Source organism: Quercus robur, chromosome 3 (genome assembly GCF_932294415.1).
Source record: "Quercus robur chromosome 3, dhQueRobu3.1, whole genome shotgun sequence".
In the NCBI taxonomy this organism is placed as follows: domain Eukaryota; kingdom Viridiplantae; phylum Streptophyta; class Magnoliopsida; order Fagales; family Fagaceae; genus Quercus; species Quercus robur.
In genome coordinates, this window is record NC_065536.1 from 20,505,181 (window position 1) to 20,577,269 (window position 72,089).

The window sequence follows — 72,089 nt, forward strand, 5'->3', positions numbered from 1 at the left end:
AGACAATAGATTTAAATGTTGTATAACTTATAGTGCCGATTAATTAGATTGGGGGAAAAAACGAAACAAACAAACCCACAGCTCGTTGAGCAATGCTAGAACAGCAAAATAAACCACTTGGCAAGTCAACTTTCTCGGTTTGTTGCTTCCTTAAAGGCATTAACAAGGGTAGCTCAAAGTAGAGAATCAGAGACTGAAGATACTGACTGAACAATACAGGTATCGTTATGATATTAATGATTCAAATTCTCAGGGCCTGTCAAATCTCCATCTCCATTATACAACCAAATGCTTATACTAGGCAAGAGTATGCATTTGCACACTAGTTCAGGAAAATTGGACAGATTAATGGTCAACTTATGCTAATCCAACATTCAGAAGTACTCCACGTCTCCCAATGGAGTAATGCATAAAATCACATTTACTTACAGCCACAAGCCCACTACACCATCTGAATTTGCTGATAACCAAAATGGCTAACTCACTTTTTTTTATATAAGTAAAAATGGCTAACTCACATTAAATTGGAAAGAACAAAATATGAATCAGAACTGTTACAAACAGCTTGGTCTATCAAGTCTGCTGCCTTACCAGAAAGGCAGTGAAACAAGAATCTTACTAAGATGTTATAGGGAAGGAAGAAACAAGTGCAGTGAATATAGAATCTCCAAACTAGCAGAACAATCTCCTAATCCCTGACAAAAAGACTGAAAGAAATGCACACCTCATCAACTTATATGTAGCATTTTAAATACTCCTCTCAAATGCCCTAGTCTACCACATTTCTTAGACAATTCTTTGCACTTTTAAAACTTCTTAGATAATTCTTTGCAGTTTAATAATTCACACAAGAATATTCCTCCCCAACTCCCTTTGATCATTTGACATTCTAGCGCAGAACAAGTTGTTTCCTGTTTGCTACTGAGCAATAAGCTTTTACAATTGAAAAAAAAAAAAAAAACAACCACGAAGGTACAGTTTCAAAATCTATGTAAAGAATAATACACCCCCTTTTAGCTAAAGCAAAATGCTCTAAAAATCATTTGATACAAATTGGAAACCAAAGTGAAAGAAATGAGTAACTGCAAAGCGACAAGGAGTAACCAATAGATAACCAAAGGTTCATTTTGCAATTAAATATCACATAAAAAGTCACAAGCATCCAAAAATTCAGTGAGTACAGCTCTCAAATTTTCAAACTCAAGAGGTCCTACAAAGAAATGCAAGAGAATTCTGATAAGGACAGAAAAAAGAAGAGTAAAAAAAATAAAGGCATAGATTCAATAGGCAGGAAATATCATCATTGGAGAGAAAAGCCAAGTACAATAAAATATCATTGTGTGGAAATATAGTCCCACCCAGGTCACTGAATTTCATATCAACACCTATGCAAAAGGGCCAATATACCATTTGAAAGGAGGCCATTCAGATTGTATTGAATGACCAGCAACCAGTACCAACAAAGCTGGCATCAAATTTCATATTAATTTGAAGTGAACATGCTAAAGCAAGTAAATAACACAGCCAACATGCCATAGAACAGTACTTTGCACAAGACTTTAAACTGGTTGCTTAATCACTTGATTTAAATTTCCCTATAACTAGAGCGACAAACATTTTTTTTCCCCAGATAAGTATAACTAAAGAGAAACACAAAAATTTCCAGTTTCAAAATACATCACCACCCGTATTCAACCTTAAATCACTTTACAAACTATTTTCCATATCAATGACTCCCAAAATAAAAAAGCAGAACAATCACCTGCACTATGATGCCGTAAACAAACACACCCTATTCGAACTAGAAGATTCCACAGTCCCACTTTGCAGCATGAAGTTGCACCTTATTTCCCAAATGATCCCAGCTGAAAACTAACCAAAGAAATCAATACGAAAGATCCATTCCAACAGAGATAATACCATTGGCAACCAGTTTTCTTTAACAACCCACCTCCTCCCAACCCACACCACCACCAAAACATGAACAAAATCACACAATAAGCAAATTCAAATCAAACTCCTAAACACCAATAACTGCTAAAGAATCCTCAAAATCCTACAATATCAACTTCAGACCAAGTCACCATAAACCAGTTGCCAATGCTAAATTCTGAAAATTTCAAAATATACCCATTTCAGATAAAACCCCCCAAAGACCTCAAATCCAATGAGAAATTGTCGAAATTCCAAAAGACCCATTTCAAATCCCACGAGGAATCTTCAAAATTCCAAAAAACCCATTTCAGAACACACCCCAAAAACCTCGAATCCAACAAAGACCAGGTCAAAATTTCATGAATTAACAAGCATTCAACGAAGTCTCAAATCCGAGCATACGAAGTTCTGAGCGGCTGACTATCATGGCTCCCCACAACCGAGAGCAATCCACCTTCCACAGCGCTTTCCTCGTCGAGAAACAAGTCCTCAGTGCCACGAAACGCGGCGTGTAACCCAACAACAACAACCCCAACAATCAGAGCCACCAAAACATTCAATCCCACATCGGTCAACACCAGAGCTATGACAGTCACAACTCCCAGCACACCCAATACGACACGGTCGTCTAGCGTCTGACCGAAAACGACAACTGGGTTGGGTCTATCGAAGTAGAGGAAGAACCAGGCGACGAAGACGAGGAGAAAAACGATCATGGAAACTGGGTGCCACAGGAGGCTGAGGAAGAGGATGAAGAGAGCGACCATGGCGTAGTTTACACGGAAGTGGTAGAAGTTCTGCTTGATGCGTGAAAGGGCATCTGAGTACGAGTAAGGGAGAGAGAAGGAGGAGAATGGTGTGAAAAGCTCCGCCCATGGGCGGCGCGTGGCTACCAGGGTTCGGGTGGCGCGCGTCGCGCGTGCGATGAAGGTTAAGGAGGTCGGCGAAGTGGGAGGTGGCTGTGTGGTGGTGGTGGTGGTGGTGGTGGCGCCATAACCCGCGGGTGATTTCAGAGACATTGCTGGTGACCTTGTGAATACGAATGGGATTTTTTCTTTTTTTGGCTTTTTGGATCTCAAAGTTTGAGTGAGAGGAATTCCTTTTAAGCAAAGGATTCTCTCAGGGAAAAGTGAAGAGTTGAATGAGAGGGAAATGAAAATGGTTTCTTTGGGGCTGCTTTTATATGGTTTTTGCATTTCATGAAATGGACTTTTTGAATTTTTATTGAATTTGAGCTAATAATGTTTTTTTTTTTTTTTTTGGAATAAAAATATTGTTTTGTGTCCTAATATTATTGAAATCTAAAAACTTACAACGCTCAGTTTTTTTTTTTTTTTTTTTAAATTAGTTTAATTGGTAAAATTTTTAATGGTTGAATAAGAGATCTGAGATTTAATTTTCTTTTACACTAAAAATTAATTAGTATTTTGATCTGATAATAAAGAGTTATCATTAAAAATGGAGGTCATAAATTAAAATTCTCTAAAAAAGGAAGAAAAAAAAAAGTGGGAGGTGGCTGTGTGGTGGTGGTGGTGGTGGTGGCGCCATAACCTGCGGGTGATTTCAGAGACATTGTTGGTGATTTTGTGAATACAAATGGGATTTTTTTTTTTTTTTTTGGCTTTTTGGATGTCAAAGTTTGAGTGAGAGGAATCCCTTTTAAGCAAAGGATTCTCTCAGAGAAAAGTGAAGACTTGAATGAGAGGGAAATGAAAATGGTTTCTTTGGGGTTGCTTTTATATGGTTTTTGCATTTCATGAAATGGACTTTTTGAATTTTTATTTATTTTTATTGAATTTGAGCTAATAATGTTTTTTCTTTTTTTTTTTTGGAATAAAAATAATGTTTTGTGTCCTAATATTATTGAAATCTAAAAACTTACAACGCTCAATTTTTTTTTTAAATTAGTTTAATTGGTAAAATTTTTAATGGTTGAATAAGATATCTGAGATTTAATTTTCTTTTACACTAAAAATTAATTAGTATCTTGATCTGATAATAAAGAGTTATCATTAAGAGTAGATGTCATAAATTAAAATTCTCTCAAAAAGGAAGGAAAAAAAAAAAAAAAAAAAGCTTGCGGTTTCTTTTTAGCTTATCTGCATATTACACAGTACTTATTAAATGATATTTCTTAAAAAAATATGTGACAAAAATCTAAAAGCAAATAATTATATTATTTGCAAGAAAACAAAGTTCAACATTTAATAAAAAATAATATTTTTAAAAAATAAAATGATAATGTTACTATAACTCTTTTTTATTTTATCTAAGATAGAATTCAACTCTAATTTTAAACTTTAATTTAAATTAAGCGGTGTGAAACTCACTCCTACAACTTTTTACAATTACCTAATAACTGTGATTGGTTAGTGACACATCACTCTTATAAAAAAAACCACAAAATTTTTTTTTCTTCATTTAATGTACAGTTGATGGTTTGTTTCCTCTATGTTCAAGTTTTAGGCTCCGCTTGGGAGTTTATAAGGGAATGGAATGGAATAGATTGAGATGGTCATAAGGAAATGGAAAAGAATAGAATGGAATGGAATGTATTTAAGTAAGGCAAAAGAATAGAATGAAATGGAATTAAGTAATCTTGATTGGATGTTTTAAAATAAATAAATGGAAAGGAATGAAAATGAATAGAATGTAAGTAATCCTATTTGGGAGCAACATGGAGAGAATAGAATGGAATCATTTTATTACAATATTACTATTAGACCCCTATTTTAAAATAAAGGGTTGAATATATAGGGGTATTTTGGGAGTTTGAGTAAAAAAATTATTAAATCTAATTTCATTTCCTCCCATTCCTCCCAATTTCGGGGGGAATGAAAATTTGAGGTTTTAAGGGAATAGAGAGGAATAAGTATTTCCTCCTACCCATTTCATTCCCTCTCATTTATACTCCCAAATAAGGGAATGGACTTTCCATTCCCTCCATTAAAACTCCCAAACAAGAGAATGGAAGAATATTCTAAAATTATTCTTTTTATTCCTTTCCATTTCTTCCTCCCAAGAGGAGCCTTAGGCTCCGCTTGGGAGTTCATAAGAGAATGGAATGGAATGGAATGAGATGGTCATAAGGGAATGGAATGGAATGAAATGTATTTAAGTAAGGGAAAGGAATGGAAAAGAATGGAATGGAATGGAATTAAGTAACCTTGATTGGATCTTTTAAAATAAAGGAATGGAATGTAAGTAATCCTGTTTGGGAGCAACATGGAGAGAATGGAATGGAATCATTTTATGACAATATTACTATTAGACCCCTATTTTAAAATAAAAGGTTGAATATATAGGGGTATTTTGGGAGTTCTAGTAAAAAAATCATTAAATCTAATTTCATTCCCTCCCATTCCCTCCCATTCCTCCCAATTTCGGGGGGAATGAAAATTTGAGGTTTTAAGGGAATAGAGAGGAATGAGTGTTCCCTCCTATCCATTCCATTCCCTCTCATTTAAACTCCCAAACAAGGGAATGGACTTTCCATTCCCTCCATTAAAACTCCCAAACAAGAGAAGGGAAGAATATTCTAAAATTATTCTTTTTATTCCTTTCCATTCCATTCCATTCTCTCCTCCCAAGCGGAGCCTTAGGCTCCGTTTGGGAGTTTATAAGGGAATGGAATAGAATGGAATGGAATGATTATAAGGGAATGGAAAGGAATGGAATGGAATGAACTAAATTTAAGTAAGGGAAAAGAATGGAAAAGAATGGAATGGAATGGAATTAAGTAACCTTATTTGGATGTTTTAAAATAAAGGAATGGAAAGGAATGAAAATGAATGGAATGTAACTAATCTTGTTTGGGAGCAACATGGAGGGAATGGAATGGAATCATTTTCTGATAATATTACTATTAGACCCCTATTTTAAAATAAAGAGTTGAATATATAGGGGTATTTTGGGAGTTTTAGTAAAAAAATCATTAAATCTAATTTCATTCCCTCCCATTCCTCCCAATTTTGGGGGGAATGAAAATTTGAGGTTTTAAGGGAATAGAGAGGAATGAGTGTTCCCTCCTATCCATTCCATTCCCTCCCACTTAAACTCCCAAACAAGGGAATGAGCTTTCCATTCCCTCCATTAAAACTCCCAAACAAGGGAATGGAAGAATATTCTAAAATGATTCTTTTCATTCCTTTCCATTCCATTCCATTCCCTCCTCCCAAACGAGGCCTTAGAGTGTAGTAGAATTCATAGTCTTCCACACACGTAAGCTAGAAAATCACTCACTCTTTCTTTCTCAATAAACAAAACAAAATTGGAATTAGTAAATTAAAAATATTATAAAAAAAATGTCAAACCTCTCCCTCTTTTTTTTTTTGGTGCTTATTGCTGGAAATTTTGCCACTCTCTCCATTTAAAGCACATAAAGTAATTTAAAAAAAAAACCTTTTTTGTACTTGCGTTGGATCTTCTTCTCTGCTCCTTTCAAGTTTGGCTCCACTGTGGATTTGAGTTAAACCCCTCTCTCTCTCTCTCTCTCTCTCTCTCTCTCTCTCTCTCTCTCTCTCTCTCTCTCTCTCTCTCTCTCTCTCTCTCCTTGTTTTTATAAGTGAAAAGTAGCTTTACCTTGTGTTTGTTTTACCCTTGGTAGGATAAAATGGAGTTATTCCATCAGTCCTGTTTAGCTTAGAACATTCCCATCAACACTTCTAAAAAATTTATTATTTATCATCTCAAAAATTAATTTTATAATATATAACACATCATTTTACAATATTTATTTCATCAAAACTTCTATTTTTTTAACACTCCATTGAAATATTCTTTCTTTATTATTTTTTATTCATTTTTTTTTATTTTTCCTCTCTCTCTACTCCGTCTCTCTCTTTCTCTCCTCTGTCTCTCTCTTTATTAAACAAATAATTTTTTTTTTACAATCTTGTTACAGTGGGCTGCTATCTCTAGCAACCTACTGTAGCTGGATTGCAAAATGAATAGGATTTAAGAGCTTTGATGGAGTATGCTTTTTGATCCTTTGATACTAAAATTTAGCATTTATAGCATTTGAGAGTGTTGATAAGAATGCTCTTAGATTTTAAGCTTTTACACAATCTATATTCATTATTTTGATTGTTATTCACTATTTTTATATAACTCATTATGTCATTCATATTTTGGGGAGGTGTAGCATGGGTTTTATGAAAAAAAAATTATAATAGAGGTGGTCACGTCTACAATTCTTTCTTTGATTTTTATTATTTTTATTATATTATTTTTGTTTTATTAGATAAAACTTTACCTTTTTTTATTTTTTTATTTTTTTTATTGATGGTAATATTGGTGTTGTTATATATATATATGATTGGGTTTAAGTTACACCTGGTGTAACTCTAAGCAATGTTACACCACTCAATATTTCTTAATTAGATGCGAATATTGATAAATCCACTGTTAGATTACATTATCTTTGTATATTCTTTATGAGATAGGTTTAAGTTACACCTGGTGTAATTCTACAAAAGTTATACCTTTTTTAGACCGTAGATTTTTAAAATATCTAATGGTTAAAAAAAATTATTAAATATGATTGCTTCCACCTTATTACCTAATTAATACTAGCATTCTCTCTCTTTCATTTATTGCTTTCCAAGAGATAATATTTTGTTCAACACAACCTAAACAAAAAAATCTAATTTTCTGGTTAGACTGCGTTGAAGCAGCAAATAACCTTTTTTATTTTTTATTTTATCAAATAACTTAAAAAAAAAAAAATTACAGTGAAGATAGAAGTATATATGTGTAAAAAAAAAAAAAAAACTGAGTTTGAACACAGGGGCCACCCTGGTGGGCCATGGCTACCAAACACCAGTAAACAAAACAAAAGAAAAATTCCATAAATTTTTTTTTTTTAAAATAAACTTCCAGTTGGCCCTTAAAAAAAAAAAGACCATAAAATTTTGAAAGGTAACAAGTCCAGAGGACCTGAAATCACCACATAATGTCCGAGGATTATGTTGTTTTCTCCAAAGCCAGCCCAAAGGATGCCTCAACAATCGTTGAATGCTTTGAAAAGTAATGTAGATGGTTGAGCCAATGCTTGAATCGAAGTAAATTAGGAATTTTCTTCTCAAAACGCACTCTTCTTCAGTCCTGTAGAACAATAAAGCAAACCCACCAAATGAGAAAGCTCAAAGTTGATGCTATATACTTGGGTGCACCAATGTTTATCTCCAAAGACCCTAGATTCTATATTCCTTGAAGATTTTAAATTTCTTTTTTGGTAAGACTACGTTGAAGCAGCAAGTCCAGAAGATCTACCTTTCAAAATTTTATGGTCTTTTTTTTTTTTTTTTTAAAAGACCGATTGGAATTTTTTTTTTTTAATTTTTTTTATGGAACTTTTGTTTTGTTTTGTTTTGTTTACTGGTGTTTGGCAGCCATGGCCCACCGGGGTGGCCCCTGTGTTCAAACTAAGCATTTTCTTTGTTTTTTTTTATTTTACACAAATATATGCTTCTATCTTCACCGTAAATTTTTTTTTTTTTTTTAAATTATCTGATGAGATAAAGTTATCTGATAAAAAAAAAAAAGTTATCTGCTGAGAGAGAGAGAATGCTAGTATTAATTAGGTAATAAAATGGAAACAATCATATTTAATGATTTTTTTTAACCGTTAGATCTTTTAGAAATATACAATCTAAAAAAGATGTAACTTTTGTAGAGTTATATCAGGTGTAACTTTAACTCATCTCATTCTTTATACTTGCAAAATTTCAAGGTGATCAAAAATTAATTTCCATGACATCAATCAATTATTAAAATTCAAATTTATGTAGTTTAAAATAATATATAAAATATGAGTTTATGGATCAAATGATAAATAACATCCGATTGATATGAAAATTGGCATGTATTGAAAGAACATATAGAACATGTAATTTAACAGTTGGATTTTCAAAATATTAATTCAATAACAAGTTATTAGGTGCTGTAAAATTGCTTAGAGTTACATTAGGTGTAACTTGAACCCAACTCACACACACATATATATATATATATATATATATATAGTTGTTAACTAATTAAAATGGGATAATTACACGTAACCCACCTGTGGTTTGGACGAAAATCACTTTGCCTACCTGTGATTTGAAAAGTGTCACTTAACCCACCTGAGGTATGTTTCGTTTGTTTTCCGTAACTCACCTCTATTAAAATTAGGGGTAAATAGATATTTTTGCCCAAAGTTTATGTCTCTCTCCTCTCAAAACAAAAAAAAAGACACTGAAACAAGAAAAAATAAGATCAAAAGGGAGGGTTTTGTGAAAATGTATCTCACTGTTTCTTTCCTCTTCTCAATCAAACTCCCTCTCAATTCTCAGAACTCTTCACCAGAGTAGGTCTACCGGTGTGGGACGTGGGTGTTTGACAAATCGTGGTGTTGAGATCGGCGTGCATAGGGTGGTGGAGATGTGGCAGATCGGTGTCTCGTGGTGGCGTTGGTTGCTGGGTTTGGTTACTTTGGTACAGTGGTGGGTTGTGGTTTGGGTATGCGATCTGTGTCGTGGTGGTGGGTCTACCGGCGTGGGACGTGGGCATTTGGCAGATCGTGGTGTTGAGCGTGCGTGGGGTGGTGGAGATGTGGCAGATCGGTGTCTCGTGGTGGTGTTGGTTGCTGGGTTTGGTACAGTAGTGGGTTGTGGTTTGGGTATGTGATTTGTGTCGTGGTGGTGGGTCTACTGACGTGGGACGTGGGCATTTGGCAGATCGTGGTGTTGAGATTGTGTGGGGTGGTGGAGATGTGGCAGATCGATGTCTCGTGGTGGCGTTGGTTGCTGGGTTTGGTACAATGGTGGGTTGTGGTTTGGAGCGTGCGTGGGGTGGTGGAGATGTGGCAAATCGGTGTCTCGTGGTGGCGTTGGTTGTTGGGTTTGGTACAGTGGTGGGTTGAGGTTTGGGTATGCGATTTGTGTCGTGGTGGTTGCTAGGCTTGGTTCATGTGTTTGCTTTAAGCTTCGATGATTGTTGAGATTTTTTTTTTTTCCGGAATTTTGTTCGAGTTTTGGTTGCTGGGATTGTTCTTGCTGGAGAAAGAATTTGAATAAAAATAAAAATAATTCTACATAAGATCTAACCCATCTGCAGTAAAGTTGAAAAGAAAATGAAAAGCTAAAAGAAAGAAATGGAAGTGAAAAAGAAGAAGAAAACATAACTCAAAACCCAAATGCAACCCAACATCACGCTCCTTCTAAAAACCCAAACCCAATCCAACACCGTGCTCCTCCTCAAAACCCATACCTAACCAACACAGCCAACTCGTGCTCCTCCACAGTCATCACCCAAGCCACCACGACCCAAAGCTGTCAACGATCTGAACTGGAGTGTGAGAGATGAGAGAGACATGGACAGAACAGGGAGAGAGCGGGGCAGAAAGAGCGTGAGGAGCACGAGTGTGTTACAAAAATATAGTTTGTGATTTATTGGAGTTCTTGAGACAAGTTTCTAAATTCTTATGAATAGCATCTTTTGATCTTATTTTTTCTTGTTTCAGTGTCTTTTTTTTTGTTTTGGGAGGAGAGAGACATAAACTTTGGGCAAAAATATCTATTTACCCTTGATTTTAACAGAGGTGGGTTAGGGAAAACAAACGGAACATACCTCAGGTGGGTTAAGTGACACTTTTCAAACCACGGGTAGGCAAAGTGATTTTCGCCCAAACCACAGGTGGGTTATGTGTAATTATCCCAATTAAAAAATAAAATTTGTGAAAAAAATTCAATTAACTATAAATCTAAGTGCTAGTTAATAAATATAACATGTTATGAAAGATTAAGCGAATTAACTATATTATTAATATAAAAAAGATGTTATATAACTTGAATAAAAAAAATTTATTAGTTGTTTTCATCTAAACAAGCATGTTGAATAAATTTTATATAAAATTTTCTTATTTAAGAGACATTTAAATATGTAAAACTTTAATTTAGTTATTACCTTATGCCTTAAAATTCACTGAGCTGGCCCTAAATGAAAAAGATCCCATCACATTGGAATGGAGGGAATTTGGATCCTTCATTTTCTTTTTCTTTTTTAATTATTTCTCTCTCTTTTCATATCATAATTGCAATCCACCTTATTCTTTTATCCTTGGCATACGAAAATAATGAATAAAATATGCATATACACAATTACTGTATGGGCTCAAAATTTGAAAGGATCAAAAAGGTATTGAGCTTGGATTAAAGTCCACCACAATTTATTTATAGAGGTGAGTTACTTGACCAATAGTTGAATTTTGAACAATAATTCCTATCCAAGGATCTATATTAAACAAGTGATTGGGTGAGAATTGATAATGATATAAGTTCTTTATTTCTTCTTCCTTGAAATAACCGAGGAGCCTTTACACTTGGCAAAATGCAAGATTAAGCTCTATTCTTTCTTTTTCTTAGGATCCGATCCCTATTCATTGGGGATCTCTTCCCTTTTATAGTATCCCAACTTTGATCTTAGCCCTCCACTTGGATGGTTGATGGTCTTTCATGAAGATACTTGTCTCATCCTTCTTTTCCCTCTTTTTGAGGCCTTGTTGAGCAAGTAATAGGCTATGAAGGCACTATTTAGGTGTCATTCGGTTATTAATGTGACATGCTTGATTGGTATTATGCATTTAATGCATAAGTGATGGTATATTTGGAAGTTTCCTTTGCCACCTAATTAGGACAGTTATTGTTACCTTCCTTGGGTTGAGACATGCAACTTGACTTCGAACATTTCACACCCTCCTCAGCTCATTCATCTCCACAATCTTTCCTCAGACCTATTTCCTCCTTAGGCATCTTTCTCCTTGGCAGGGCCTACACGACCATTTAAAACATTTAGTTGGGGTTTATTTTATATTTAGGCTAAAGCCCAATTCTATTACGAGCCCTTTTGGTCCTTGCAGCTACAATTTATGTACAAAGCTGCAATAGCTAACAGTGAAAATGAACCATAGATACATAAATTTACATGCAATGATGGGTGATTTTTAAAGTTGATTGGCCAAGATTTGCATTTAGGTTATTTTACATGAACTGGTGCAAGTGCTGTTACTAAGCCTAAGGCATTTTCCACCTACTAGGCTCTCATAATTAGTAATCATGACTTATGGGTGGCCTATCCATTGATCATTATCATCCTCTCTCTATCTCACAATCCTTTTCCATTTTCGCCTCTCCTTTAGTGTTACCATATAAGCCCAAATCCTCCTGCATTTACTCTGGTTTCCACTTTAGGAATGCTTCCTATTAATTAAATAGTTGTGTCATTTATTGTGCCAACTATTCACCAACTCCTCATCAATCCCTTTTCCTTATGAAAGAGTAATACTATGAAGTACAGACACAAACTATTTTACAAACATTTTACAAATGGCTGATGTAACATACTTTACATCAATTTTTTAATGACTAAAATTCCACATAAGATATTAACAAACCCAAATTATAAAAAAATAAAAATAAAAATAAAAATAAAGAACCTCAAGCTTCTCTGCCTCCCTCCCTCCCTCCAATCCCAAATCTACAAAAATGTGATTATACAATCCCCAAACCCACCGCTTCCTCTTGCCCATGCCTTCACTCCACCATACACCGACACACACCATCCTCACACAAGTCACCAAATTCATTGTTGGAGCCACCGTGAGCATGGTGTTGACAACAACAAGGATTATACTCTGTTTCAATATTGAAATTTATTTATTTATTTACTTGATTCATATGAAAATTTGGTGTAAAGTATTGCAATATCTATGGCCTTGAGGCAACTAATGGATTGTATAAAAATGTGGATGGAATGGGTCGTAATAACTGATAGCCAAAAAGAATTTTTCTGTATTTTGAGCTTGTGAATAATCATCTAGAGATTTTCTGTGTTTACAAATGTAAATTAAATGTTTGCTTAAATTTGTTTAATTCATATTTTGAGTCTTGCAAGTGGGTTTGATATACCCAAGTGGATGGATTTGAAACAAAGGGCTGCTATTTAGTAATTCATACCAGTTGGGAGTATTTGCAATATAAATCTAATTTTGAGTAACATACTGCTGGACCTTTGTTCAATCCTGATAAGGGATAAGGATAATTTTGTAATATTAGAACTTACCCATGGCAAGGCGTAGAGTGACACCCCAAATCAACCTGTCAGCCTTGCATCTATCAACACATGGCAAACAGTAAGTCTACAAAGCTGACGGGATTAACTTAGGACGGGGATTGAAAGTTGACGGCGCCATGATGAAGGGAAGAACTAGGCTGACGATTCTGATGTAACCCTAAATTGGTCTCCATACATACGTATAAGGAAATTTCTTGTGCCCCATGCCCAATGTTGATCAAAAAGACTCCTACAAGGAAAGGATTCCGAAAAATACGCTCATGAGGATTCCTATAAGAAAAAAACTTCTAAACCAAGGAAAGAGATGTCAACCTTTTTTTACTATAAAATTCTCAATACCCTCACTGACCAAGGTATGCATAATTTACCCTGCTCTAGCACTCTAGAGTTGTGAGAAGTTCTAACTTGACCTTCGAAGGGTACTTGTCCGGCATCACACTGGTGCTCTCTATAAGGTCTTCTCTTTTTGTTGTTCAGAAGCTATTTCGAGCACGTGAGGATCCTGTGATTTACTGTTGATTTTTCGGCATCATCAAATCCTATATATTCTAAAGTAAATTTTTGTACCTGCTGTTTGCATGAATAGCTTTTATACCCTCAGACTTTGGATTTTGTCATTTGTCTTGTTACTGACTTGATTGTGCAGCAAGATGTGGATACTAGTGTATTGAAGAAAGTGATAGAACATAGTAGAAGATGGTTGTCCAGTTTATAGATATCTTGAATGAAGAATTTATTCGATAGAGAGAACATACTTTGAAAGGGATTGTTTTTCTTTGGGCAATATACAAGATGACAAGTTTTGTTGTTAATTGCAGGTGTTCATTCCTAGAGGAAGAAGTTTAGTGATTCTGCACTTGTGTTCTACAATAGGTAGGGAAGGAGGATGATGCTACATTGGAGCTGCATCAACCAAAGAGGAAGCTACTTTTGACCCTCTCAAAGGTTTTTTTTTGGGTAGCGTAAATGAAGTGAACACATTGTATGATTGTGCTTATGGATTGCTGTCAGTCTTTTGTTTATTGCAATTTTTTTTTTCCAGTGTTTTTCCTGGTCTTACTGATTTGGTATACTTATTTTCAGCTTTATGATTTTAGCTGTTTTTTGAATATGATAATGAGTTATCCTCTATTCAAGTAAAGGCTTTGTTGTATTATAGGGATGGCCCTTGATATGTATTGTTGTGTTTGTATCTAGTTCGTGTTGAAGTAGGTTATGTAATGAACTCGAACAAAATGAGTACCAAACATGCCCATCTCTTAATAACATAAATAAAGAGCAATGCTATCCATCCCTTTATTTGTAATTTGACAAAAGATCTTTAAATTGATGCCCATGATGTTAAGCCTACATAAAGAACAAAAGAAAATGTATTAAATTATTTACAAATTCACGTGCCAATAATTGACATAGCTAAATATACATTGTACTAACAATAATTGTAGCAGATCCAATAATTAAAGTTGTTTATATGATGTTTTTGTGTTCCATAAACACTAAACTAGTCAGTATTTGGCCCTAGTCATCCACTTCCCCGAAATTGATTTGGATGACACTACAAATACAAATGTCATTAAACAAACAAAAAAGGTAAAAACTCTTAATGAGTATAGCATTGAATAACAGTTAAGGAATTATTGATAGTTGGTGTATATTGCTTCCTGGAGTGCCTAAATATCTTGGGTTATTACTAGTTGCCGGTCTTTGATTAGCCTGTAATCAAATTATATATATTGGCAAAAAACACAAATAAATAGTATAAAATGCTTATTTTCTAAAATCCTTTCAATCTTTTACTTTTGCTCATTTTCTTCCTTAACAATGACAATTTCTTCATCTGAAGACATGTTGTCTTCATTCTTTGACAATCACATAATTGTTTCCAATAAAAATACTATTCAATTATATAATAATAATAATAATAATAATAATAATAAATATAAACTTTAAACTATGTATTGAATTTAGAAACATTAAAAATAAAATGACTAAACTATAAAATTAAAATTAAGTAATTTCTTTACACAAAAAAAAAAAAAAAAAAAAAATACAAGTAGTCGAGGAATTACTAGAAGTAGAAGAATTAGAAGTATTAGATAGCATTGTGGGAGCATTAGTCTCAGCCATGGCTCCAGCAGCTTTTGCATAGAATCCAGCAACTTGTGTGGCGGTGGCATGAGTTGAAGTGTGGTGGGGTGGAGGCATGGACAAGAGGAAGCTAATTGTGGATTTGGGATTTAAGACTGAAGAGGCAATAAGGGAGGGAGGCAAAGAAGCTTGATGGTTTTAGATTTTTTTATTTTTTTATAATTTGAGTTTGTTAATATCTTATGTGGCATTTTAGTTTTTAAAAAGTTGACATGGAGCATGCCATAGTTTGTAAAATGTTTGTAAAATAGTTTGTGTGTATAGTATTACTCATTTTGAATTATTCCATAAGTAGCATTCCAAATTTTTTGTTCATTCCTTCGATCCCACTAAGTTAACTCCCAAACTATTGACCCAAAACTTTAACTTTATAAGGATAGAAAATAATAAAAGCATAAACAAGTTAAAAAAAAATTGTGCTTAGTAATTTTTCAAATTAAAAAAAAAATTGTATAAAATAAAATCATTTTCAACATAAATTAATAAATTGTATATTCACATGTAAAATGCATAATTCTTGAACCTCTAATAAAATTATCAAATAATATGAAAAACTGAAAAACTATGATCTTAAAATAAATAAATAAATTTCATTCAAGAGTGACACTTTAGGCTTTCGGATCCTAGGTTCCATTTCTCTTGCCTTCATTTCTTTGAATTATTTTATATTTAAAGTAGCATAACACATTGAACCGATTCTATTTATTAAATAATTGGATTATCATCCAATTCAAGGTTACCGAGTTGAACCGGTTGATCTGGTCCGAGTTTGAAAACCTAGCTCATTACTACCTTTTTTTCATCTAAATTGAATTTTCACAACTATGAAATTGGTAGAGAGAACCATCTCACAAAAATATTTCAAACCTGAAAATTGCAACCCCATTATCATGGAAATTATTTTGACTTAGATTCGTTCAAAAAAATACTTAATCCAACATTATCTCAGACTCCTATTTTACTAAAATGTACATTGTTACAACACCTAAAATTGTTTTTGCCCAAAATACCATAACAAAACCAAATGGATACCAATAAATTTCATAAGTTGTGTGGTTGCTTTATCCTTCTCAAAATTTAATAGATTTTGGTTTCCTCCAAAAAAATTTTTTTTTTTTAATTTTTTGGGATTGTAGCTATGTTGTCAACCAATTCATCCATTACTCTCGCAATCAACTTTAATTGAATAAGTTCCTCAAAAAAAAAAAAAAAAACTTTAATTGAATAACATTTTGAGAGGATTAGGCAGAGTGCTTTTATAGCTTATGATAATAAAATTTTCATGATTAGAATGGTGCTTTTCATCATCATTGTGTGTTCCCCCATATAATGCGAGAATCATCACCCAACAACTCAAATGATTCTCAAAGGAAAAAAAAAATGATGTGGTTGTATAAGGTAACTTGTAAACCACATAAAAGTCCAGTCTAAAAAAATGAATCTTGTATAAATATATTACTCTTTTTACTTTTTCAAATACCAAAAAGGATTACTAATAAACTCCATAACTTCACATTCATAACTCAAACACTTGTATTATAACACATATTTTCGATTTCTGAAAATTGTTCACAAAATAAAAGTATCTTTGTAGACTTTAAAAAATTTAACAACCTTAGACCGTAGGAACATGAAATTAAAGCCTTCAATCTAGGACATAATCTCCATGCTTGTTATAAATGGGACTCTTTGCTGCTCCACCCGCTCTCTACTCCATGTTCTCGTGCCATCTTCAATAACCAAGCAAATCCAAAAATTAATAGTTAAATCACAATGCCAAAACATAAAACACAAATAAACCCAATAAATAAAAGATGAAATTATACACTCAATTTTTGTACTCTTAATTCATAATTATTTATGTGGGGGTCAATTATCTAGAAGGTACAATTAAAACTATACGAATTGGGCTTGTGGCCCAATCCGAGGATATTAACCAATCCGAGGATGGTCAAGTAAAGTTATAATGGGAATGGTATAAGAAGAAGAAATAAAGATTGTATGTGATAATCCAAAATACGTCTGAGGAGAAAAGTCATCTCAGAAACGGAGATCTGAGGTTGGGAAGAATGTCTTATCATTCTGGACATTCTTTAGGGTTGCGTCACAACTAGGAGTCGGACACAGGATAAGGGATGAGCAAAGGGAGGCAACAAATATCTTCAGAAGCTGCTACCTCCACATTAAATGTCTCCCAACTAATTCTCTAGCCGCATTAATATGGAGGTGATACCTGATCAGTGGTCAAACAACCTTACAACTACTAGTTGATGGTTCTGAGAGGTGTTGGATGGGACAAGAAGGAGTTCCTAGAATCTAACATACACGTGTATGGTAGAGATGATACCAAGATTGTAGTATATAGCATGGGAAGGTGGCCAAAGAAAAGGGATCGGAAAAAACCAAGAAATCTTTAGAAGAATACTTTGAACTCTTGTAACTTTGTTCATCAATAAGACATTATAACATAACTCCTCTGGCCGTGCCGAGGACAGATCTTCTTATCTTATTTGTGTTTAATGCTCTTAAATCAGCAACTCTTTCTTCTGGAATAGAACTAGTTCTTTCACCCCACACTCTACAAATTCATTGTTAAGGCTTGTTGGGCTAAAACCCAATCCTATACTGGGTCCAATCCAAATTCAGTCATTACAATTTAAATTGTCAATTTATAATAATAATGGACAATTTAACATGTATGTTTAATTAAATAAAATTATTTAAATTTTCAATTTATAATAATATTTTTATTTTTTTCTACTGGTTAAAGGGTAAGGAGAATTGGTAAAATTGTTAGTTTATACAAAATGTAACTTTATCAAAATATGGAAATGTGAATACCTATTTTTTAAGAGGGAATTTACATTCCCACAAAAATGGTATTGAGTGAGAAATTAAGAATTAAAATACCTCTAACATATGATTCATTGGAGTGATTTGTATTCAAAAGTGAGAACTTTTCAACATTCCTAAGAATTCTAAAATATTATCCCATACCAAATGCCAAATTATCCGGAATTCTTAAAGAAACTCGTACATAAAGAGAAGATAAATGATAATGGATTGACTCAATGTAAGTTCTGTGTTTTTTTTTTTTTTTTTTTTTTTTAATTGAGAATAATAATCTGATAAATTTTAGTTGTAACTTACACAATCGAAAAGTTAGGAAGGCTTAAACCAACTTGGGCTACTGGGACTCTACTACAATTTGTTTTTTTAATTTAAAAATGATGAGATACAACCATACCAAAGCTAATGCTAACACAATAACAACTATTAACGATCACATAATAACCACCCAATATGAAATAGCAACTAACATTCGATATTTAAGGGATTGTGTGTAACATTGCAGTCCATCAAGTCCTCCGGGCTTTTTCTTTAAAAAAAAATCCTCTGGGATATTTTTTTTTCTGTCAACATTAACCTTTTATTCAAATGGAAACTGAAGGTAGAAGACAGAACCACAAAATGATGTCAAACATGGACATCCCAATCCTTGTTATCATGGAAATTTTGCTGAGATTACCAGCTAAGAGTCTAGTTCGAGTTAGGTACGTTTGTAAGACCTGGTACAACATTATCTCAGACCCCTATTTCACTAGAATGCACCTTGCTAGAGCACCTACAGCCAGCCTTGTTATCCAGACTCTTCTTTCATGTAATCCTGGTTGCTACAGTAAATTCTATATGCTTGGGCATGCAGAATGGGACACTCGTGGTCACTCATCGTTTGCCCCATTGAAGAAATTGCCTCAAAAGTTTTATCTCCTGGGACAGAACATGATACTACTCACTTCCTGCAATGGATTGCTGTGCTTGAGTGCAGTTCGTCACAAAAAAGAGGTCACATGTGTCTGTAACATAGCTACAGGGGAGTACATGACTCTTCCAGGAGCCAAAACTAAGGATGATCGATTCTGGCAAACAATACGCGGATTTGGTTACAGTCCTAAAACAAATCAATACAAGCTGATTGCAGAGCTTGCACTTGATAAGGGATTTCGTCGTCCCGATTTTAATCCTGCCCCTCGGGTTGAGGTATACACACTTGGTGCAGATAGTTGGAGAATCATTGGAGATGCCCCATATTCATTTGTTGGACCATATTTTGGTACTTTCTTGAATGGTGCTCTTCACTGTTTGATTCAACCAATTGATACTACTGATTCCACTTCCACATTCATTTGTAGTTTTGACATTGAGAAGGAAGAGTTTCAACCATTTCCAGGACCCCCAGTTCAAGACTTGGGTCCAAATTGGGAGATTGAACACATCCATTTGGGTGCTTCAGGAGGTTTTCTCTACTTATGTGAGAACTATCCAACTTCTTCTTCTGTTGATATTTGGGTCATGAAGGAATATGGTAACGAGCAGTCTTGGATGAAAGAGTTTGTCATCTCTAATACTTCCTGGAAAAGAGGACCTGTATATTTTCTCAACTATGGTATGGGGGATGAAATATATGCGTTACGCAATTTTAATCAGCTATGTGCGTACAATGCAAGAAGCAAATGTTTCAGGGAAGTTCAGGTTTGTGGCATTTATCCAGAATTCCATGCAATTCCTTACACTCCTAGCCTTGTTTCACTCAAGGATGCTGTGGCTGGAGAAAAATCAAAGGTACTTGTGCTTAACTAAATGTTATTTATTTATTATAATGGCATTATAATTGCATGAGTTTCATTTTTTGCATCCCTTTGATCTTGTATTATGTGTTTTGAAAACATGCAGAGATTATAACAAACATCAATATCCTGATAATGCTTTTGCTTCATCAACTGGCACACTTCTTTTGAGAATCTAGTTTTGTAGAATGATAAATCATGTCACAGTACAGATCATTACTTGGAGTTTTGAATTAGAAATTGCACTAGGATAAACAAAAAGAAAATTAGATGCAGTAATAGTTCTAAATTTGTTTCCACTTTCTACACAATCTTGGTACTGAAATTGACTGTGCCATGTGAAATTTATGAGCTTCCTTCTAGGTTTCATATGACAGATTGTAGCAAATGAAAATTTGAATTTTATATTGGACACTTCTATTAAACCATGTTTTTGCTAACATGTAAAATTCACTGTTTTTCTAACTCAATAATCCATTTTTTTAAATAAAAAAAAATTAATAATCCATTCTGAATCTTGTGTGTTGGAACATGCTAAGAAAAGATATCTAATCACGTTAAATGTACTCCAAAGCTGTTCTCATATAAATTGACATATTTGTTGTTCTTTCAAACCAGGGGCATATCAAGAACATCCAATCTCTTCCAAAGAAAAAATGGGTGAAGAAATTGTATAACTTCTTATTATCAGCACCCTTCAAAGCTGAGGCACTATGTGGAATGATCCTTCCTCCACCCAAAGTTATGGGAATAAGATTGCCTGATCCTTTACTCAGGCAATTTGAGTGACTTGTTAAATTGAAAGAAGGTTCCTGACATTTTGGGTAGCATGTGTGGCTTGTTGACATTGTTGCAACTATTGAAAGTGTTTCTGCATGATTTTCTATAGGGAGAATTTGAGAACTACCATTCGTTTCTGAAATAAGTGTTAGAGTGTTATGTTTTGAATTACTGATTTTGTGTTGAATCACTCAACTAATGATGAAACACTATTGATGTTGATATTTTTATTTGGAAGTAAGCACAATGCAAATTACAATATTGATGTTGAATCATTCAACTAAGGATGAAACACTATTGATGTTGATATTTTTTTTTGGCAGTAAGCAAAATGAAAATAATAATACTAGTACTTAAGAATGCCACCATTAGTAGATATTGTTTTAATTTCTAAGCCAAAAATTTAAGTAGCTTTATGTATTTGAGTTATTGTGTATGTCAAATTTAGGTTGAGAGAACTATTCTTACTAATAAATAATGCTAGTTGCACTTCTAGCTAGTAGGCAGTATGATTGCATGTGTATGAGAGATGCAGTTATATGCCTCAACTCACAAGACACCATTTTCCCACTCGCTGAAATGTTTTCATGTTAAAGATTAATCTTAAAAGAAATGCTAATCCACAACATTTTCAAAACAAATTCTAGGTGGCAAATTGTTAGTAAGAAAGTGATATCAATAGTGAGTCTGAATAAGAACTAGTAACAAATTGTCACTTAAAATTTATTCTGAAAATGTTATGGATGTAGCATTTCTTTAAATCAAATGTTGATTGGATTCATACTTTTGGAGGCAAAGTTTAAAATGGAAAGAAAAAAAAAAATTAATTACATGAAAATTTGTGATTAGTGGAATATAAAATGGATGGAACACAAAAAGTGGTACTAAGAATTTGTATTCCTTTTGGAGCGCATTTGCTTATTTTGGTTGCTATCGATCAAACTTTAAAACTAAATTTGACCATTCCTTTGATACTCTTATAGTCGTATTACTTGTTTTCCTCCACAAAACCCTCAATTTTTGTTGCTCTCTATTATTAGGCCAAGGCTGGATTTAAGTAAAGTCCTTTTTTCAATGACAAAAAACCATTTTTTCTTTTTGGTAAAACTTGGTTCTCCTAATAAAAATAATTAGGTAATAGTAATACAACTATGCTACATTTGACCCTCTACCATTGGAAATCCTCACCTCTTGAACTTGGACTAACACTCCGTTTGTCTTGATGGCAAACAATAATTTTCTGTGTTTTTCGTGTTTGGTAGTATAAAAAAATAGGTCAAAAAAAAATTATTTTTAGTCCATAAAAAATTCTATTAAAAATAGGGCTTATTTTTTAGTTGTTTTCCGCTAAAATTTTTTGAAAAACAATCTCGCTAAAGGCAAGGAACACTAAAAGCCTACATTGCTCAAATGCTCAATTACAATAGGAGTAAACCTAGGGATTAATTGTACCATTTTTCTTTCCATATTTCAAATATAACAATTTTGGCCTCCCTATTAATTTTTTCTCAAAGAAATAAATTTTTTTTTTTTTAATATTGTTTCCTCCCTATTTACTTTTTGTGTTAACTACAATACTACTGCGACTTTTTTTTTTTTTTTGGGTTGTAAGAACTACTAATGCAACTTCAAAGTTCTTATGCCCTTCCCTTTAGATTGAATACATCAATCAAACACTAGACCTCCCTCCACTGATTGTTTTGGATATTTTATTCAAACTTCCCATCAGAATCATATCCTTCAATCTAGCTGTGCTCGCATTTGATTTGTTCGTAGGACCTGGTTCAATATACTCAAAAGACCTTATTTCATTAAAATGCACCTTGCAAGTACTATGAAACTTTGACCCTCCAGACGTTATATACAACTTGAGGAGTTTTAAAAAGTTCAAAGGGGCTGAAATTAGTATGAAACCTCTACCAAAATTGCAGACAATTCTCACTCACAATTGTAAAACAATTACAGCTATCCATTTTTGCTAACTGCAGTTCTCTATGTATACCCCATCATTGCAGCAGGTATATAAATAACAAAAAGGAAAATAAGCTTAACAGTTAACAGTTCCTCACATGTGGGGACCCCCATTCCAGTCCCTCCTTCCCTCTTGTCACAACTTTGAGCTATCAGCAGAAGGCAAGCTATGGTTTTTCCTGATTGGTAACATGAAACTTCCTCCCAGCTTCAACAGCTTCCCTGTAAAGATGGAAGGTAATTAGAGTTTGCAACTAGTTCATAAAAATTGATAAATTACTGATTGTTGTAAAAACTCAAGTTATTAGGAAATGGTAAATTAATTATTTAATCTAACACTCCCCCTTCACATGTGGGTCTAGTCTCCCCTTATTAAATGGGCCCAACTCATGGTTTTATTTATTTATTCTAGATGGGAGGTAGGTAAGTTATTAAAATATTGTGATTTACTCATTTAATCTAACAAAAACAAAATTTGCAGCCCCCCTGAAAGTCTAAGAAGTCCCATATAACTACAACACACTGACTCATTGCACAATTGGTATAGAACTGCAACCATAAAACATTGTTTTTTTTACTTTTTGGTAACTTAGTCATTAGCAACCTTAATCCAAGGCCTAAATAAATCCAAAGAGGGTGGTCGTAATCGCTACCTGAAGGCATTTACAAGCTCCTTATTTTCAGGGTCAAGCTGCACTCCCTCATAAAATGAGTTGGCTGCTTCATCAAATCTCTACAATAATAAGAGCAAGACAAATAACATCAAACTACAAATATCACAATTGTTGTTTCAAATGTTGAGGGCCAGAAGGGAACACGAAAGCATGCCTGTAATAAACGTAGGGCTGCACCTTCCCGATAGCAAGCTTTTGGCCAATCTGGTCTTAATGCTCGGCAGGCCTTTGCATCATCTAAGGCATGCTCAGCTTGATCCAAACGTATCCAACAAAGGCTCCGATTGGAAAGCAAAGTAGCATCAGTGGGATCTAAATCAATTGCCTGTAAATGCATAACCAAACAATAAAGTCACAAATCATAAATCACAATGCCCAAAGCTCATGTGTTATGCTGGCAACATGTCCAATGTAGACAGTATTTCTAGCTATATTAGTGTATAACCACAAATGGAAGCAAAAGGAACACCTAAAAAAGGAGATCCAGACGTAACTTCCCTCACATGATATCTTTCCAATACAGATATGCTAGGATATGTAGCCAATATGTATCTGTAAATAAGAAAATTAATTTTTGTTTTCTTTTCCATGGATATGCCATATGGCACAACTAATTCATGGATACTTTTGCAGGTAAAAGAATTTTCTTAAGAAAAAAGGGAGTTTAAATGTAAAATACAAAATCTATGGTCTTAGAAAGTTTGAAACCATCAAGACTTAAATATATATAACCATCTTACATGAATCAAGGATCATGTTTTCTTTTAGTATTTATAGTTTAATCATATATGCGTCTTTTAAGCCTTGTCATGTTTGTTATTTGTCTTTTAACCTAAAATCTAGCATCATTTAAATTTGAAATTATTTTTTAATATGACATATCCCTGCCTTATTGCATCCTAGATTTTCCAGAATTTATGTATAACCATGCCTGTATCGTATTGTATGCACATATGGGTGCCTCATAGGTCTAGATATATTCTCTGTCCAAACCTTGACCTCATTCCTAAAATCCATTACCAACTATAACACAGCAAAATTAACTTCTAAAACTTCTAACAATTAGCTCTTCACCAAAATGCATTTCTAGACACAGGATGGACATAGAACTGAGGACACTGATCTAAATACCATATCCATGTTCCCAATCCAAGTTGCTGTGCTCATTGCATTAAGAATCAAATACACTCTAAGTTGTTCAAACATAGATCTTTTAGACAAAGCTCCAAAATATTCAGATTTCTCAATGTTCTCATGGCAGGTACATGCCCATTCCAAATAAAAGTAATGGGTTGTAACATTTCCTATTGTTTATGGAATGTAAAGGCAGGAAGCTAAAGCACAAACATATAGAGAGGTGCAAACTGCAGAGGACAGGTATAGCACATGCCACATGGTGTATCGACTACCAAGGGAACACCAACAATATTAATCTAGCAACTAGATTCTGTTGGAAGAATGACATTGACAAATTTAAATAAGTCATATTTGTTAAGTGAGGAGATTGATTAGTTTCTCCAAAAATGCACTCAACTTTATTAGCTGTACCATAATTTTTTTTTTTTTTTTTTATAAGTAAGAAGAAAATATTATTAATAAAGGAATAGCATGAAAATACAAAGAGTTCACCGTAGTGAACAAAAAGACACAAGCAGCCACTAAGATATTCTTACAGACGAAAGGAATTCCATAAGGGTAAAACAATCCGAGAGACCCCAACACCGAGACCAATCAAAGAGGGTCCGTTGGCATAAATCTAATAACTGACTACAGTTTTCCCCTTATCCTCAAAAGAACGCCGATTTCGTTCAGTCCAAATAGTTCACATTAAACCTATGAAGCACGGGTGCGTTTCGGGACTCGGGTGCGGGTGCGGGTGCGGGACTCGGCAATTTTTGAAAAAGTAGGGTGCGGGTGCGGCGGGACTCGGCGATTAAAAAATTATTAAAAATATTTTTATTTATATTTTCTATATATTTTTACTATTAAAATATTCTTAAAAAACACATTAATATACTTGATTCACAAAACAAAGAAAGAATAAGGCAAGAAACGCATCTGAGGCCAGAATTTCGGCCTCTCCGGCGATTTTCACGGCCGATTTCGGCCTGTTTCGGCCGTATCGGCCGTATCGGTCGCCGGCCGATATGGCCGATACGGCCGATACGGACCGATTCGGCCCGATTTGGGCCGCTTCGGCGCCAATTTCGGCCGCGTCGGCGCCGATTTTGCCCGCTTCGGCCCGAGTCGGATCCGCCACGTGGCGCGACGCGGCACGACGCGGGACGGACGCGCAGTCTGCGGCGTCCCTCCCGCGTCGCCGCGTCCCGCCGCGTCGGACGCGGGTGCGCCGGCCTGGGAGCCGCGTCCGTGCATCCTTGCATTAAACAGCCTAGAACCATATTCCAAATATCAGAGCTATGCTTCCCAAGCCAATGGTACCAACAAAATAATAAGTCCACTACTGAACCTGGCATGACCTAATCAATCCCAAACAACCAAAGCATATACATCAACAAAGAATGAGTTATCAGACAAAAAAGTAGCAGGTGATCCACAAATTCCGCATTACAATAGCACGTACAACAACGATTCGCCAAAGGGCGACCACGAAGCATAATGTTATCCAAGGTTAGAATTTGACCATGAGCTGCTGTCCACATAAAAAATGCCACCCTTTTAGGAACCTTGACTTTCCAAATGCCCTTCCAAGGGAAAGTGGAAAGTGCTGCATTTCAAATCTTATGATAAAAACACCAAATGTCAAACTTCCCACTTCCATTAAGACCCAACAAAGCCTGTCACACCCATCACCCCTAGGAATATGGGTTTGGATGAAATGAAGTAGGGAATATGAAGCCGCTAACTCCCAATCATTGAATTCCTTATAAAATCTTAAACTCCACACTCTGTCATTATCACCCACTAGAGGGCTTAACACTTGAGAAACATAAACTTCTTTATTGGCTGAACACAAAAATAACTGGGGATAAAGAATTTTAAGAGGAACATCCCCAGTCCATTTATCATGCCAAAAAAGAATACGAGAACCATCCCTCACCACAAAAGACAAATGCTTAGCAAAACTTTCCCACCCTTCACTAATACTCCGCCATAAACCACAACCATAAGCCCTTTTGCAAACTCTAGTGCACCAACCCCCTTTCCCCTCCCCCATATTTCATGGCTATGACCCTCAACCATAGACGAGTGATTTCATGGCCATACCTCCGAAGCCATTTCCCTAATAGGGCCTGATTAAAAGACACCAAATTCCGAATTCCCAAACCACCCGACTCACGCGGTAAACAAACCTTTTCCCAAGCCACCAATGAATATTTGAAACACTCCACTGAAGAACCCCACAAAAAATTCCTCTAAATACATTCCAATCTAGTCGCCACAGCTTTAGGGATAGTAAAAAGGGAAAGGTAATAAGTTGGAAGGCTTGAAAGGGTACTTTTCAACGAAGTGAGTCTACCACCCTTTGACAAGTAAAGCTGCTTCCAGCTTGAAAGCTTCTTTTCCAACCTCTCAAGAATCGGACTCCAAGTAGAGGCTGTTTTATACAAAGTTCCCAGTGGCATACCCAAATAAATCATAGGCAAACTGCCCACCCTACACTGAAGAATATTAGCCAAAGTCTAAATGTTGCTCACCTCCCCAATAGGGACAATTTCACTTTTCCCCACATTCACCTTCAAACCAGTAAAAGCTTGAAAACAAGTCAAAACCAACCTAATGGAAAGGATTTGCTCTCTAGAGGCATCACAAAAAAGAATAGTATCGTCAGTAAATAATAGGTGAGAAATACGAATACCAATAGAATTATTAGGACCCACATGAAAACACTGAATGAGACCACATTCCTCAGTTTTCTTCAGGATACGACTTAAAACCTCCATGATCAAAAGAAAGAGGAGGGGAGACAATGGATCACCTTGTCTTGGACCTCTAGAGCTACCAAAGAAACCAACAGGAGATCCATTAACCAAAACTAAGAATCAAACGGTAGTGACACAAGTCTTCAGTCATCTCCTCCATCTATCCCCAAAACCCATCCTCTCCAACAGATAAAACAAAGTGTTCCAATTCACATGATCATATGCTTTTTCAATGTCTAACTCACACACCACCCCTGGAGCACGACACTTCAGTCTACTGTCTAAACATTCATTAGCAATAAGCACCGAGTCCAATATCTGCCTGCCACCAATAAAAGAATTCTGCAACTCCGAAATGAGTTTATCCAGCACTAGCCTCAATTTGTTAGCCAAAACTTTAGACAATAGCTTATACAAACTGCCCATTAAGTTGATAGGCCAAAAATCTTTGATATTCAAAGCATTATTTTTCTTGGGAATCAAAGATAGAAAAGAAGCATTCAAAGACCATTCAAACTCTGAGCACCTATGGAAATTATCAAAAAATGCCATAACATTTGTTTCCACTACACTCCAACATTTTTTGAAAAAATGCCATAGTGAAACTGTCAAGACCTGGGGCTTTATCGCCCTCCATCTCTTGAAGAACCTTAACTACTTCCTACTTAGAAAAATCCCTCTCTAGAGCAAGTCACTCATCCTTCTCAATACTAGCAAACTCTAAACCATCCATAGAAGGGCGCCAAGTATCTAACTCAGTGTACAAACTCTGATAAAACTGAACCACCTTAGACCACACCTCTTCCTCATCCTCATAGAGAACACCATCCACCTCTATACCCCGAATATGGTTAGTTCTTCTATGGGAGTTTGCAACCCGATGAAAAAAATGAGTATTATTGTCTCCCTCCTACACAAATAATATCCAAGACTTTTGTCTCCAAGAGATCTCCTCCAAAGAGGCAAGATGTGCAACCTCACTTTTAATCTAGCTTCGCCTAGTTTGTTCCTCCTAAGAAAGGCCTAACAAGTCCTCCCTAGCATCCAAACCCAACAATTCAGATAAAAGACATTCTTCCTAAAGGCCAAATCCCCAAATTCCTCCTTGTTCCACTTTTTCAAGTCTTCTTTAAGAGCTTTTAATTTACGAGCCAGAATAAAGCTTGGAGAACCCACAAAGCAATACCCATTCCACCACTGCCGAACCCTCTTCTTTCAACCACATATTCTCAAACTTAAAGGCACTACAACCTTCATTAACACTACCAGCCACCACCAAAAGTGGGCAATGATCAAAAACAACATGAGGGAGTACCCTTTGAGACACATTCCCAAAATGATCTACCCAATCCACTGATGCCAAGGTTCTATCAATTCTTGACATACAATCTATCCCTGAATCTCTAAACCAAGTAAAAGAAGCTCCTTCAAGTGTTAAGTCCACAAGGTAGTTAGCCTCAATGAAGTCTGAAAAAGCAAACATAGCCAGGCTAAAGGCCTCACAACCCAATCTCTCACTCGGATATCGAATGATATTGAAATCCCCAATCACACACCATGCCGTATTCCACCTAGAGTGCATCCTTGTAAGCTCCTCCCACAGATCACCCCGCTGACTATCATCATTAGGACCGTACACTCCTGAAGATGCCCATACAAAATCATCTACAACCCCCTCCAGTAAAACATTAATAGAAAACTGACCAATAGCACAATCAACTTTTTCATAAACTATCTTGTCCCAAACCAGTAACACCCCCCCTCCCCCCCTGGTAGTGTTGACTGCATCTAGAGCAACCCAATCTAGGAACGGACTACCCCAAAGGCTTCGAACAACAGAAGAGTTTGTAGAAGCCAACTTAGTTTCTTGATAGCAAACAATATCACACTTCCATTCCTTGAGAAGATTTTTACATACTTCTTGCTTCTGAGGATTATTTAATCCCCTAACATTCCAAGATAAAAGCCGTAAACTCATTTAACACAGGTAATCACCCCCATTCCTACTGAGGAATCTCTGTTCCTCCCTTTTGATGCTACCCCATCATAATTAATTGAAGAAAGCAAACCTTTAAGTTCCCTAATTCCTTTCTGCCTTGAGTTCACAATTTCTTTAGAAGTCCCAACATTTACAACATCAATGCAGTCTTGTTCGAGGAGATGAAAAAAAGCCAGACATTGATCTTCATGCTTAACAATAGGAAAACCCACTATTCTACAAAAACCTTTCATCAGGCTACATACCCATTTCGAATTTTTCACCTCTGACCCCCGAACCTCTCCCTCATCAACTTCCTAGATCACCTCCAACTCCTTATGTTCATTGGGATCCCATTTAGATAAAGGTGAACAATCCAATAAGCCACTCTCTTCCTCCCCGTGAGAAAAACCACTAGGATCAACTTCACTGTGCTTCCACTGAAGTAGAAAGTGCTCAGACCCATCCTGTGCCAGCTCATCCCCATCCTGTGGTAGCTCCTCCCCATCCAAATCTCTCAACGTATTGCTCCATTTTTCTCCCTTCTCCCTTAATACCTCTGTAGAATTCTTTATCTCCCCAAAACAGAAGCTCTTCTTGCTACCCAGACCCAACAAAGGAGAAAAATGATTTTGGGCTGCACCCTGATGCCGTTGAGGCGAAGAAACAACCTTCCCAGGCCCCTTCAGCCTTGCCAACATCCCTCCTCTCAAATCCTAGCCATCGGACTCTGGATCTTGACCCCCATCCCCCTACTGGTCACCGCCTCTCCGATGAACCCACACGTGGGAGCCTTCGTCACACTCACCGTTTCATCGGGATTATCTCCCTCCAAACTAACGAACGGTGAGACCACTGGGACGACATGAACAGGGTCGGCGTTAAGGGCAGAGGCACAAAGTTCCAGTTCCGGCATCGCTGCTCTCATCGATGACTCAGAATCTCCACTCCTTCCTCTCGAACTCTCGCCTACTACCCACAATGACTGAGCATCAGACTTCACTTGAAATAAGTTGGGCTTGACCAAACTACCCTTCTTTTGAGAAGTCACTAGCACCACAGGTTGGGCTTCAACAAGCCCACCTGTTTGTTTTGTGACTTCTGGCCCATCACTTAAAACCTTGGGCCAACTGAACTCCATAGCACCCAGCCAAGTCACAGAATGTCTCCCACCCTGAGGCTTGCACACTCTCAAAGCCAAAGTAGCAGGAGTCAACTTAAATTTAAAAGCCCGCGTGGGTCTGCCATTTAAAGCTGAAACATTTCCTTTTATAACTGAAACATTTTCTATAGGTTTTCCATGAATCACGTTCTACCCCAATATAGTTCCAATTTTTTCAAAATTCCTAGTCTTTTGCTGATTACCATAAACAGATATAATCTTCCCACTCCGGCCACCATTAGCAAACTGACCACCTCCACCACCATTATCGGATGATACTTTGGCCATAGATACCGGTTTTGCACCAGAGCAAAAGTTCCTTAGCTCTTTCTGAAACAGACCAACCAGCACGATTGGAGCTTGCTGGTATCATTATACAACCTCTCCTAGACCCTCCAAAATATACCGCAATAACAACAAAAAGACCAGCTTTGTTTGATCTCCCACAAAACCATATCATCTTCCCATTTTCCCTGAATCTTTTACAAAGTGCAACATGACCAGGCACCCAATCTCGTATATCTGCGAGACAAGTAAGTATCCACTCCATGCCCCTACGTCCAACCCAAATAGAGCTCTTAACATTCCGACGTGTCTCATGTATGGCATACGAATTAGCCCCCACCCCCCCCCCCCCCCCCCCCCCCCCCCCAACACCACCACATCAAAAGAAAAAGAAAAAAGTTTTGCATCAACGTGAAACGACCTCTTGCTGCCCCCAAGGTCAGAGGATTGAGATTTAGGAGGGATGTTATGTGAGGTTTCTATGGAAGGAGAATTTGGTATGGTTAAAGGTGCAAGTACAAGCGTTTAGGCAAAGCATGGTTAGACCCTTGAGGTGGTGGGGAAGGGGAAGGTAGTGGTGGAGGAGGGGGATAAGGATATGGGAAAAACTCAAACTGTGGAAGAAAGCAAAGGGGAGAGGGAGGAATATGTGGGGGTGCCAAAAGAGGAAAAAAGGATGGTGATGGTTGAGGGAGAGGGAGAGGATGGGGTGGAGAAGGGGAGTGGAGAGGATGAGGATGGGGTGGGGGGGAGGAGTCATTTAGGGATTCTAAAACTATCAAAGCTTCATAGCATGATTTCCAATTCAAAAGGATGCCAAGGGGAACCGCAAGTATCTAGTGAACTTTCTGAAACACTACACAAAGCCTTCCGAAAGAAATACTACCATCAATAAAGCAAATTGTAAGACATTATATAAGTTTTCTCAGATATCAAATGAACTATCAAGCAAGAGAGCAAACAAAATGAAAGTCATCTAATTGCAACGGAAAAAGGAAATATTTCAATAGTCAAAGGAGAAAAGATGCAGTTAGTTACTTGTGTATAAGAATCTATAGCCATATGATAATCTTTTCTTTTGAAAGCATCATCTCCTCTTGATTTTGCTTCTGCAGCTTTCTTCTTTGCTTCTGGTGTCACCTAAAATGTTGAACATTCATTAGGGTGACAAACACAAGACTAAAAGAATCCAACAGACTACTTCCAAAATATTTTTCACAAGCATTTGTAGGGATGAAAATCTTTATTCACTGCCACTGCAGAAAAATAGTTTAATACCACAAAGAATTCAAATACATTAAATAGATCCCAACAGGTATGAGAACTTGCTGACTTAGTTTATAAACATAAGAGACATATGAGTAGAAAGTTTGGAAATCTTAAGGTGCAAGTACGTAGGTGTAAGTATGTCCAATCCCTTGCAATTGGAACAGGGGAGAACCATTTCAATGCACCAAAATTTAAAAATTACTCATGAATAGTTTCAAACAATCCCAAAATGGCATCTGGTATTTCTTTTCAGTAGCATTTAATGCTTCTCCAACTCTGGCTAAAGTTTCAGTTGAGATTCAAATTCTTATAGAAGATATTTTGCAGTGATAGTAATACAAGAAAATAAACAAGTAATTGATTCAAAAAATCCTTAGTTCTGTCTTAATTTTTTTTTGTTGATAACCCTTAGTTCTGTCTATTGGTTGAACTGGTGGTTAAGCAGATAAAATCAGGATATTGAATTCTATATTGGATGTATGGCACTATGAATTGATGAGTTAAGAGTTATAATAATCTGTCCACAGATTATCCTGTCCAAAAGCTAGAAACCATCCAATTTCAGGTGACAATCCTAATGCAAAATTGGATCAGCACTAATGCATAAACAATAAAAGTTACAACACAATAAAAAGTGGCACCTGGGGGAGATCTTGATTTGATAATGAAGTTTCCTCCAGAAAATTAACTTCCTTTTTGTTTCTTGCTTCATCCTGAAAATTTTCCCCTTGAAAGTTAATACAAGAATCAACAATAGCTTAAAGTTTGGCAGAAAAAATATGGAAAACTAACAACAAGCTAGGTAGGAACTATTCAGCTGCCATTTGTTTAGACAATATCAAGCAGAAAATGACCATTTCATAGTGACAAGACTTTGGCATGTTTCTTTGTTGCTTGGGTTATTTTTTATCTTCATCTTTTCTTCTATTTCTTTAGTGGGCATATCTCCTTTCATAGCAAAATTAGACTTTGCTTGTTGCTTGTTATCCTAAACATACACAACCTGTCCTTTTACATGGGAACAGGCCTCAAAATACCTATGAATGGAGAATGAAATTTTTTTGTAATCTGATCCAGATGAGAAAGGGTAAGTATTTAGTCACCACTATGATATGTATCGGGCTAAGAAAGGAACACAGAGACAGGTCAAAATATTACTTTTAAACTCAAAATGCTGCACCAGGAGATTGTATTTTAAGTTTTCAGTTTAGCAGATATGATTTATTGGATAATAAACTATTAAGTCCACAGAAGCAAAATATGTATAAATATTGAAAAGTAGGACAGCTTCTTTCTATTCCCCAATATCTAGCACAATATGTCAGGATCTTAATACCTGTTTGCTAATCTCAGACTGCATATAATCAAGTATTCCATCAACAGTCCAATTTGCAATGGTCTGAACTTTTGATGTCAAAGGAAAAAGAATCTCAACAGCTCCTCGATTGCCTCTTGCAGCTGCAACTTGGATTGGCTTTAGACCATCCTGAGATGCAAAGAACATTCAAAATTTATTTCATATTGGAGATAAAGTCAACAGACATTGATGTGACAGAAACCATCTGCAATTTTTTATTTATTAAAGGAATCATAAAAGCCACCAATTGAAACAAGAAATGATTCATCATTATGAATAGAAATGGCAGACATGCTAGGTCATGGTGCTTAACGTTAGATTTTTGGTTACTTAAGCTGCTTAGTATAGAATATAATCTAGATTGTGCTTTGACTCTAGTTAACCACAAAATTTTTCCAATATTTGACAATTCACAACTAAAAGGGTACACACAGTAAGATCAATTTGGAGAGAAATCCAAGTTGGTAGGTGGATTACAGGTTGGGAAAAAAGAGGAAGGTAATCGGGAAGATAGCAGCATTTTGTCTAATAGGGTGCCTTTGGAAGGAGAGAATAAGAAAAACATTTAGGAGTCCTTTGTTGTCATGGGTGGCTCTGTTTTTTTCTTCGTGGAATCAAAATCTTTTGAGTTTTCAGTAGAGGAAGGTGGTATGTTTTACCAGCTGCGTATTTACGAGAGAGGCAGAGATTCTCTAAGATCAATATTTATGGGAAGAGGTAGTGCAAAGAGACTGCTGTTCTACGTGGAAGAACTGATCTCTGGGCAGTCTAGTGGGCAGTTTGTAAGATCTTGTCGTGAGGGGGACAAATGCTTTATTCTTCAGTTGGGTTCCAATTCTCACGGAGCTTTCTTATTAATTTCGGAACTCACTCATGGTCGTCGTAAGGGTTCTATAGTGGTGCCTGAAGGAAAGACGGGGAGTGGCTGGAGAGGTTTTGGGTTACACCTGAGGAAGGTGTTAGACCCAGAGTCTCTAGCTCCCAAGCAAGCTATCACAGGTATTTTTACAGATGCCTCAAAATCCTTTGCGTCGGTGGTGGCGGGGAAACGGAATAACAACGGGGGTGGAGGTCATAAAGGGAAGAAAAAAAATGTATTGATTCAAAATACAAATCCTGAGCAACCTAGGGTGAAGAGTCTGTCAGGCTCCAGCCGTAATAACAGTGAGGAAAGTATCCTAGGACAGAGGGAGCCTCCTGGGGTGAAGATTTTGTCAGAATCCAGCCGTGTTAACCAGGTTACCTGCAAGGATAGTACTCTGGGTCAGAGAGATCAAATTGGGGCGAAGATTTTGTCAACGATAGATGGGATTGAAGATAAAGGCATTAAAGCTGAGTTGACTTTGGATATGTTGTTGCGTTTGGAGCGTGGGTTAGATGGGAATTGGGCTTTAGTGTGGTCTGAAGTTAAGGAAGTGGGCCCAAAAGTGGTGCAACCTAAAAAGCCCACTATTCAGAATGTTCAAAAGGTTAATACCTCCGGCCCATTCAAATATGTTAAGCCCAAACCTGTTTGGAGGCCTCGCCAAAGTCAATCTTTGGCAAACCCAGTCCACAGGCAGTGGGGGTAATACTGAACTTGTAGCCTTGGGTGTGCGTGAGTCTCGGGTTCTGCCTTCGGGACAAGTGGTTGTGAGCTCGAGTGTCAATGGGTCGTCGCCGATGAGAGTATTGGACACTCCGGTGACCGGAAAAGAGTCGGCGTCAAGGTGTAGTTCTGTTTTAGGCTTTCCCGACTCCGGCAAGGCTGTCTTTTCTGGGTTCTCGGGCTCCGGTGCCGAGGAAACTCAGGGATTGGGCAGGTGGGATGCTAGGTTCACCGGGGATTTGGTGATTACCTCGACAGTGGCTGGTTTTCAGCCTCCGTTTATGAAAGAGGGGCCGCCGTTCTTGTGTCGGCAACCTTGGGTGGATCTCAATAGATTTTCCCCCTCTCAGGCTTGGGTTTTGGTTTGGAAGCTGAGGTCGGGGAAGGGGAAGCTCATGAAGAAGAACGGAGTAATGGATTAGTGGATTGTGATGGGGATTTTCAGCCAGAGTTTGGGCTGCAAATTTTCCCATGGGAAGCCAGTGGGGTGGATGACAGTGGTTGTGACTCTAGTGAGAAGGATAATTGGGTGTTGGATTGTGAACCTTTGCCTCAATGTGAATCTTTGCCTCTAGACTCTATCGAGGGAACACAGGTGATGGAGTCTGGGCCACCTTCGTATTGGGTATCTCAATTGATGAAAAAATTTTGTAAAATGGTGGGCTTCCCTATAGTGAAACATGAAGCTCAATGTTTGGCTCTGTTTCGTATCCTGGAACAGGAATGTCTCAAGGTGAATGATGCTGGGGTGTCTAAGCGATCTGCAAACTCAGGGACGAGAGGTCTCAAGGAGCTTAAGGGGCTTATTTCTTATGTTAATTACGACGGAGTTTCTGCAAGAAATAGGAAGGGGGGTGCTGATTGTCTTAAATGACTCTACGACTATTGTCTTGGAATGTAAGGGGGCTTAACAATCCCCGTAAGAGAGTGGTTTGTAAGAATCTGCTAAGAGAGTGGAAGTGTGATATTGTATGTTTTCAAGAAACAAAAGTTTCTTCTTGTGACGCTGTTTTTGTGCGGAGTTTATGGGGTAGTCCTTTTATTGATTGGGCTGCTTTGGATGCTATGCAGACTTCAGGAGGGGTCCTGTTGATTTGGGATAAGAGGGTCTTTGAGAAGTTGGATGTTATGGTTGGTCAATGTATCCCAACGGGTTCTTCCCCGGGTTCTTTCTGACCATTGCCCTCTTTTGTTGGAAGCTGGTGTTGTTCAGCGTGGTCGAAGTGCCTTTAAATTTGAAAATATGTGGTTAAAAGTTGAGGGTGTTGTTGACAGAGTTAAGCATTGGTGGTATGGGTACAGTTTCGCGGGCTCTCCAAGCTTCATTTTGGCTCAAAAATTGAAGGCTTTGAAAGCAGATTTAAAAAAATGGAACATGGAGGAGTTTGGTGATTTGGCTTTCAAAAAGAAGAACTTGCTGACTGAGCTGATGGGATTAGATGCGAGGGAGGAGTTGGTGGGACTTTCAGATGAAGATCAGATCCGTCGCCTTCAAATCAAAGGTGACATAGATCAGTTGGCTTCTCTTGAGGAGATTTCTTGGAGGCAAAAGTCTCGAGCCTTGTATGTGAAGGAGGGCGATAATAATACTCGTTTCTTTCACAGATTAGCAAACTCTCATAGAAATGCTAATCAAATTAAAAGGATTAAGGTGGATGGTGTTCTTTATGAGGATGAGCCTGACGTGCGCTCTCAGTTAGTTCTTTTCTATCAAGGACTGTTTAAGGAAACTGAGGTGGGGCGTCCCACTATGGATGGGTTAGATTTTGCTTGTATCGAAGAGGGTGAGCGGTTATCGTTAGAGAAGGAGTTCTCAAAGGAGGAAGTCACCCAGGTATTAAGGGAGATGGAGGGGGATAAAGCCCCTGGTCCTGATGGTTTCACCATAACTTTTTTCCACACTTGTTGGAGTGTGGTGGAAAAAGATGTTATGGATTTTTTCGCCTATTTTCACCGACACTCGGGGTTTGAGAGGTCTATGAATGCTTCGTTTATCACTTTAATTCCTAAGAAGTGTAATGCCATTAACATCAAGGATTTTCGTCCCATCAGTTTGGTGAGTAGCGTGTACAAGTTGCTATCTAAGGTTTTGGCTAATAGGTTGAGGGTGGTTTTGGACAAGCTCATATCTGAGACTCAAAATGTGTTTGTTGGCGGAAGGCAGATTCTAGATTCAGTGCTTATTGCAAACGAATGCCTGGATAGCAGGTTGAAGAGCAGAAGTCCAGGGGTGATATGCAAGCTTGATATTGAAAAAGCTTATGATCACGTGAACTGGGAAGCCTTGTTTTATTTGATGGACCGGATGGGTTTTGGGATGAAATGGAGGGGGTGGATTAAGGCTTGTGTTACGTCTGTCCATTTTTCTGTCCTGGTAAATGGATCACCTGAAGGTTTTTTTGGATGCACGCGTGGATTGAGACAAGGGGATCCACTATCCCCGCTATTGTTTCTCTTGATAATGGAGGTTCTAAGTAGACTCTTGAAGAAAACAGAGGAGTGTAATCTTATTCGGGGATTCCATGTGGGAGGTGTGAACGCTGTTGGTGTGCATATTTCCCATCTGTTATTTGCTGATGACACTATCTTATTTTGTGATGCCTCTAGGGAACAGTTGCTGTCCATAAGGTTGGTGATGTCTTGTTTTCGGTCTTTTACAGGGTTGAAGGTTAATATCGGGAAAAGTGAGATCGTTCCTGTTGGGGAGGTGAATAATATAGATGTTCTGGCTAATATTCTTCAATGTAGAGTGGGCAGATTGCTTATGAAATATTTGGGGATGCCGTTGGGAACTTCTTTTAAGACAGCTGCGATATGGAATCCTATTTTGTAGAAAATGGAGAAGAAGCTATCTGGGTGGAAGCGGCTCTATTTATCTAAAGGTGGTAGACTCATGCTTATAAAGGGTACTCTCTCAAGTCTCCCTACGTACTTTTTATCTCTTTTTACTATTCCTAAAGCTGTGGCGGCTAGATTGGAAAGTATTCAGAGGAATTTTCTGTGGGGGTCTTCTGAGGGGAGTTTCAAGTTTCCGTTGGTGGCTTGGGATAAGGTGTGTTCTCCCGTTGAGAGGGGCGGTTTGGGGATAAGAAATGTGGTGTCTTTTAATCAAGCTCTTTTAGCGAATTGGCTATGGAGATTTGGTCATGAAGCTACCCATCTCTGGAGGAGAGTTATCTCCTCAAAATATGGTGAGGGTCAAGGGGGGTGGTGCACTAAAGTCTGCAGGAGGGCTCATGGGGTGTGGTCTTTGGAGAAGCATTAATGAAGGGTGGGAGAGCTTTTCTAAGCATCTGTCCTTTGAAGTGGGTGATGGTACTCGTATCCGCTTTTGGCATGATAGGTGGATTGGTGAGAATTCTTTAAAAGATCGCTATCCTGCGCTTTATGCATGTTCAGCGGTCAAGGATGCTTGCATCTCTGAGGTTTTGTGGGCTCCAGAAGGGGGTTCTGTTAGAGTGTGGAATTTAAGGTTTTATAGAGCGTTTGAAGATTGGGAGTTGGCTGCTTCTTACTCTCTTTTTCAGCTTATCCATCCTCGTATTCCTCGAGGTGATAGGAGAGATACTCTTCGCTGGGGGCTGAAAGGGGATGGGAAGTTCGACACCCAGTCTTACTACCATGAGATTCGGGGTGCCTCGAATTCTTTATTTCCTTGGAAGGGTGTTTGGAAACCAAAGATTCCTAAGCGCGTGGCTTTTTTTCTGTGGACTGCTGCCCATGGTCGGATCCTCACTTTGGATAACCTAATGCTTAAGGGTCGTCCTCTAGCTAATTGGTGTTGTATGTGTTGCTCTGATGGAGAGTCGGTAGACCACCTTCTTCTTCATTGTCCTATTATTCATTCCCTATGGGCTTTCATGCTTCAGGCTTTTGGTATTCATTGGGTTATGCCGGGTTCGGTGGCGGGTTTGTTATCTAGTTGGCATCAATGGCTTGGGAAGCATAATTCGGAAATTTGGAACTTGGTTCCAGGGTGCTTAATGTGGATTGTGTGGCTGGAGCGAAATCGTCGATCTTTTGAAGATAAAGAGAAAACTTTGGAGGAGTTAAAGATTTTATGCCAACGCAGTCTAATGGAGTGGTCTCATTGCTGGGGTTTTACTGAGTGTTCTTCCCTCTCTGAGTTTATGCCTTCCCTTAGCTTAGTTTCCTGACTTCTCTCTTGCTATTGTGTTGTGTAGTGTTGTGCTGTGTTGCTGTTTTGTTGCTGTTGTGTTGTGTTGTTGTTCATCATCATGAACATCTTGTACTTCTCTTTTCTTTTTTTTCCTATTTAATATAAGTTTTCTAATTACCTATCAAAAAAAAGAAAAACATTTGAGAAGATCTTATATCCGTTGTCTTTGCAACAGAGGTTTTACCTATTGAAAGAAGGGATTTTCCTCACTTATAACTTATCCAAAAAAAATTTCCTCACTTATAATAAAAGAAAGCATTACATATTAATTTTCATGTACACTGAAATTATTTGAATAATCTTTTAATATGTAAATATTTATTAAAAGGCACCAAAAGGGGCCACATCCCAAGTACACATGGAGTAACACAAAAGAAGAATTTAATTATAAACCAAGTCCGAAAATTTAAATGCAACAATGAATAAAAAGTTTAGTTAACGGAACTTCTTATTGGGCACGGAAATGATACACACTATAAAGCAAGGACTACACTACATATAAATGTCACCATGAGCAAAGAAATATGGGTTCACTACACACACCAAATGTGAGAAGAGAAAAGGCAAACACGTATTTCCAACATGAGGAAGCATACATGTATGACATGTCAACAACCTCCAGCATATTTAAATTACTTAAGCCTAACACAATTTGAAAGGTAGGGCAAGCATTATACTTGAACTACTAAAACAAGGAAAAAAAATGTAGGAAGTATCATTTTTCTGTTAACAAGTAGTCTATGAAGCACAGGTGCATTTCCAGATTCAGGTGCGGGTGCGGAACTCGGCAATTTTTGAAAAAGTAGTGTGCGGGTGAGACGGGGTGCGGTGATTAAAAAATTATTAAAAATATTTTTATTTATATTTTCTATATATTGCAAAGCATATTTTTTCACATTATATAAACATATACCAAATTTAAAAGCAATAGTAAATGATAACTAAAACATGATGTTCATAAATTAAATACAATCCACAAGTTTGAAACTAAAACATTGAAATTAGAATATAGGGAGGAAGGCAGAGAGGCAGTGATGGTTTTAGGGGTTTTTTTTGTTTAAAGATGTTTTTGCACTCTTTTTTTTTTTTTTTTTTTTTTTTTTTAAATAATAATTCTTACTTGAATTTTGGCCTGATTCAAAGTCGGTATTGGCCTGAATTGGCTGGCCAATACGAACCGATTCGACGCGAATCAAGAAAAAAAAAAAAAACAACGACGTGTGGGCAGCGGCGTCGCCCACCACACCCCACATTGTACGCCGATGCGGCACCCCTGTAGCCACGACGGTGCTTTCCAGCAAGTAGTACAGAGTACCCAAAGCACAATTTTTCTTTTTGCCAAAAATTCCATTTTTATGAGTCATTTTTGTAAGAAGAGGTAACAGTGTTCAAAAATCTCTTGAATAACTTTTTTTTCTTTTTCTTTTTTTTTGGGGGGGGGGGGGGAGGGAGGGGGGGGGGGGGGCCTGAATTTTCCAAGCAGATCAAATACCCCAGGTATTTTCTAATTTTTTTTATATGCCAACCATAATGTAATAACCCTGGCAAATAAAAATGTTTGTGCTGCTCAAGGGTCAATTCGTGACAATGTGGCTCAAACTAACTAATGGCCATACCAGAAAGGTAGCTTCCTTAAAGCCTAAACTACTTTATAATCCAACCTAACCAAAGAACCTATGATGGAGAAAGCAAACCAAAAGACAAGGGAAAGATTGCAGAAAAAAAATAAAACAAAAAATAAAGGAAGATTTAAAGACTTGATAAGTTAGTAATTTTCCTAAAAGTTAAGGTTGTTAGGAAATGGTGAATTTTCTATCACTCCCCATCACGTGTGGGCCCAAACTTCCCTAAATAAGTGGGGCCTAACATGTTGGATTTTTAATTTTTTAAATGGGATGCAGAGTAAAGATAGGGTTCAAACTCAAGACCACCTGCTCTAATACCATGATAAATTATTAATTATCACAAAAGTTTAAACTTGATAGGAGAATTTAATCACTTAACCATTGTTCTAACAAGACTAAATGGATTGCGTCAGATTATCTATTTTTGGTTTTAAATAATTTTATTCGAAGGAGGAGAGTTCAAACATACAATGTATATAATTGAACGACTCCTAAAGAGTTAATCTAAGATTAAAAAGATCTGCAAATTCTAGAAAAGAGGATGAAGAAATGCTACCTAAGGTAGTTATCCACTCATATAAAGAAAATCAGATTATCTATTTTGGACCCCTAATATGTTTCTTCATCATTATTCTATACACCATGATGGAAAAACCAGATAAAGTTCATCTATAACTGTATTTCCCGTTGTGGCTGAACTAATGTACAACTGTAGTCCCATTGTGGCTGAACTTCTACTTGTAGGTGCGTCTGGATTCATTACGTAGATTCTTCGTTACCTATACCATAAATTTCCATAGGTAGATTTGCTAGGTTAGTGGATACCCCCGAAGGCATGGCTGCCTCTAGGGCTCAATATAGGATCCCTAACGGTGTTGAACTCCAACACTGTGAGTTAGGTGAGTGGCTGGTCATGAACAAACCTCCTGGCTTAATAGTGATTCTGATGATCGCTTTCATAGAAGGCGGGATGAAAATTCCCATGGGTAGGGTTATTAGAGACTTCCTTATGAATTATAGGTTAACCCCCACACAATGCTCCCCCAACGTCTTTAGGGTCCTTGGTAGTGTAGATATGATAAACCATAAGATGGGGACCAACCTCACATGGCATGATGTGAACTGGGTACACAACTGCCAAAAAGGGAAGGAAACCAACTACTATATTAAATGTAGGGTCCCAGCCATTAGGTTAATTTCCTGTATGCCTGAGTCAAACAAGGGCATGGACGAGGAATTTCTCATCATCTCGGGAGACTGGCATGATGGATTGCACTATCCCACCCAAGATGGGGAACCAGGTAGGGTTCCCATAGACATTAGATGCGCATAGGATTTTCATATTCAGATAAAGAAAACTTTTATAAGGATTTTTTCTAATCTGTGATTTATGTTGCATGTTTATTAGCAAACGAACATCACACCGCCCTGAACAAGAGCTTAGTGAATTTTCCCGAGCTAAACTGTATCCTCAGGTCAGAAATTTTTCTTCACAAAGACCATCAGCATCGGGCGATGCACATGATCCTTGGTTTCAACCCCATCTCCAAACGTTTCCAAAGCCCTAAACACGTAATCAGAGCTAAGGATCCATGGCTAGCTTTAATTGACGTAGCAATTCCTGGCTTTCTAACAACTCCATCCGGAACTTAAGACGCCCAACTTCCATCCTCACTCGTAACCAAACTACTGTACTCCCAGGAGAAGCCCATACCTTCGGACGACGAAGTCAAGAAGTGCACTCCCGAACCCACTTAGGAGGTCACAGACAAAGACTTTGAGATCTTCTACCAGCAAGAGGATCCTGAAGACCTCCCCGACCCCTCCCATCATCGTCTACTACCCACCTAGGTCAGTACCAGCCAAGAAGAAGCCAACATCCCCGAAGGAATGGTGCTAGAGGAGAAGACCCCAAACCTGTTGGCGTTGCTCATAGGCCATGCTGGGGGTGCTTCCCTAACAGTTCCAGTGGTGCCCCAACCACCAACCCCTACCCCCACGCGTGCGTCCTTTGGTGACGCCACTGACAAAAAAAGAAAAAGAGGCCAAAGGGGCAAGGAGTCTGAAGGTGCTGAGGAGGGAGAGATCACCCGCCTATTATTATGATTATTATTTATTTTTATTTTTTGAGATAAGTAGGCAGAATATTATATCAACCCAAGAGCTTTTTTCCAACACTCCAACAAGTAAATGCATACAGACAAACAAGAGAAAAAGAAACAAAAAATATGTTTTACTTCTTAAGTAAAAAAAAAATTATGTAGGGAATAGTTATAGCCTCACCTCATCAATAACATTTGGATCAGCTCCAGCTTTCAACAAACAATTTATGATTTCCAAGCTCCCATTATCAGCAGCAATGTGTAAAGGGGTTACTCCACCAACACTAATATTAACTTTGGCACCTGCCTATACTTTAGAAAATGCAAAAGTTAGGATTGCAGAGAAAAGTTCATATGAAGTAGCACAAATCAAGCTACTAGGCCTATTCTGAGGAACTATATAAACAGAAGCATAGATATCAGAGGACTGAAATAACAGACCAAACAAAAATTCTTTTACATTAGCCCCAAGCTTTACTCAACTATAATATACATTGTGCAATTATAAAGCTCAATTCAAATTAGACAACATCATACTTCAGTAATTCACATAAGATTTCATTTACAGAAGTCTAAAATTTTGTATTTGATTGCTAACAAGGTCATTCAGATATCAAAACAATGACAATGGGTGGTGACCCAAAGTCCATGTAATTCATATTATAAGATGAAGAAAATTATAGAACCTGAATCAACAACTCTAAGCACGGCAGCGAACCGGCTGCCACTGTTGACAACAGTGGAGTAATATTATCATCTGTTTCAGCATTAGGCTGCAAAACAAATATCAAATATCAAGAAATTAAATCAAACAATAAAAGAGAATCTCAACTCACATTTCAATGATATAACAAAAGATTCAAGTATGTAATAACACAACCCTGAGAACTCTTAACCAAATGACATAAGGAAACGAAAGAATCAAGTCCAACACTGTAAACAAAAATGCTATGTCAAATAAATTATGTTAACATTTTGTAATTGGTATATGTTTTGTTAAACCACCCAAAAGAACCATATTCTGATTCCTCTTCCAAAACTTTCCAGATGTAATCATGCACACTTTAGTATTTGTCATGGTCTAGAATTTCCGAAACCATTTTTGAGCAAAGGCTGCTAACTTTACAAAGTGTTCTCCTAGGTATACATGAGTTCTTAGCATCAAATATTTTCTGTCCTTTATATTTAGCTCCTATGCAATGAAGCTTCTGCAAACTTCAGAATCATCCATCAACCAAGTAGAATAGACCACATCAGATCCAAAGAATTGACCCTTCAATCTGACAGCCCGACCAGCAAAATTGTATCCTTCTATCACTGAGATGATGAGATGTCATTGGATGATGACATGTTATCGAGTGTAAGTTGAAAAACTTCAATTATCAATTTATAATGAATTTTTGAAGCCTGAATCATTTTGCATGCTAAATGCAACTTCCTTTTTACAAATGTGAAGACTTGAAGTTGAAAATTTTATGTCCTTCACTTCTATTTTGGATTTACTTGATTTTTGTAATGTAAGTTTTTTATTTGTTCACCCTTGTATACTCCCTGTGTACTTGGGTCTCTCTCTCTTTTTGATATCAATGAATCTTTATTACTTATCAAAAAAAAAAATTTATGTCCTTCACAGTCATTAACCTCCTATGCGGTGCTTTTGCAAACTTCAGAAATGTCCAGCAACCAAGAAGAATAGACCGCATCAGATTCCAAAAAATTGATCTTTCAAACTGACAGCCCCCCCAGCATTGTATCCTTCTATCATTGAGATAATGAGATGTAGATGGATGATGACAAGATATATATTTGGTGCAAGTCAAAAAATGTCTATTATAAATTTATAATGAATTCCAAATCGTTTTGCATGCTAAATGCAACTTCCTTTTTTACAAATGTGGAGACTTAAAGTTGAAAAACTTACATCCTTTACTGTCAATAATGAGTATTGTGGCTCTAATTAGCTAACAAAGATGACTCTTAAGAACTAATGGGATCCTTGCATGATGGATCCCAAACCTATTAAATAATATATTGTGCAACAATTTCTATGAGGCCCTACACACACCATTGCAAAATTGAGAGCCAACTTGTATGACAATTCCACTGACAAAGATACTTCAGTGGAGTCTATGTTGGTGAGACGATCTAAAGGGGAGAGACGGAATTGGAATTAGATTCTATCAGGATTTTAATGATTGAGAGTTGGACTTGGTAGTTTCTTTTCTCCACTTCTATAATAACATGTTCTGCTTAGAGAGGATGGAGACCGGGTAAGGCAGAGCTGCGGAAGTTGAAGAATGGGGAGTTTGATATCCATTCTTTCTATAATGCTTTGAGGGGGTTCACTTATGTCATTTTCCCTTGAAAAGGCATTTGGGGCATGAAGGCCCCATAATAGAGGGTTTCCTTTTTTTGTAGATAGCGGTTTGGGGGGAAGATTCTCATGAAAATATTAGGACTGGTGCTATATGTGTCGGTGTAATGGGGAGACAATGGACCACATTTTGATTCATTGCAAGGAAGCCAATCATTTGTGAAGTTTTGTTTACAGGGCTTTTGGGATTCATTGGGTCCTACAGGAGAGTGATTGATCCTATGTATGGATGGAGAAATTAGATGGGTAAACATTCTTTAAACATCTGGAACTTGGTTCCCTTACGTTTCATGTGGAGTACATGGCGGGAACGTAATAGGTGTACGTTTGAAGATGTGGAGAGTACAGGGGATCGGCTTATAGCCACCTTCATAGTCTTTATTTGATCAGTTTCCTGCAGGGGGTTTTACACGTAGAGACTCCACTCCATTGTTTTTAGAGTCTATCCTTTTGAACATTTCTTTTTTCTTTTTTGTAATTCTTTAGTCTAATTTGTGTCATTTGTACATGAAGTAGTCTCCAATTAATGAAATGATTCTTATAAAAAAAAAAGAATAGGGATGAAGTGTGATGTAGTACAAACTCAATATAAAAATAGTATCAAAATACCAAGACATGTAATAACCCATCTTTAGCATTCCTAACAAAGAAGTATCCAATAACAAATATCAACAGAAGATCAAAAAACTAACACTGGGCAGGAAGTCCACAGATAGATGGACACCGAAACCCAAACACCAAGCCTAAGTCCACTTGACACATCAGGGAGTCCCTCCTAAATAGACAATACTAAACTTGCCCACATAAGGTGCATAATCCTACCAGAGGAACCAAGGAGAAAAGTGAGGTCCTGCTGGCCTAGAAGTAGGCAACACCAAACTCAGGAAATGTTCTACTAGCCTCTAAAACCAGTCACGCAAGGACAAGGGCTTGAAAGACTAAGAAGGGCCCCAAAGGATTTTTTTTTTTTTTTTTTTTTTTTTTTTTTTGATAGGTAAGAAAAATTTGTATTAAAAAGAAGCTACTTCATCAAAGAGATGAAGTAAATGAAGGAAATATATACAAGCAACAAAGGAAAACAAAACAACTTATGTACAAGAAAAAAGTGAATCTAAAAACAGTGGAATGGATTTCGAAGAAGTAAAATCCCACGCACAAGACCAATCAAACAAAGTGGTCACAAACAATTCTAAGAGCTTATCCCCAGAAAGCACCAAATCTTCAAATATGGGATTATTTTTCTCCCTCCAAATAATCCACATCACACAATGTGGTACCAAATTCCAAACATTTGAAGAATGCTTCCCCAACCAATTCCTCCAACTGGCCAACGAGTCAATAACCCTTTTAGGTAGAACCCAAGAAACACCAAAAGATCTAAGGGAAAAACTCTATAACCGAAAAACCTCACCACAATGTAGAAACAAATGATCCACACTCTCCCCATTACATTTACACATGCAACACCAATCCATAATAGTGCAGCCCCACAGGAATTAAAAAACCAAAAAACATCCAGAGAGGCCTCATAAGCCAAGAATAACATATTTTGGGACTCTTGACTTTTAAAATAAAGTAAAGGTAAGTTAGGAAATTTATTTATAATGCGTCTGTTGGCTTTTCAATGAAGATCATATTTTTGGACATCCTATGATAAAATAGAGGACGAAGATATAATTATATGAACTACAAAATGCAAGCTTACATTAGCATGGTGTTCCAATAGAACTTTCACGGCATCTGGTTGTCCATGACCAGCAGCCCAAATTAATGGAGTGCCAGCATCACTTTGTGAATCAACATCAACAACTTTGGAAAGTAAAATCTTCAGCAACTTAATTTCTCCTGTAAGAATTAACAAAGTATAACCACATTGAGATTTGAAATGAAAAAAACAGTGAAATTGAGAAATATTAAATTCTTTGCATCTAGCCATATCATGCAAACATGTGAATCCCACAACAGAACATTTAAATATAAGGTCATAGAGATATGGAAGATCTTTTAATTATAGAGCTTTGGAATGGTTAGTTTTAGAAGGCTAGTTTCTGAGATTAAAATTCTGTTCAGGTTGATAAAGCACAGAAATGAACATAAGTTTTCAAATTATCATAAAATCTCCATGATTAGGACCACAGAAACAAATAACTCCATCATGCTAAAAAGAGATTAAAAGTGATGGAGAGGTGACTTTTTACTCATAAGGAGAGGTCATGCAAAGCAGAAAAGTTAGCAATAAACGTTCCAAATATGCACGTACAGGCACACGCACACACAAAAACCCAAAAAGGAAGACAATGAATGAAAATTAGACAGCGCACCTATTCCAGCAGAATGGTGCAGGGCTGTGGCCCCTAAGTCACTAGGTATAGCGGGATTGGCACCACCCTCAAGAAGGTATTTGGCAGTATCAGTATGTCCTTGCCGAGCAGCATGAATAAGAGGAGTCTCACCTGTAGATAAATTACAAAAATCAATGGATTAGCCAAAACATCATTATAATAACCATAACAAGTCTATCCAAGGAGAAGAATGTCATCTCAAGTTTACATTTCTAACTATTAAATCAAAGACACATATTGGTCAACCATAGATATTATCACAAATTTGTTTACCAATGATAAAAATATATGACTCATGAATTAACTACCAAATCCAAGATTACAGTAGCATCTGAATAACATATAATTATAAGAGTAAATCACAAGGTTTGACAATAAGCTTTACATTAATTGTGAACCTACAAGTGCCCTCCTGATTTTCCTTCATCCTGATAACACAACCCTTCTGTGATGTCTTACTATCAAAGTGTACTTCTAAGATCAGAAGCATGACTTGTTACAACTTGAAGGAATGAAATATACAGTGCAAGATGATGAATTCTTATTGCAAGGAGCAAAAAGAACTTCTAATCCGTTATATGGTCTTTAACAAGTTACATGGTAATTCTATGCCCTTGTGATGCAATTTGGCAAATTTTTTTTTTTTTTCTTTTAATATAACTGCCCTTCATGTTGTTTTTTTTTTTTTTTTAATTGTTGATGAGTAATACCGAATTGCATTAAAATAAGAATATATATATATATATATATACACACACAAAAGTTCCCGTACTAAATCAAAAGTACAATGAATCTATGAAATCCCACATATTTGATGGTATACCCTCATCCCAAGATACACAACAGAAATGAGACCCAACAAAATGAGATTTCAATCTCTCTATAGACAACTCTTGCCCCTCAAAAGTCATCCAAAGATGCACAACAGAAACAAGACCCAACAAAATGAGAATTCAATCTCTCTACAGACAACTCTTGCCCCTCAAAAGTCCTCCTGTCGTTTCCCAATCCCTCTAATTTTGCCACATCAAACATGACAGAACCATATTCAATACCCTATTCCTAAAAGAATTTTTTCTATGTTGCCAACATTGAAGCACTCAACGTACCATATTTGACATCACCCATTTCACCCCAAAAGCTGCAAACTCAAATGACCATAAATCCCTCGCTATTGGACAATACAATAGCAAATTATCAACTTATTCCCCATGTTGTTTACAAATACAACATTGATCCACTATAAATTTGGGGGTTTAATAAGATTTTCTTTGATGATGTAGGTTTAATAAGATTTTTTTTATAGGGAGTATTGTCCCTGATGAAGCAGTCCACAAAGAAAGCTATGCTCAAAGACACAACCCCCTATTGCCTTCCAATGAGGTCTGATACAACAGGTCCTCTTAATTTGTTCTGAATACAACACCTCAAAGAAATTGGTGAACATCTCCAATTTCCAATCTAGAGCAGGCCTCACAAAGATTGGATAATATGAAAATTATAGAATGTGATCTTATTACATCAAGTATCTTATAAAGTTTTAAGTAAACATATTTTGGTCTTTTTTTTTTCACATGTAAATAATTTTGCGCAAAAAGGGGGCTAAACTCTAAACGATTTCATTAAAATATTTTGGTCATTTTTTTAAAGGACAAGAAGCTTACTTGGTAAGTTGTAGTAGGAATGACATCCCCCATTGCTTTTTCAGACATCATAACTAAAATAATCCAAAGTTGCTCTGACTAGACATTGATTTTAGCCAAAAGTATTCTAGCAAAATTATTTATTTAGCTAATTATCTGTTGCAATAAACTATAAAAGTGTACAACTAATCTATCACATTGTTACTGACATTTTATTTTATTTTATTTAGTAGTCCAACCACAAGGAAGGGCGTCCGTTCAAACAAGCAAAAGTACTATAACATTCACTGGACAAGAGACTGGGGATGAAAGAATCCATATTATAATAATAATAATAATAAAACAACCAAGAGCTTAAAACTGACCAAACAATTTTCAGTTTTTGAAGTCATATTCGACAGCCATAGAAATCTATACAACACTATCATCTTTGATAGAGAGACACAAAAAATAATTTGGAGAGTGTGCAATTCCAAAGTTTTGAGGATGTTGAGAGGAATCTGCTGGATCTTAAGCTCTTCTTTCTTAAAAAACTTGTTAGAATGGTTATCAGTTGTGAGATGTTTTTCTATTTGTTCGATTTGTTATTTGATAGATCACTGGAATTGCATCTACATAATGTAAATTCCAGATTCCTGAATTTTTTTTCCCTCAATGATAATTCAAAATGGTGCCTATTTTCAAATCTAAAAGAATCAATCAACATGCTCCAAACCAATGTCGAAGAGGACATGAAGAAAATAACGAATACAGACAATGCATAAGATTAGGCGCATACCTTCTTCATCCTTCGAATCAACATCGAGCTTCAACTCCTCCAACAAGTACTTGCAAACCTCGGTCTGCCCCTCCCTTGCAGCAAAGTGAAGCGCCCCTCGTTTGTTTGCATCCTTAATATCCGCTACAGTTCTCGCCAAACCCTTTCCCTCATCGAGTTGCCCCGCCAAATCTATTGCAATAAAATTAAACCCAAATAAATATTATTTTTTTATATATAAGTAAAACCAAAATAAATATTCAAAATTCAAACACTGCCCACCCTAAACCAAAAAAAAAAAAATCAAAATCAAAATTTGCACATATACTACTGATGCACACACAAATACCCAAATTAAAAACCAAAATTAGCATATTCAATGATATGCACTCAAATAGCCAAGAACCTTGTAGCTTAGTGGCATAGTCTGCTCTCCTAAGTGAAAAGAACCAGAGTTCAAATCCCCACTACCCCATTGTTGTAACTATCAAATTATCCAAAAAAAAGATGCAAAAATATGAGCTTACTCTTTAAGAGATCAAGATTGCCAATACGAGCAGCATTGAGAAATTGTTGAACTTTCTGCCTCACTGCATATAGCAACAGGGATTCAGAGAGAATGAGAGATAAGAATTATTAACTATTGAACTTTCTGCTTCCATATGAATATATATAAACACACACACGCACAGAAAGAAAAGCATTCAAGTACGCATATTAAGTGTTACCAAGCACAGAGCATAAATAAAAAAAAAAAGAATCAAATTTACAAACTTTTTCAAGTTTTTCTTGTGCTTATGTGGTTTTGTGCATGTGGGTCTGTGTCAATGTGTCTGTAATTATGAGAGAGAGAGAAAGAGAGAAGACCTGCAAGAGCATCAGAAGCATCGGAAGCCATGAATGATGTGATAAGGTGAAGAACGAAAGTAGTAGTTTCTAAAACCCTAAAGAAAGAAAGCTCCTCTCTTCTCTTTTGGGGTTCTTATAAATTTTGTTTTAGTTTCAGAGAGACTTTTCAAGTGAGAGAGCTCTTTGAGTTTGAGAGAGAGACAGCATCTAAAGGGTACTAGGAAGTACCAAAACATTCGTGATTAAAATAATACTTTTTTTTCTTTTTTTTTTAGTACATAAATTTTTTTTATGGGTTTGATTATTTATAATTTTTTTTTAAAGAATAGTAAGTATTTTTAATACACACAAAATGGGGAAATAGGTCTTAAAGATACTGACAATGAAGTATTTATATATATATATTTTTTTTGAAGCCAGAGGAGTATTTATAAAATTGAAAGCACACAAATGATTTTTTTTTTCTTTTTGAATATAATCGAAATATTATTAGCAATTCAATAAGTCTGATAACATTAAATGTTTCATATATTCTTTTTGGTTGTAATTGTGACAAAATAGTGTAATTGCCCTATAATTTCATAATAGTATAAATTATAGATAATGTCATAAATGAACCAAGCCAATCATGAACAATTCGGGCTCGAATTGATAAAAGGTTTGTTCATATTTGTTTGTTTATAATTAAATCAAGCTTAAGTCTTAATTTTAGACTTATTTAATAAACAAGCCGAGCCCAAGCAAAAAAAATTAGTCCAGAAACAAGCTCATGAGCTATTAGACTTGATACAAAACAATTCAAACATAGACTTATTTATAAGTTTATATATATTAGCTAAATATACTGATTACACATATCTTAATAATGACATGGCCAACATGAGACCACTACCAATTACCTTAATTTTTTCTTTCCTCTAAATTGACCAAGAACCACTTTAGACTATAGTTTCATTTAAAAATTAATTAATTAATTAAGTTGGTCATATATAATCCTTCCCTATCAATCATTTAAAGTAAAGTTATAAAATATATTAATATTTTTTTTTATTCATAATAGTTACAAACAAGTATTTTTCTAGTTCTTCACCATCTAACGTAAATGAAAAAAACTGTATTTTGAACAATTGCTAAAACTGTAGAGTGTAGACAGAGAATGATGAATGAATTAATTTAATTATGTAAAGTTTTAATTTGAATAATAGCTAATCATAGGTAGGACTAAATGCATGATAAAATGAGTATACTATTTTCATTTTCATTTTTCTTAATTTTAGAGATTTAAGTATTTGATAATGTAATTTTTTTAGATCTCAAACTCAAAAACTTGACCTGAGCTTGAGTTTAGGCTTGATATTAAGCTTGATATTAAGCTTGAGCTTAGCTTGACTAATTAATTAAGCAAAACCAAGCCAAACTCAAGATTTTTGGTTTTCCTATGATATCAAGTTCAAACACTATTCTTAAGCTTGTCACGAGTGTTAGGGTCATATTTTATATGTAATTAGCTAATCTTTTGACAAAACGCACTTTACTTGTAATTAAGTAGATCTAAGTTGGGTTTAATGTATCAAGAAGTGTGTTGTTCTAACATTTCAAGTGGAATCATTAAAGATAAAAGGTTTGATCTAAGAAACAAATGAAGAAAAATTGTTTCATTAAAGCTTGACACTAGTTCGAACTAGTTGCTATCAAAGAATAATGAAGAAACTCGACACAGGCTAGATCTATCGAGAATTACGATTTCAAATTTCTCATATTTGAATTTCGGCCCATGATGACTTGAATGATTAGGATTTCTCTCTCTACAACCCTATACATATATAAGGCTTATTTTAAAAGTCATAAAGTACAAAAACAAAGACCTAAAACTCATATACTCTGTGTGAAGCTACTGCGTTTGTACGCCTTAGGGTTTTGTAACCAAGTATTTCCTGATCTTCATCGTTTATGAAGTGAAGAACTTTGCAGCCAACAACAATCAATCAAGTTGCTAGAGTTAGTTATGTACTAAGATTCATGCAAATAAACTATTCACAAATTAGGGATTTGTGCAGAGCAAAGAAGTCTACTACAATATCAAGTTCAATTGGGTATTGAAGCAAAGGTTCAACTGTAGGTTGATATTTTACGATAGGCCAGAGTAGTGGTAAAATTCCTCATTTTTGTAAAAGCTTGATCATTTATTAGTGAATTATTGGGAGTGGTGATCTTAAATTCACTTGGTGGGGTTTTTGTTTTGCAAGAGGTTTTCTCTATTTATTAACAAATTATCGTGTTAATTTATTTTCCGTTATATGTTAGCTATATGGTGACTTGTTGGTGCCTTCACGATTTACATGTAATTTGACCTAATTAATCAACTTAAGTGATTTAAATAAATTAAACGGGATCAATATATTTTAACTCAACAACAAGCTCGGGCCAAGCTTGAGCTTTTGACTTTTCTTGCCCAACCAAGCTTGAACATGTACTACTCAACAAAGTAATGGTCTTTTAATCAATTGTTACTTTAGCAAAGTTGTAAAAATAAATGTCCTTTTTCTTTTTGAAAACTAAAAATAATTGTCCTTAATATACTCTTAATGTTTAAATTTTTTTTTTTTAAAAAAAACATTATAAATCTTAATAGGTTTTTTTTTTTTTTTTTTGGAGTTATTCATTTTATCTTAAAATTCAATTTATTTTTACTTTAACTTTGCAAATAGCTTTTTAAAGTGAGCTTTTTCCTAAGTAAAATTATATTTTTACATAAATTTTTTAAAATAAAATAAATTAATGAATCATCCAAACATATTATTTGGATATTAATTTTTTTTAAGAATAAAATTGTCAAAAAATAATGTTATGACTTATGAAAACAAGTTTGGTATACCTACTGTTGTGAAAACAGATGTTTAATTCTCTTTCTCAAATTGTTGTAACTATTGGAATATACTTACTATTATTAGTAGTTCATTTTTCCTATTATTAGGCACCACATATAAATAAACTACATAGATAAATAGCTAATAGTCAAAATGATGTACTATATCTACATTCACACCTAAAAACAATCTTCATTAGTGGGTTATAGTTGGTTCAATTAGTAAAGTCTTTGATGGTTGAATAAGAGATTTGGGGTTCAATCCCCGCCTACACCAAAAACTGATTGGTGTCTTGGTCTGATAATAAAGAACCATCATCAGGAGTGAACGCCATAAGATGAAACTCTCTCTCTAAAAAAAAAAAAAAAAAAAACAATCTTCATCAATCTCAATTGGTGTTGGGAACCATTTATAGTTGCTACAATAACTCATCATTCAATTTACTCCAATATAAGAACTTGGCTTGAGCCTAATGCACTAAATCTATTAGGATGGTGAGTAATGACTCCCTCGATTAGGCATTTTTTAACTATAGATCCATATTAAAGTAACAGTCTTTTAATTAGTTGTTACTTTAACAAAGTTGTAAAAATAATTGTCCTTAATATATTCTTAATATTTAAAATTAAAAAAAAAAAAAAAAAAAAAACATTGTTACTCTTAATAGGTTTTTGTTTTGTTTTGTTTTTTTTTTTTTTTGGATCTATTCATTTTATCTTAAAATATCAATTTATTTTTACTTTAACTTAGTAAATAGCTTTTTAATGGGAGCTTTTTCCTAAGTAGAATTATATTTTTACATAACTTTTTAAAAATAAATAAATTAATGAATCATCCAAACATATTATTTGGATATTAATTTTTTTTTAAGAATAATTTTTTCAACAAATAATGTCATGACTTACGAAAACAAGTTTGGTATACCTGCTGTTATGAAAATATATGTTTAATTCTCATTTCTCAAATTGTTGTAACTATTGGAATATACTTACTATTATTGGTAGTTCATTTTTTTTCCTATTTTTAGGCACCACATATAAATAAACTATATAGGTAAATAGCAAATAGTCAAAATGGTGTATTATATCTGCATTCACACCCAAAAACAATCTACATCAATATCGATTGGTGTTGGGAACCATTTATAATTGTTACAATAACTCATCATTCAATTTACTCCAATATAAGAACTTGGCTTAAGTCTAATGCACTCAATCTATCAAGATGGTGAGCAATGACTCCTTCAACTTTGCCATTTTTTAAACGCAATGACTCCCTCAATCAGCCCCCTTTACTAAGGTGCCCATCTAGATACTAACTCAACTCTTAGATCACTAAGTTAATAAATAGAAGTATAAAACCCACAACCCCACAAAACTTGACAAAGATACCATTGCTCGTCAAGTGCAGACACACGTAGAAATCAAATCAAGGAAACCCAATGGCCCAAATTTGGACATGGCAAAACGGTTGGGTTGGGTTGGGTCGGGTCAACTTGTATTTTTTCATATGACTCTTTTTTTTTTTTTTTCCTTTCTTTTTAAAAAAAAAAAAAAAAACATGTATTTGTCATTTGGTAAGTTATGCAACAAATTACTTGATGTAAAATGTATTACTTTGAAGTCACCAGTCACCACCTATATAAACAAAGAGTTCAGCTTAACATATTGATACTTGTTCAATAATCATAAAATTAGACAAATCTCAACATCACTAACAAAAAAAAAAAAAAAAAAAAAAAAAAGCACAAACATAAAGGAGTCTAGTCTACTCTTTCAAAGTTGTATTTTTATAAACACACAAGTTTCACTTCTACACAATATCAACATCCCAAATACAGAAAACAAAATTACAGTTGCCCAATTGATGCTAATTTGACAAAGAATAAAAACATATAAGAAATTTTACAATCTTAAAAACTAATTTCATAATATAATATCTTGTAAAATAATCTAATAGTTGTGTTTAATTTTAAATGCACTGTGGTTGACACTATGTTTCAATTTGGGAATATGTATCAAAGTTTAATTATTTACTTATTTATACATGCTTTCTTTTATGAATATCATGTCATTATTAAGCAACACATACTCCATGAAATATCATCTTTTATTTGAAAAGTAATTTCTTTTGGCTATGAATTGTTAAAAACAAGCTTAAGCATCCGTAATTTATGTCAAATTCATTGATATACTTCAACTTCACTTTTTTCACACCTCTAAATGCTTTTCATACATGTTTATAATATTTCAAATATATGTTTTTAACTCTATTGCAACCAAATAATTTTGGCATGTAATTTGTCATTTGATATCTAAAAATATTTACTTATCGCATTATTCAAGTAAGTAAAAATGCCTCAATCATTTACTTTCCAATTCATTTGAATGCAACTAGATAAATGTCAATTTTTTTCTTGAGGTTATTGTATTTGATAACATTAAATATATATATATATATATATATATATATATATTTCTGAATGGCATTATCCAAAAAATGTTTTTAAAAATTTGATGATTTTTTTTGTAAATAAAAAATAAAAAAATCGCATGCATTATATTATTATCAAATGAGTTTGAGTTGTGCATTATAAAGCCCACACACAAACAAGTAAATCAATCCTATCTTACTTCTATTTTTTATTTTTACCAAAAAATAAAAGTTTTGAAGAACGGTTTGGGTCATGGATTAGACCCACAAAAATGGGCCGGATCACGAATCAACCCATTTTTACTTCGGATAAAAAAAAAATTTGGATTTTAAGTTAGGTTGACGAATCTCGACCCATTTTGCCACGTGTACCCAATCCTCCTGCAATTCAATGTTACCTAATCAAACCACTTAATATAACTATATAAGCACCAAAACCCTAATAATTATGCGTGACATGCAAAATAATGGCAAGCAAAATTAAAGCAAAAAAAACCTCTTTTTCTCTCTCTTAAATTTAGGAGTCTAATCAATTTGTTATTTAACTAAAAAATAAAATTTTGTTTAATCAATTCAAGATGATCAACCTTCTAGTGTAAGAAAAAGAATCAAGACTTTTTGGCGGGCTTGATTTGCTTGCCATTCGCATATCAAGCTTACATAAATAGCCAAACTACAAAGATGGGAAGGTCTCATCCAACTACACACTATGTTTCAATTTGGGAATATGTATTAAAGTTTGATTATTTACTTATTTATACATGCTTTCTTTTATGAATATCATGTCATTGTTAAGCAACACATACTCTATGAAATATCATCTTTTATTTGAAAAGTTATTTCTTTTGGCTATGAATTGTTAAAAATAGGCTTAAGCATCCGTAATTTATGTCAAATTCACTAGTTGTCAACTCGTGCAAGGCACGAGAAAGCTATTGATTATAAGATCTAATGAAATTTAGAAATAAGAAATTGAGTTAATAATATGCATTTTATAGACATTTTGCAAGATAGCATTTAAAAAAAATGAATGGTCATAATAAAATAAAATACAATGGGAAGAAATATTTAATTTCTATGCTTTCCAATATTTAGAAATGTTAACATAGATTATTATTGGGTTGCTAGGAGAGATTTTTATAAACTGTTAATATTAGACATATGTTAACATATGTGCTTATATTGTCAATAACTCATTGCAAGTGCATAGTTATTGAAACCTACAAAGTAATTCACAATGATTAAATTATTAATAAAGCAAAATTCCAAAAGTTATATATACACACACTTAGAACTAATACCCCATTTGAACACATACATATTGTACAACCAAGTCTTAATTTTCCCATCAACAGCCTTTGAAATTATAAATTGCTAAGATATAAACAAAGACCATGATATGAGGAGCACACCAAGCTTCAAATTTGAATAGTAATATGACTTTTTCAGTTTTGCTTGGTTGTGGTAATAATAATATAGATAATTCAATACATGGAACAATATCAAAATTATAACATCTTATTTCATTATCTTTTATGTTGAATCTAAACAAACAATTAATTAAAATATGGATGGATCATAAATAGATTATATGTGAGATTGAATGACAATTTTAATCAACCAAAAATCACACCTTTAATTAAGAAAAAAAAATCATATGAACTCAAAAAAAAAAAAAAATCTCAATAAAGTAAAAGCATATAAAGTAAAGAATTAAGATTTAGTAATAAGTTTTTGATGTAGTTGTCATGAAACGTTTGCGAAGCATTTGGATTGGTAGACTCTTTTCTGAAGTTTATGTCAATTCTATTTTCTATTACTATTAAGAAGTATTAATCCTAAAATGGTGAAGGAATTTAAAGATTGGCACTCATGATACAAATGATAAAGTTTGGTTTAAAAGAAAACTTTGGTGGCAATATCCATGCTTTACACATTTGAAATAATGCAAAATTCACCCTTAAGTTTCACAACTTTTCATTTCAATCCTCTAAGTTTGCATTTTTTCATTTCAGTCCTTTAAGTCTCAATCCTCCTTAATTCAGCCCTCTGTTAACTTTCCATCCATTCTTGCCGTTAGTTTTGACCCTAATTTAATATTTATTTTATTATTTATTTCTTAATTTAAAAAAATTTAAGTAAAAAATCCAGGAATAAAAAATAGCAAACCATGAAAAAACTAGGAGACTAAAATTAACATAGCAAACCAAGAGGAAGAGAGAGAGATTGAAAGGGAGAAAGAGAGATTGGGAGATCGAGAGGGAGAGGAAGATGAGGTATTCCGGCGGCTCAACTCCGGTCGATACTCGACGACTCCAGGTCAGTATGACAGTGTAGGTTGTGGGTCACTGTAATCAGGGCTTACTTAGGTTGTTGGCGGCAGTATGATGTTGGCAGCGGTGAGGTTGGGTCAAGTTTGAGATGCTTTTGTCTTTCTTGTAAACTTCTGTTTGGTTTGGTTGGATTGGTTTTGGTTTAGGTGTGATATGAGTTTGTTTGCTGGGTAGTTTGTTGTGATTTTGGTGTGGTTTTTGGATTATATAATGTCCTATTTTACAGTAAATGAACTGAAGAAGAAGAAGAAGCAGCGGCATCGACATATTGGTGTATAAAAGGAAACGAGTTGCCCCGTCATACCGGCCTGGAGCTGTCGACTATTGGCCGGAGTCGTCCCTCGATCTGTCTCTCATATCCCTCTTGATCTCTCGCTCTTCCTCTCGGTCTCTTGATCTCTCTTTCTCCCTCTTAGTCAGTTATCAATGGGTTAGGCTGGGTTTCTATTCATGTTCTTCTAGTTTGCTTTTTTTTTTTTTTTTGAAGCCGTTCTGGTTTGCTATTTTAATTCATGGATTTTTTTAACATTTTTTTTTTAATTAAGAAATAAATATTAAATTAGGGTCAAAACTAATGACAAGAATGGATGGAATGTTAATAGAGGGTTGAATTGAGGAGGATTGAAACTTAGAGGATTGAAATGACAAACGCAAATTTAGAGGATTGAAATGAAAAGTTGTGAAACTTAGAGGGTGAGTTTTGCATTTTGGCTTACTTGGTTCATCTCAAGTCATGCTCATGCCAACCACTTACTTCCTTGTTCCGTCCACGGCACCACAGCACAAAGAAAGAACAATATGGCTTCACTTATGATCGACAAAATCTGCATCAATTGAATCGAAGGTATTTAACTTTAGGCTAAACGACATCCCATTCACATCTCAGCAATTTAGGACAAAATAACACATTGTTTCATCTTTCTTCTTCCTCATTGTTGGGAAACTTGTTTTGCTTCAGTTGCCATCTTCTCCTTTCTCGGTTGATGCAGCCATTGACGTGATGGTTCACCTCTGCACAACAAATTGGAGTCTATGGTTATTGCCTTGATCTAAACCAGTGTAACTTGGGTTTTGAACGTCACCACCACATGATAGAATTATATCACCATGAAATTCTAATAACAAGCCATCATCGTACTATTCTCTCTCTTTGCCATAAGATAACTTAATCCTCAACAGTCACATGGATTTTCCACAATGAAACCATGATTGATACAATCTTATTAAAAAATTGCATCAAGAACCTGCTCGGATACAATTATTGGATCCTACAATGTGAATGGTAATTCCATTAGGTGGGGATCACCAAAACTGACAGAGAGATAATGTAAATTGTGTAACAAATGAATGCGGAGTATCAATATTTATAAACTTCTTCATGTCTTTTAGGAAGATATATATCTCTTTACCAAAAGATGTAGCTTATCTAAGAAAATTTAAACATTTTGCAAAAACCACCAAATGAAAAGGTACAATGTTTCAGGTTTTTAAAAATGTAAACGTGTTGGTAATTTATATAGCCACAAGGCGCAATGAGGAGTAGTCAACAAAAGGTCAAATGTTTCGGAACTATCAAGTATGAATTATTATTTAATCTTTGTTTATTTACTACAATCATCATTTCATTATAGTTTAACATGAAAAGTTAATATTGTAATTTGCTTTTGAATGAATGTTGCACATTAGGATTCTAACCTCAAATGTCTCTATTCTCAATATGAAACATTCAATTATTAAATAGAAAGTAAGTTACACAAATAGCATCGATTGATGGCCATTACATAAATCTCCATCGTAAGAAATCTTCACTTCCTTTCGGGGATCCCTTTTTTTTGGGGGAGGGCAGGGGGAGAACCTAAAAATTTTCACTAATAACCTAAAGCATCACCATTTTTTATTTTGGAAACATGGTCCTACAACTAAACTGCTTAAGCAAAGTGATTGATCAAAATCAAAAGGCAAACAAAACAAAATGAAAGGGAAAAAAAAACTCCATAGGTAAAGAAGCAAATAGCCATTCCACATCCACAAGAAACATAAGTAGAATAGTCATTGTAGTTTTAAAACTAATATTCACAAACAAATATCCTCACCAAAAATTTTGCTTTGGTAATTGATTTTGTTTTGGAATCAATAACATAAATCTCCACAAAATCAAGCACAAATTGTAACGTCCCTATCAACAACAAAAAAAAAAAAAAAAAAAAAGGGGGGGGGGGGTCAAGTCAGATTTTTAGTTCCCACGTGTCCCCCACCTAACCCCACTCCCCACCATTCATTTTCACCCACCTCTCTTCTCTCTTTTGGCCGGCTCTCTCTTTTCTTTCTTTCTTTTCTCTTTACTTAAACACACACACACTCACTTCCACACTCACCCGCCAGCCTCCACTCTAAACCACACAATCTCTCCATCATTTTCCGACAAGATCATCGGAAAAATACTTAGGAACCCCAAAGCGTCTTCATCATTTTATTTGAGGTAAAAATTTCTAATCTTTTTGGTGGATTTTACACTTTTGCTTGAGGTTATTTTTATCTAAGCTTTAATAATGATACCCATGTGATTTATGAGCATTGGAAGTGATATTTATGTGTTTTATGTATGGGTTTTGTATTGGTAGAATTATTTGATGAGTGGGTATATATTTTGTGCTATTGATGACTACTTAAGGTTTATGTATGATGGAAAAATTTAGGGGGTTTTAAGTTATAACATGTGATGGTTGGTGAATTTAATTTTTCTATTGTCATTGGGTTTATTTGGAGTTAGTTGAGGTTCCAAATTTCTTATCTTGGAGGATATATTGATTTTGCTTTCATGGGTCTCTTAATGATGTAGTGTAAATTTTATGGAAACTAGTTATAATGTTGGAGATGATATTAAATGGGTTAACTTTATAATTGGAGTTTATGCCTTGTGAATCATTTTGTTGAGAAACTATGGAAGTTGAATATATTATTATTGATGAGGTTAGATGCTAGGCTTGCCTAATTAAGTGATTATTTGGCAATTCCTAAATTGTGGCTAGATGCAATTTCAAGTTCTATACTCATTGTGATAGGTTTACTTGATATTGTTTAGGTTCTAGCTAATCTCCTTAGAGCTTGGAGAATTAGGATTTTGCGGTTGCGAGGTAAGTAGCTTTTTAATGAGATTATGAAAAATAACCATGTTATATAAATGTTGTTTTTGGGTTAGACACGCTTTTGGAAACTACTTATGGAAACTATATTTTCCTAAAAACTATTGTGTCGTAACCTTAATATGTGTGTGTATATATATATATATATATATATATATGATTATATATGAAAATGCATCATATTTGGTACTGCATTTGAGGAAATGCATGAATTGTTGATATGGAAAAAAGGAGTATCTTTTATTTAATCTTTGATAAGGAAATCTTGGATGTTATGGTATATTAGAAAATTTAAAGATGCTTATCTTGTCTTAGTACTTGGGAAATTGATAGAAAATCTGTTTGACAAGAATGAAGTTGAAACCTTACAAACTTTATAGAAGTGAGATTATTTAAGATTTTTTTGAAACTACCTGGATATGAACTATGTATTTCAAAGTAATGTAACCTGTGAGTTGTTTTAACACTATGCCATGTGTGATTTCCCAGTGATCACCCGATTTGGTTTCCGTAGTCTTTGTGACAATGGAATCAAATCTAGATCAGTGCCCTTTCACTTTGGATGATGCGTTCTTCCCTGCTGTCCATGGGGGGAAAAGGTTCCTTAATTGTGTGTGGGTGAGGCTGCTATCCATGGGGCCAAGAGACCACATGCAAGAAAGGTCCTATTTGTCGCGCTCTCTCTGCCACCCATGGGGGGAGAGAAAAACCTTAAGGGTATGAGTGAGGCTGCTGTCCATAGGGCCAAGAGTCTTCATATTAGAGAGGACAATATCATGCCAGTTGTGAATGGATGGATCCCCTGACCAGTTTATGTGGTAGTATGTTATATTCATGATAAATTATCGTATGTTAGATTTTATGACTTTGGAAATTATATGGTTAGTGCTCACATATTATAGTATATAGTTTCAAGGTATTTACTTTGAGAAACTTTGTGTTTTATTATTAAATCATTCTTGTCATATTATTATTATTATTATTGAAGATGAAACTTGTATTTCCCCCACTCCCATTAAATATGCTACTTATTGGGCTCTGTTTCATCCCATTATTTTATAAACTTCCAAAGTAGGCAACAATCTTTTGAGACAACTTTTTGGGTGGCTAATAGTAGTTAGACTAACTACTAATGGAGGCTGAACTTTTGTAATGGATATATTAGATGGTGTACATCTTAGACTAGGCTTGACTCATTCTTTTATATATTATAGTGGTTATGACTGTATTTCCCACTGATGGGACAAGCTGTTGATATGTAATTGTTTATTTAGACCTCTATTCTTTTGTGGCCAATGATCCTTGTAATTAATGCTTAGAGCTCTGATTTACTCTGAGTATATATTCTATGGGATTATTATGATAATTCTTGATGTTGGTACTTGATAGGATTTATGTGGATTGAATTGTCAAAAAGGAAAAATTTACAGGTACTTGAGACGTCTTTCTCATGTTTTGGACCCTTTGGGGTTTGGGGTGTGACACAAACACCGAGTCATCCAAACTCCGATTGCTGTAGTACTTCGTCAAGAAAACCTAAAACAAAAATGCAGCATGGTGATGTTGTTGCTAACAGTAAAGAATCAGAAAAAAACTTTATCTGTTCAATTTTAATATTATTTAATTAGCATCATAAGAGAAATTAGCTACAATATGAAGGCATTGTTAAAATGACCATATTATCTTTATCATGCCATGCTATCAAATAGACATCAAATAGCACAGGACCAAACTCAATTGGTAGTGGAGGTTGGGAGAATTTACTGTGTGTTGCATAAGTAGAGAAGATTAAATTTGAATAACAAAATTTTATTCAGAAATTGAGTCCTAAATCCGAAAAAGAAAAACCCAAGATTCAGAGAGGAGAAAAAAGTTAATCTAAATCAAATTATTCACTGGGGAATTTAAACAAACACATAGAGTACAAACACAAAGATGTCAATAACAATGAACCAAGACAAAATCTTTAAACCCATAATGCTAATTGCTTACACACAGATACTTTCATGAAATCAAAAGTTGATGAAGTTAACAAGTTTTATCCAAAATCACAGAATAAAGATAGTTAAAAAAAAAAAAAAAATAGAAGAAGAGGTTTCAGTGGGACTAAGGGGCCATAAGCATAGACTTGTAGTAGGCATTGTTCAAGTCACTGCTACAAGCATGGTGTAATTTGGAAATTGTCTAAATTAAAACATGCAATGGTAAAGCATTATAATATAAACATGACAGAAGTTGCAATATTGATTTTTTTTTTTTTAAACAATGCAATACAACAACAGTACTGTGTGGACATTGAAGGGGAAGAAAAAGGAAATTTAGCCACCAAAACCACGCAAACAAAGAAGATTAAAAAAGAAAATCCCAAGCACCACAACTGAAAGGGGAAAACAAAAGAAGTCAATTTTACCTGCGGTTTCATTGTTTGGCTGTGGCAATAGGCTAGTGAAGATAGACATTTGTTCTATTTCTTCAAACTTCACTATGTCTATTCTTGCAAAGGGGAAAAAGGAGAGCATAACAGGGAATAAAATATTTGAAGCCATGTTGACAATAAATAAAGAGGCAGATCCATAGAAATAGAGATTGACGGGGCTTGGGGACAGAGAAATTTCACCATCTAATATGGAAGTGAAGTGGGATAGAAGTGGCTGCGTTAGGGTTTGGATAAAGAGTAACAAAATAGAGCCACAAAAGAAGCGTCTTTTGTGTGGTAAAAGGCGAGAAAGATGTTCGTAGAAATTGTTTCGGAGTTGTCAATGGGAACTAATCTTCAGACAGAGACAGAGAGAGAGAAAGAGTATAGAAATGAAAAGTGATGAGAAAGTTTTTTCTAATCTTTTGTAACTGCCAAGTGCCTACTCAAGACTAGGCAAATTGAACACAAATGTAGTAAAAATTTCACTGAAATGGTTTGTTTAGTCAATCCAATAGATTCAATTTTTGGTTTTTTTAAAATGTAATCGTGTCATTAAATTATCAAGCCATGTGGCGCAATGAAAAGTGGTCAATAAAAAGTCAAAAGTTTCGGCTATTAGTTATAACTAGTCGCGGATCCGTGATTGCGGATCCGTGCGTTGCGTGTGATTATTTTTTAAAGTGGTCTTATTATTATTATTATTTTGTAATTTGAACTAATTTAATGAAAAGTAATGCATTTCATAATCAGATTTATCACAAAATAATTTTTTATTATTGTAAAATTTTTTTATTTAAATTTTGAAACCTTAATTCTACCATAGTTGGTTGACTAATTTTTACATCTCTAAGTCAATTAAACATGTTTTGCATGCTACATGTAAACCTTCTTTTCCATAAGGGTTGAAATAATGTGGGTAATATTTTTTTTTTCTGGAAGTTAAAAAAAAAATTAAAATTCTTGTAGGGTCTTGATGTTTTCTAAAAATTAAATTTGGCACTTGTCTTTCAATAATTGTGAAAATTCTAAGTAGTAATTCATGTTACATGTTCATGCTTTGATTGTGTAATTGTATGATTGATTTAGGTTGTAATTTATAAGTTGAATATAGTGGTGTATATCTAAAAGGGCATAACTCTGTGTGATTTATAGAGTAGTGACGATTGTAGTTATTAAAAATTGGTTTTTCATTGTCTTTTAAGTTAATAAATGAAAGTTCAAAAATGTGTACAAAACACCTTTGAACGTTTAGACCCCCAAATTACAACTTAACCAATACAAGCAATATGTCAAACAACTAGTGTGCGGAAACTTAACACATGCTATAATACGAAATTGGTTAAAGACTATCTAAGCCATAACAAAATAAAACCACAGCAGATAATAAAAAGGCAAAGATAGAGAGGAAGGAAGATGCAAACACAAAGACAACACGCGATGTGTTATCGAAGAGGAAACCGAAGTCCTCGGCGTAAAACCTCTCCGCCGCCCTCCAAGCGGTAATCAATCCACTAGAAAATACAGTTGGGATACAAGGACAGCAATAGACCCTCCAAGCCTAATCTACCCAGTGCACCTAAGCCCTCCAAGCTTCTTGCTCCAACGAGGTTGCGCCGAACCTTTTTCTTTTCTAACTTCCCGGATTCCGCTACTAGACCGTAGCATTAACCAATGAAGATTGGTTCCTTCCTAACTGCTTCCCAGAAATCAAAACAACTGTCTCACAGTGATGATGATGGTGAGAACCAGGTTTGGTATAATGCCTCTCAAGGATTTGACAATGGAGAGGAAGAGAGTAGAGCAATTTGAAGAGACTCTAAGGTATAGATTGTGGGTGAAACAATCTTGTTTTTCTTTAGGGTTTCTCTCTCAAAATTCTCTCTAGAAGCTCTCTTTCAATCGTGGGTAAAAGGGGTATTTATACTGGAGTGGGAGAGGAATGTGAAACGTCAGGTTTTACAAAACAGGGGTGGCTCGCGGCTTGACTAAGTCGCGAGATCCAGTCGCTAGTTAACCATATGGCCAGTTGTCCTGTTTTGTCCTGTAGTGCTCCAGCTAGCATGACTGTTCATCTTCCAGCATGCTTGGCACGTGTGCTGCGTTTGGCGGCTTGCAGCCGCGAGTCACCCGCGAGTCCCAGCCGCGACTCTCTGTTTTCTTGCACACTCTTGAGCAATCTTCACTCTATCTCACTCACTACCCTTACAACAAACCCACCTAAATACAGGGTTACTAAATGCTGAATTACAAGCAAATTTGGCACGAAATAAAGCCAATTAGATGGTTGAATAAATTCAACCTTACAATAAAAACCTCACATATACTTTTTTTTTTTCAAAAAAAACCTTTACATATTTTTTTAACATGAATCTTTACATACACCTTAATAAGCAAACTCTATTAATTTCATTTCCTTAGATGAGTAATGCTAGAAATACCAACTTTTTTACATAAAATTTTACAAACTACTAATATGGTGAGTAGTTATTAGTAAATGAAAAAGTGATGTTAATGGTGAGTCTAGATGAAAACCAATAAGAAGCTGGCCACATCAACAGTTTGTAAAAATATTATAAAATAGTTTGAAACTGTAGTATTACTCTTCCTTAGATGCATAAAAAAGACATCTATTCTATAATAATAGTGGCTAATTAGTTTTTTCATGATCTCATTTATAACTTTCTTATTATTATCATATTTTTATGGCTGGTGATTTTCATAATAAAGGCATTAAATGAGAGTTAAAATCTTAGAACCTTTCATTAGATTTTTAAAAGTCGTGGTGTGTGAAGAATATTAGCATTTAGGGATTTTTTTTTTATATTTTATTATTTATAAATAATGTTAAATGAAATGTCAAAAAAAGGATTTTGAAAATTTTCATCTTTATTTCTTATATATTTCTATTATTACTGAAGAACGTATTCCTTTTAGTTTTGATAATAAATATGGTTTTCTAGATTAGATTTTGATTAGTTTTAAGTTAAAATTTTGTATGAATGTATTTAATTGTTGATTATATGATTTAATTAAGTGAATTTAACGATTTATTTAATTGCATTGTAAAGTTTTTAATGACATTTGTAAGGTCATCTTTAATTAATTTTTTACTTCTTTAGCTGTCAACCTCTTTGTTTTCCAATTAATGGTTACTAATTAATTTATTTAATTGATGTTTGATTTCTTTTACGAATCTCTTTCTCTCTTTCTTCGTTAACATCCTATTGTTTTCCCAAATTTGATGATAATTATAATGTACTAAATATGCATTGTAACTTTTATTTTTTATTTTTATTTCATTTTGTTGCCATGAAGTTAGTATATCCATAACTATTAGTTTATTGTATGATATATTTGGTTTGATATTATTATTATTATTATTATAAATTTAGTGTTTCTAAAATAGCATGTGTTTTGTATTCTCTTTTTCTATTGATGCATTGTAATGTTTTATGGGAATACTTTATATTAAAAAAAATTATTCTTTTTTTTTTAATTGAGTGTTTCTAAATTGGTATTTGTTTTGTATTTCATTTTTCCATTAATGCATTGTAACATTTCATGGGAAGACTGAACAAATTTATTTATTGAATTTAAATAAAATATTATATGTTTAATTTTTAAAAAAATGAGCCAAATGTAAATAATTTAATGATATGGAGTATGTTGCTAAATTTAAATGTTGAATAAAATAAGATGAGAAGAAAAATAGTAAAAATGAAATGTATAGCAATAAACACCAAATTATTTTAGTTATGCTATGTAATAAAATTACATTATATTTTTATATTTATAATGCAATAATATAACATTTAACAACCAATGAGGATAAAAAAAAAAAAAACAATATAAAACACAAAACTAAATCATATCAACCCAAAGGATGTATGAATTATGATGTGTTTCAATTCTTTGTTATCACGGTTTGTAGAGATGTGATCCATTTTCAGTTGAGCTATTTGCAATTGGTTCTACACCCCGGCTAGTTCCTATACATTGCAACTCCACCGTTTTAGCAAATTCGTCCCAATCTAACCAAGCAATGAATTACTTCTGCTCTAATGTATGGGATACATGCCAAAATGTGTCTTCCATGAAGTCTCCCTTTGCCCCTTCACTAAAAGGTCAAGCTGGAGCACCAGTTAATTTCAATTTTAGCATTTGGTGGAGCTTTCAGTACCACATCAGTATGTTTTGATGGTCAACCTGTTACACTAAAATAAAAAAATATATCCAAAAATTGAAGAAAAAAAAAGTAGAGAGAGAGAGAGAGAGAGAGGGGAGGCTTTTGTGTGTGGAAAAATATAAAATTATGCATGGAATAAGAGAGGGAATGACAATTTTATAGTATGAGGATAAGAATAAGAAGGGTCAAAACTAAAGGAAGATAAAAAGATAAAATAATAGTAATATTGAGAGTAGTGGGGAAATGAAAAGTTAGAATGGAATGAAAAAGGTTGAAGAAAGTTAAGGTAGAGAGTAGTGGGGATATGAAAGGTTAAAATGGAATGAGAAAGGTTGAAGAAAGTTAAGGTAGAGAGTAGTGGGGATATGAAAAGTTAAAATGGAATTGAAATTTTGATAATAAATAAGAATATAATAGAGTTTTTAATTCACTTTAAATGTTAAAAAATTGTATAAAAAAAATGATAATGACATGGATGCTGACGTGGCTCAATGTGAGCGTAGCAATATTAAATGCTACGCTTCAGCTTTTAGTAATATATAGATATAGATTGATATACTTCAGCTTCACTTTTTCACAACTTTAAATGCTTTTCATACATGTTTATAATATTTCAAATATATGTTTTTAACTCTATTGCAACCAAATAATCTTGGCATGTAATTTGTCATTTGATATCAAAAAATATTTACTTATCGCATTATTCAAGTAAGAAAATATGCCTCAATCATTTACGTTTCAATTCGTTTGCATGCAACTAGAAAAATGTCAATTTTTTTTCTTGAGGTTATTGTATTTGATAACATTATATATATATATATATATATATATAAATTTTTTTTCCTGAATGGCATTATCCAAAAAATGTTTTTAAAAAATTGATGATTTTTTTGTAAATAAAAAATAAAAAACCACATGCATTTTAGTATTATCAAATGAGTTTGAGTTGTGCATTATAAAGCCCACAACAAACAAGTAAATCAATCATGTCTTACTTTTATATTTTATTTTTACCAAAACATAAAAGTTTTGAAGAACGGTTTGGGTCATGGGTTAGACCCGCAAAAATGGGCCGAATCATGAATCAACCCATTTTTACTTCAGATAAAAAAAATTGGATTTTAAGTCAGGTTAACGAATCTTGACCCATTTTGCCACATGTACCCAATCCTCCCACAATTCAACGTTAACTAATCAAACCACTTAATATAACTATGTAAGCACCAAAACCCTAATAATTCTGCGTGATATGCAAAATAATGGCAAGCAAAATTAAAGCAAAAAAAAAACCTCTTTTTCTCTCTCGTAAATTTAGGAGTCTAATCTATTCGTTATTTAACTAAAAAATAAAATTTTGTTTAGTCAATTCAAGATGATCAACCTTTTAGTGTAAGAAAAAGACTCAAGAATTTTAGCGGGCTTGATTTGCTTGCCATTCGCATATCAAGCTTACATAAATAGCCAAACTACAAAGATGGGAAGGTCTCATCCAACTACTCCTTTATTAAAGGAACCAACTTCTATCTAATAGCATGAATTGGTGCAAAGCAATGATCAGATCATTTAAAACTCAAGCTAATATTTAGCTCTTTATTCATCCTAATCAAATCCATCCAATCCACATTAAGCTTTATCAATTACACGAGTCTATCCTTGTCCGGGTCACAACACAGTCACCCACAAATGCTGACCTAGCCAAAATAGAAAAATTAGACTTTTGACTACAGCATAATTTATTATTATTATTATTTTTTTGAGATAGATTATAATTTAGTTAAAACTTAAAGTTTGACTATGTTGATGTGAATGGTCTAGTAACCTACTCTAAAGAGATACATGGCAAAGGGAATACTTCTAAGGTCACAAAGATTTTCAAGTAATACTAATATAATTTATACCACCGTGTGGGCACCTTTAGTGTGATAATAGTATAAGTACTTGTGAGGTGTGAAGAGTAAAGGCCAAGATTTAAGTCTCTAATATAATAATAGCATTATAGTTATATGTAAGTTGTTAGTTATAACTTACAAAGTGTAAAACCAGTTTAGTATCAAATTTGACCTACAAATGGATGAAACCTAAGTGATATTACAAGTTGAATTGATATAACACTAGTTGTCCGACGGATGGACATGAAGAAACCTGTTATCCAATGACCATATATATATATTATGGTCATGGTTGTTTGTTTGAATGTTTTTTTCCCTAATTACTTGAGTGTCCATGTTGCATTTTTTTTAATACTTTTGGTGTTAAATTGCAGGGAGTTTAATTCTCTCTGCGAATTGACAACTTGGAGTTCATAGATATATGTTGAAGCTGATTTTTATCTCAATAAATGTAGATACATAACAAATTTCACAACTATTGAGATGGCGGATTGTTATGAGTGTACAATTAAAATTATATGTTATGCAATCTTATGTAAAAATGATGTTGCACTATTCATAATCTACCACTTCAAATGTTGTGAAAAAAATTGTTAAATATATTATGTTTGTAGCATTATTTTTGGTGTGTTAATAAGTTAGCTTTCTTTGGTACATTTTCTTTTTTTAATTTGTTGAGCTTAAGGAAATAGAGTGAGCCCGTGCGTCTAACCTTCAAAAATCTTTATCTCTTCTTTTGTTTCCTTTTTTAATTTTTTTTCTTTGGAGAAGAACTTCTTTTGTTTCTTGATCTTGTAACTTACCTTAAACCCATATGATTTGGACAAGATCATTAAAAGAATTCATGCTTATTACTCCATAGAAAACCCCTTTTATTATCCCACTCACATTCCAATCCATTCAGTATATGAGAGCTTGAAACCACAAAGCCAAATATCCAGTGAGGTTTACTATGGTCAAACCTTTAGGGAGGTTCCTTGGATTGCAAGAGGTTTAATTTAAGTTTTTGCGGGCGAAGAGTTCAGGGAAGGGATCACTACATAAGGATTCTGTATAATATGAGACTACTGTGGTAGGAAGGCAAGAGTAATATTTGCAGAGGTTGCATAAAGTCTAGGCTATATATAAAGGTTTTATGAGACTTTGATTATTGAAACTGTACTTTCATTAGTGAATACTTTCCTTAGTGAATTTTCTATGGGACTATTTGTTTTCCCGCAATGGTTTTCCTTTGGAGAGATTTGTTATTGGTTTTCCACTTCATAACCAAATCACGTCATATCTTTTCTTTTTCTTTTTTGACATCCACATCATATCTTTGTTGCTTTATTGAACTTCTATAGTATATTATATCGAATGGGTTAATTTTTTTTCAATCGGTATGTTTAATTGTTAAATTTATTAATTAGTAAACATTAAACACGCAGTGTTCTCAAATCAAAATTTTTCAGAAGGTGTAAAAAACCCAATGATTGGCAAAACTTTAAAAGTAATTAGAAATGGAAACAGTGAATATATATCTTTTGCACGAAATTATTAGATATTCACATAATAAAATTCGAAAAATGCTAAAGGCTACAAGTTCTACTACATAAAGTTTATAAACTAGTGTGATAATGAATGTGATTGATGAGTTCCAATCACCTTATAATTAAATTATGAATTGTCTCTTTTTAATTAGTAACACATCAAAAGCATTACCATATAATTCTATAACCCTTTTAAAAAGTGGAGAAACACCATGTAACCCACATTTTTGAGAGTGCATTGCAAATGTTAGTTTCTCACAAAACCGAAAGGATGAACCTAGAAAAGGGTGTTGAATCGGTTCAAAACAAACATATAACAAAAAAGAGTTTTTGAAATGCTCTCGTGATTCTAGATTGGTGTTGACTCGTAGGTTAGGATATTATTTCATAAGGAGAATTATGTCATAAGGAGTAGCATATTCGCATAGAAGATATAAACTTCTGGAACAGTGGAGACCAAGAAATGAAACTTGCATTTTTCCATCTTAGCCTAGCTTCCATCGTTCCATGCAACTCCAAGAGTGAGACCAGCACAAGCACTTCAAGCAAGCTCCACCATTAATACAGTGCCACAATCATTCCTTTCCCTGCCAATTCCAATATGTTCCTTTTTAATTGTAAATTCTTCACCAGAAACATACTAC

General features: G+C 34.9%; 3 protein-coding genes and 1 long non-coding RNA gene across 4 annotated transcripts; 2 read left to right on the top strand and 2 right to left on the bottom strand.

Annotated features, from left to right (window-relative positions):
• Positions 1-1,554: 1,554 nt before the first annotated feature.
• LOC126717454 (PRA1 family protein E) lies at positions 1,555-3,098 on the bottom strand. The gene has a single exon (XM_050419199.1). The coding sequence runs from the start codon at positions 2,952-2,954 to the stop codon at positions 2,322-2,324; it is 633 nt and encodes a 210-aa protein (XP_050275156.1). The 5' UTR covers positions 2,955-3,098; the 3' UTR covers positions 1,555-2,321.
• Positions 3,099-18,681: 15,583 nt separating this feature from the next.
• Positions 18,682-20,615, top strand: LOC126719383 (F-box protein At3g07870-like). Its single transcript, XM_050421944.1, has 2 exons — positions 18,682-19,821; positions 20,445-20,615. The coding sequence occupies exons 1-2, from the start codon at positions 18,682-18,684 to the stop codon at positions 20,613-20,615; spliced, it is 1,311 nt and encodes a 436-aa protein (XP_050277901.1).
• A 1,867-nt stretch (positions 20,616-22,482) lies between these two features.
• On the bottom strand, positions 22,483-50,845 carry LOC126717456 (uncharacterized). Its single transcript, XM_050419202.1, has 13 exons — positions 50,665-50,845; positions 50,325-50,387; positions 49,819-49,989; positions 47,377-47,508; positions 46,761-46,900; positions 43,368-43,454; positions 42,863-42,988; positions 33,166-33,315; positions 32,471-32,542; positions 31,599-31,700; positions 23,406-23,576; positions 23,231-23,310; positions 22,483-22,799 (listed from the first exon to the last, which is right to left on the bottom strand). Exons 1-13 carry the CDS (start codon positions 50,693-50,695, stop codon positions 22,745-22,747), a joined length of 1,380 nt encoding a protein of 459 aa, XP_050275159.1. The 5' UTR covers positions 50,696-50,845; the 3' UTR covers positions 22,483-22,744.
• Positions 50,846-60,739: 9,894 nt separating this feature from the next.
• LOC126717457 (uncharacterized) lies at positions 60,740-62,788 on the top strand. Its single transcript, XR_007652596.1, has 2 exons — positions 60,740-61,413; positions 61,937-62,788. It is a non-coding gene; the product is annotated as an uncharacterized LOC126717457 (long non-coding RNA).
• Positions 62,789-72,089: the final 9,301 nt, after the last annotated feature.

What these genes read in the sequence shown, in the direction of transcription:
- LOC126717454 (XM_050419199.1), bottom strand. Translation starts at nt 2,954, where the DNA reads ATGTCTCTGAAATCACCCGCGGGTTATGGCGCCACCACCACCACCACC.
- LOC126719383 (XM_050421944.1), top strand. Translation starts at nt 18,682, where the DNA reads ATGGACATCCCAATCCTTGTTATCATGGAAATTTTGCTGAGATTACCA. An exon ending in TGGCTGGAGAAAAATCAAAG is followed by an intron (nt 19,822 to 20,444) that starts GTACTTGTGCTT and finishes CTTTCAAACCAG; the next exon opens with GGGCATATCAAGAACATCCA.
- LOC126717456 (XM_050419202.1), bottom strand. Translation starts at nt 50,695, where the DNA reads ATGGCTTCCGATGCTTCTGATGCTCTTGCAG. An exon ending in CAATCTTGATCTCTTAAAGA is followed by an intron (nt 49,990 to 50,324) that starts GTAAGCTCATAT and finishes TTATTGCAATAG; the next exon opens with ATTTGGCGGGGCAACTCGAT. An exon ending in TGATTCGAAGGATGAAGAAG is followed by an intron (nt 47,509 to 49,818) that starts GTATGCGCCTAA and finishes ATTTATCTACAG; the next exon opens with GTGAGACTCCTCTTATTCAT.